The sequence below is a fragment of the Mesoplodon mirus genome (assembly GCF_964341445.2).
Source record: "Mesoplodon mirus genome assembly, chromosome: 10".
Taxonomy (NCBI): domain Eukaryota; kingdom Metazoa; phylum Chordata; class Mammalia; order Artiodactyla; family Ziphiidae; genus Mesoplodon; species Mesoplodon mirus.
Window position 1 is genome coordinate 56144488 of NC_138986.1, and position 72089 is coordinate 56216576.

The window sequence follows — 72089 nt, forward strand, 5'->3', positions numbered from 1 at the left end:
CAGATCTAGTTTTGGAGCTGCATCCTTAGTTTTTAAAATTTGTTCATGTTTTTATAAAATTTTAATGGGAATTCGGAAGAAGGAGTAACAAGTATTGCTAGTTAGATGCAAATTTAACTAAGGTTACTTATAAGGGATAGCCCATTATGCAAGGGTTTGGGATGCCATTTTCTTCTCTCTCTCTCTCTCTCTCTCTCTCTCTCTCTCAAAGCAAGAGAAGTAGAATGAAGTGCTAATGATTTATAGTGCAAAACACTATACACTCCCTAGGAAGATAGCAATTCTAATGCTTATTAACTTTCCTGCCAAGAGGCTATTAATATACCCAGTATGAATTCTATAGTGAACTAGATGAAATTTTGGCAGATGGATGACAGGTAATAGACAAGAGATAGATGATAGATAGATAGATAGATAGATAGATAGATAGATAGGTAAATAGAGAAACTCAGATAGATTTAGAGACTAAATGAAGGAGGTGGCTGAGCAGGGAAAGAAGACTCCTGTGGTTTTAGTTTGACCTATTGGGTCCTGAGTTGCCATTTAATGGGATAACAAATCATAAAGAATGCTCAGAGGTTTGATAATAAGTCAAATTTTGGAAATATTAAATTTGGTATGCCAATAGGGCTTCTTATGGAAATTGGCAGTAAGTTATTGGAAAGAAGAGGAGTACGGCCATATTAAATCACAAATTATTTAATAAATAGTTAATATAACATACAATGTGACAGACACTGACCAAGACCTGTGATATGACAATGACTAAAACAAAACCCACCCTTCCTCTTCTGCTAGAGCCTTACGGTTCAGCAGAATGAGCCAGGACAAACTCCGCAGGCTGCCATTGATAAAAATAATAACTTAGGTTTTGCTGATTGCTTTTTTTGTCTTGTATTGTTGCTCACTTGTTTGCTTCTAAACCAGCACAGAATATACAAGAGGTTATAAAAGTATATGTAAGAGAAAATGACCATCAATTCCTTCCAGTTCCTTGTGGATGTGAGCTCAAAGTTCTAAATACGTGCAATAAGGGGTAAGAAACCCTCTAGGCAGAGCAGCCCCAAACTGAGGACTCGCTGTCTTTTATACCACCTTAGGCTGAAAGTACTGCATTAATGCTCAAGGGTCTATCTAAGCGAATTTTTGCTGTACCACAACTACACATTTGCATTCCACTTCTTAACATGTCACTGTTTCTACTTGAGGTTTCAACAGACAGTCCTGGTGGCCCAATCACAGATAATCCATAGGCAACAGGAATCCCAGTAGGTTATATGCTTCATACAATACAGAATAATACTAGAGTCTAGTGCCTGGGTCCTTCTTTAACCCAATCCCAATTGGTTACAATACTTACTTATAGGAATGCCTCAGAGATCTGAAAAACTATCTTGACACTCTCTCTCTCTCTCTCTCTCTCTCTCTCTCTCTCTCTCTCTCTCGCTCGCTCTCTCTCTCTCGCTCGCTCTCTCTCTCTCTCACACACACACACACACACACACACACACACACACAGAAAATCTGGGAGTCTTAGCTCTTTTTTAGGGCCTTCCAACTAATTGTCAGGCCCATGCAAATGCAAATTATCCAGGATAATCTCACTTATTCAAAGTCAACTGATTAGGGAGTTTATTTATATCTGAGAAGTCATTTCACAGCAACATATAGATTAGTGTTCGATTAAATATTTCAGAACTGTAGCTTAGGCAAGTTGACATAACAAAAAATCCTGTCATAGCAGGTTACCTGAAAACTACCCATATTAATTCCACTCAATTTTCACTGGGAAAAATGTCATTGTAAGACCCCGTATTGTTACAAAGGAGATAAAAATTGGCAGTCTTCAGCTAGGTAGTTGTGTACCCAGCTAAAACTCCATTACCTTCATTGATTACAAATTGCATATAAAACATTTTATAAAGTCATATCACTTTGTCTAATAAAGGTCAATTTCTTATTTTTTCTCCATTTGGCCTTTCAATCCAGTCATCCAGAATTTCTAATCTTTTCTATATAACTTGCTTCTCTTCAACTGCCATTCCTGGTCTTCATTTTTATCCTTCTTTCCCTTTGCCTCAATTTTTTCCTTTCTAGCAACACAAATATTACCTTTTCTAAAATAAAACTTATAATAAAAACATTCATATCAAATCTGTTCAATTAATTTTGTCCCACATCCATCTTTCTCTCATTTATATCCTTTAGGCATCAGATATCTATGTACTTTACTATCATATTTACTTCCTTCTTCAATGTCTTTATTTAGTTATTTATGTGAGAAAATGGAATTTTCTCTCTTCTTCCTTCTCTTCATCTCTTTGACTCTAGTAAGATAAAGTAAATAAAACAAGATTCACTAGTTTAATAAGACATTGAAGTTTTGCTATGGAAAACATTCAATGTTAGCAAGAAGAACTCTGCCTTCTAGGTGCTTCATTGTGAAAGCTAATTAAATATGATGGTGGAGATGGGGAGCAAGAGAGAAAAGAGATGAAAGGAAAGATCATGGAGATAAGTATTCATCCAGGAGCCCGTCTGAGATTTATCCCATTTGGACTCAAAGAGAATACCATAGAAGAATAATAAAAGGTTTTGCAATATGTACTGACTTCTTTTTTATCAATGGTTGCCTACTTGTAGATTGTCTTATTATTGGTACCTACCAAACTTTGATGAGATACCAAGAGGATTATATGATACTTCATCTTCCCCGATGAAGTGTAACCTTCACAGGAATAAGGAGCTCTCTTTCATTTCAGCACTTAACACTACTGTAGGCACCATTGTATGAAATATTTAATAAATGACTTATGAAATGGACAAAGTTGTAAGTTAGAACTCGATGATGACCCTGGCTAATATTCGCCCCTCTGATGACTTGACTTGTATAAACAAGACACTTCTTTCCTCCTTGTGACCCCTCACAAGGTTCACCGTAAGGTACAAGATACTGGAGGCATTTATGATTTTTTCTCACATTTTTTCCTCTGATCACAAGGGGAAAGAATCGAGTCTCCTCTCCACGTGAAAACAAAGTCTTGGAATGGATCTAGGCCCATTTGCCCATATCTTTACTAGGCTCTCCTCAAGTAAGTAAAAATTGAACATCTTATTAGTCCAACAGTCATGAAGTCATATCTTAAGAGTGCAGTTAAAGCTAATGCATATTCATGAATTCATTGTCTTCTGTTTCCTCAGTAAATAAAGGGTTTACTTATCAAGCTGGCTTAGTCCAATGTTTTAACTACTGTTTATCTTTCTGAATTCATACACAGTGAGCTCTCTTCCATTTCCTGTTCTCCTTCATAGTAAGTACTCCCATTCTAGGGCCTGATTCCTCTTCCATGAGTAAATGAACTTCAGTTTTCAAAAAAGGAGATTGAGGAGATCTTATATTCCCAGGAATCCATCCCAATTCCCAGAAAAATTGACCAGAGAAGGCCTTCAGTGGGAGAGGAGGGGAGGGCCTGTCTGAAGATGTGACATATAAATTGGTGTTCCCCAGACATACTTTATTTCATATATTTCATGTTAGGATATATCTTTGATGTATATGGAAATCCTAAAGTAGAAGGATACATTATTGGATTAGGAAACTAATTTCCTATCCCTGATAACTACCAGCAAGATAAGTATAGAAGGCCTTTGATACAGTTTACAAACTGTCAGAGACAATCCTCATCAATTTTTTACTGCCCTCTTTCTGATAAAGTTTAATATAATCTATTATCTTATCAGAGGACTCAATTAAGAGCCCTGCAAAACTGAGGTTCTTTTTATTCTTATTGGCATGAGTAAGTTACTTAATTTGATTGATAACACAAGGGCCAGACATTTCTACCAGAATATCCACTGCAAGGCTGTCACACTACCATTTTCATTTGTACACCTATCTCTTTTATTCCTTTATTTTTCCCTCCCTACCTTCTTCTTGCTTTCTACAAACCTTCTCATTTTCTCCTTTCCCTGAGAATGTTTATGCCTTCCTGGTGAACTCATAGGAACCACTAAGCTTTGTATCTGGCTCTTAAGGATAAAGCAGGTGTGCACTTAAATTTAGCCCAAAAGCTGACTGTGCTTTCTAATTCTCAACTAGATGATTTTACTTCTCATAAACACCATCCCAAATATTCTGTTATCTGTGTTCCTTTTTATTATGGCAACCACTGGGCAATAAAGTGGCTCTCTTTGTTCCCTCAGCACACTTCAAATGAGGCTACTTTAGCACTATGCATGAGTTGGCAGCACTTCAAGAGACCAGTGATGTGGTAGTACTTTGTGGGGGGGATTAACAAGGCATGTCCACTGAGACTGAAGCATTCTTCAGAAATACTGAATGGAGAAAATTAGACATGAACTAAGAACCCAGAGGATTGTGTTACTTAAGGGCCATGAAATTACTTGGAAACTTAATTACGAAAAAGGATGAGATGATTCTAGGGCAGGAGGTCAACTGTGCCTCTGATTTTCACTCTTATTAATATGGAAAAAAAGTCCTTTTATCTGAGATGAAATTTGCTAGGCAACTCCCTTAAGTTTCTTATTATGTATTTACTAATTAAAAGCCTTTTCTAACCTTTAAATGATGAATGACCAGTAAATATCTCCATAATATTCACATACCTGGTATAATTTCTTTTGGAGCAAAAGGCAGCTGGCATAGCATTATTTATTAAGAAGAGAAATTGAGCTCTTCATAAAGTGCTGAGAATGTGTTCCTCTGGCATATTCTAAACACAGATCCTTGAAAACACTCAATTAATAATGTGTTGAGATGTATCTATGCCCTTCCCGTGAATCACAGGATGAAAACAGAGATTCTTTCAGTTTTTTCATTTTTTAATGTTTCATCTCAAAACGTAAATTTTCCCCTACAGAGAACATCAAAAGACGAATTCCCTTAGTGGCATTTTACAATTAATTTTAATATCCATGAACTAAACACATAAATTCTTCCAGTCGTAGCATATGCAAATGTGTTTCTGCATATCTTTGAAGTAGCAGTTATTAAATACAGATACCATCTCTGCTTGGGGCTGAGCATTAAAATAGTTTTTACAAAACTACAAAATATGCTGTATGTTATTTTCTAAATGGTTTGTTTTATTCAATAAATTTCCTTAGACAGGAAAAGTGAAAATGCTATAACTCAAATTCCATAACTTACACTCATGGAATGTGAGTCTAAGTATGAATAAAAGTTTCAAAATAATTAAAGTCAATATCCTCAAACTAGAGAGTAAAGATATAATAGAGAGGAAAGCCTGGACAAAATCCCTTCCAGACAGAAAGATTCTACTCAGGAAATTTGAATTAGATACATGATAAAATGCATGATCCCAGGTTATGAAGAGCTTTCAGTATTTTCTGCACCTGTGTCTGTATTTTGGTAATATCCCTATGTATTAGGGTTCTCCAAAGAAACAGAACCAATAGGAGACCATATATATATATATATATATGTATATGTATATGTATATATATATGTTAAATATATATAAATAATAAGGCTATACATATTCTGTATTATAATATATATTTATATAATAAATTATATATTATATTTATTAATATATTGTACACTATACATTTATAATATGTATAGCTTTATTATATATATATGTATATATATACATATATATAAAATAAGGAATTGGCTCACACAATTATGGAGGCTTGGCACATCCAATCTGCAGAGTGGGCTGATAGGCTAAAGACCTAGGGAGAACTGTTGTTCCAGTTTGAAGGCTGTCAGGCAGGAAAAGCCAGTGTGTAATCTGCTTTATTCTACCAATTAGAATGTTAATCCCGTCCAAAAACACCCTTGCATAAACGCCCAGAATATTTTGGCCAACTATCTGGGCCCCCCATGAACCAATCAAGTAGACATATAAAATAAACTGTCACCCCCTCTAAATCATTTAAAATGAAAATTCTTGTCAGTATATAGCAAGTAAAAAAATTTATATAGCAGATTTTCACATCAAAATATCCATTAGCACAGAAAGAAATCATCATGTATGTAAGTCTGACACTTTCTATAAAGTAAATTTAAAATAAAATACTTATCTATCCAAACTTGGGAGATACAATCATTAATTTTAAATTGAAAATCTCGTACCATATTCAATATACAGTGGGGATTAAAAGTTTGGTATTAAGATAGAGCGGTTTTGTGTTTTTTTTTTTTTGCGGTATGCGGGCCTCTCACTGTTGTGGCCTCTCCCGTTGCGGAGCACAGGTTCCGGACGCGCAGGCCCAGTGGCCATGGCTCACCGGCCCAACTGCTCTGCTGCATGTGGGATCTTCCCGGACCAGGGCATGAACCCGTGTCCCCTGCATCGACAGGCGGGCTCTCAACCACTGCGCCACCAGGGAAGCCCTAGGACGGTGTTTTTAAAATGAGAAGTAACTGCCATTAAGTATTACTCGAGAGTTCTCAGGAAATCATAAAATTCAGACTTGGAGTCCTGAGTTAACCTCATGGGGTACATATGATGAGCTTGGCAAAGAGCTAAAATGATAATAGAAGATAATAGAAGAGCTAAGATGATAATAGAAACATGATCGATAATCTTTGAAGAAAACACATATGGGTTTAGTAGAGGAAGAAAGCATCCATGAATTTTGAAAAATGGTTTAGTCTTAGCTTCTAAAATTTCCAAAATTCTAGAATTTGTTATTAAATGGAGGGAGTGGAAGACACCTTAGAAGCTGTTAAAGTAGCATTGAATATCCTTTCTTTTTAAATAATTAATAAATTAGAATAGCAAGATAAGGATAAGTAAATTTCTATAAAGGATATGGCAAGAGTGTATTAAACAAATTGGAATTAGGCTGAACAAATATTCTGATGATTCAGTTTCAACTAAGGGTAACATTGGATGGAATTACAAAGATTTTTCTCTATATCTCTGTCCTGGTTAGTATATTTCTAATGAATAGGAAACAGTTAAAGGGGGAACATTGAGTATAGATGTAGCTTCCAAAAGAATGGAAAGGTTAATAAGTTGTGATTTAAAAAAAAAGAAAAAGAGTACACAAGGATTTCAAAATTACATCAGCACATTTTTGTTATGGAACAAAACTAGGGAGATTTCACAGGTACGACTGTATTCTTATATTCTGGTTTTAGAAAGCAGTATTTCTTCAACAGCTCATGGCTGAGATTGTGTGGAAAAGAGTCTCAGAAGCGGATTCCATTTCTGGCTGTTTATGAGGCTACAAATCCTGAAAATTCTTACCAATAAAAAGCAACTAAAGTAATGGATAAATATTATTAAACATATTTTTAATTCAAAGACTATAAAGCAAGAAATTAATTTTCTCAGAAGCCAGATCCGTTTTTTTTTAAACTGGGTTTTAAACAATCTTACTGATGTATAACTGACATTCAATAAACTGCACCTATTTAAAGTATATGATTTTATGACTTTTGACAAATATACAATTTAAATTCATGGAAAACTTACCACATTCAAGATAATGAATTTGTCTATCTCCCCAAATATTTCCCTGTGAACTTTTTGTAGTCCCTCCTTTACCTCCCTTCCCAGGGAACAACTGGTTTGCTTTCTGTTACTATAGATTAGTTTGCACTTTCTGGAATTTTATCCATCTTAAAACATACAATATGTACCCTTTTTTGGTCTGATATCTTTCATTCAGAGTAATTATTTTGAGATTCATCCATGTTGAAGTATGCATACTACATTCATTTTGTATGCTAAATATTATCCTATTGTAGGAATATCCTACAGTTTGTTCATCCATTTACCAGCCAATATACACTTGGGTTGTTTCCAGTTTAGGGCTCTTGCAAATAAAGCTGCAATGTACATTCATGTACAAGATTATGTATAGAAATATGCTGTCACTTCTTTTAAGTAAATACCTAACAAACAGAATGGTTAGATCATGTTGTAGGGGTATATTTAACTTTTTAGGAAACTGCAGAACTGTGTTCTAAAGTGGTTGCAACATTTTACATTCCCAGGAGAAGTGATGCAAGCTCCTTTTTCTCCACAACTTTGTCAACACTTTTATGGCTAGTCTTTTAATTTTTAGTCAGATTAATAGTTTTATAGTGCTATTTCTTTGTGGTTTTCATTTGGACTTTTCTAGTAATGGTGTTGAGCATATTTCCATTTGCATATTTGCCATCTGTATATCTCCTTTGATGAAGTGTCTGTAGTAGTATTTTTGGTGAAGTGTCAAGTCAGAACTTTGACCCTTTTTTTTTTTTTTTTTTTTTTTTTTGCGGTATGCGGGCCTCTCACTGTTGTGGCCTCTCCCGTTGCGGAGCACAGGCTCCGGACGCGCAGGCTCAGTGGCCATGGCTCACGGGCCCAGCCACTCTGCGGCACATGGGATCTTCCCAGACCGGGGCACGAACCCATGTCCCCTGCATCGGCAGGTGGACTCTCAACCACTGCGCCACCAGGGAAGCCCCCAAGGAAGGGTTTTTAAATGTTACTAAGTGATTTTTAAAAATTAAGAGCATTGTCTGTGGAAGAAGTGTGTTTACTCTGTTTGGTCACAGCAGCCAAAAAAGAGCCAGAGAACAAATGTTCAAAAATTAATGTTTACCTAATTAGGAAAAAGAATACTTATTTAAATGTTAGATCTGCCTTAGAATATATTGCATTTCAGAGGTAAAGGGACATAATAATATCTCCAACTTACTCCTAAATGATTGAAAAATTGAGGATATATATATATATAGGATATATATATATATATATATCTTTCTCTCTCTACATATATATATATAGAGAGAGAGAGGAAGAAATATATCTGTATATAATATAAATATACATGGAGAGGAGAGAAAAATATTTATTCTCTTTCTATATATTTTTTTTCTTATTTATTTATTTATTTAAAAAATAGGATGCTGAACAATAGGGCTGATTTTCTACCATATTTTAGTAAAATAACCTCCCCTTGTCCCAAATGCTGCAATGTATCTGCAGAGATAATGTCATTTAGTCTTTCCTTTATCTCTCAGGTAGCCCTTATAACACATTTCCAGAATTTCATCATTCCACAGAAGACACTTTAAAAGTAACCATTTCAGAGTTGCTCTAATATGCCATGCAAGGATCAAAGACTGTGTGGTTCCATGGGTAACTTCTGCTTTAGAACAGCAGTTTCTGTCTGAATGAATTTATCATCAGGGATGTGATGCAGACAGGGAAGAATATAGACCCAGCTTAGACACTTCTCAGAGGTGTCATCTTCTCTGAGCTTCTCCTTCTTTATCTGTAATTTAGGATAATGATATTGACTTCAAAAGACTGAGATGAGGATTATATGGCAGAGATCTTGGTGTCGTTTACAGGACTTATCACAGAGTAAGCTTTTAATCAAGTTATTATTAACAATACAGGAATGAAAATCTCATTTGTTCCCCTTATCCACACCAGTGGATCTTATGGAGAGTTTTATTCTACACTGAAAAATGCTAGAAAGGAAACTTAAACACCATACCAAGAGCTTTAATCAAAATATAAAATTTCAGATCGTTCCCTAAAGTTTGAGGCAGCAGTTTTTGAAAGAGCCAATTTTATGTTTTATTGGCAAAATTAATGTTTGATTAACACCTCCTATAAAGCACAGCAAACGTATCATCATTCACATCAAAGTGGAATTTCAAGTAGTAATGGAATATTGAGGCCAAGTAAGAAACATGCACTTACATATCTGTGGTAGGCAGATAGCCCAGGATTCATACCCCCTGATGTGCACATCTTGCAAAATCCCCACCCCTTGAGTGCTGGAAAAACATGTAATATTAATCTCATAAGTAGGCTACTAACCATTTGATTTTGAGTTAATCAAAATGGAGATTATCTGGGTGGACCTGTTGTAATCAGGTGGGCCCTTCTTGAAGTCAGAAGATTGGAGGCAACCACATGGCAAAGGCTTAAAAAAAGACAGGGCTTCCCTGGTGGCGCAGTGGTTGAGAGTCTGCCTGCTAATGCAGGGGACACGGGCTCGAGCCCTGGTCTGGGAGGATCCCACATACCGCAGAGCAACTAGGCCTGTGAGCCACAACTACTGAGCCTGCGCGTCCGGAGCCTGTGCTCTGCAACAAGAGAGGCCGTGATAGTGAGAGGCCCGTGCACCGCGATGAAGAGTGGCCCCCACTTGCCACAACTAGAGAAAGCCCTCACACAGAAACGAAGACCCAACACAGCAAAAATAAATAAATTAATAAACTCCTACCCCCAACATCTTCAAAAAAAAAAAAAAAAAGACAGTGGAATGAAACATTTAAAGAAAAACATTTAAACAAACATTTAAACAAAAACATTTAAAGAAAAACAAAATAAAATAGAAACATCAACCTAGAATTCTGTACCCTGTGAAATTATTTAAAAAAAAAAAAAAAGACAGCCAGCAAAAGAACGGGAACATCTATCTGGCCTATGGCTTCAAGGAAATGAATTCTGCCAACATCCATGTGAGCTTGAAAAAGGATCAGAGCTTCAGAAAGAAAAGAGATACAACCAACAGCTTGATTTCAGCCTTGTGAGACAGACACTAAGCAGAGGCCCATGAACCTATACCTAGACAAGAGACCCAGAGAAACTGAGAGATAGTACATTTGTGTGTTAATCGCTAAGTTTGTGATAATTTGTTATACAGCAAGAGAACATCAATGCAATATTAAACCCAAAGAAGAAAGACAACATATGCTGGTGATCTTAAAGGGTAAGGTTGTGAGAAATGGTTTGCACAAAGAAAGAACCTGGGCTTCTATAGTTTCCTTGAGTGCCAGGTTTTATGGTTTGTTCTGATTCAAGTAGTGCTAGTATTGTTAAATACAACATGTCCATGCAATTGGCATAAGTCTTTTAGAAATTTTTTCAGAGATTGTTGTTTCCACCAACATTTCGTTTATATGCAATGTCTGAATCCCCTAAATCCTACCTACCCATATAGACAGATTCTGCAGATAATGAAAGCACATGAAAAATTCTTAAACTGAAAAGAAAAGGATTGTATCTTTCAAATAAGACTACTGAAATGAATAGTGTTTTTCTAACACTCTATATCTTAAGAGTCTAAAATATGTCAGGGGAAGAGACCTTCATGATGGCGGAGGAGTAAGATGTGGAGATCACCTTCCTCCCCACAAATACATCAGAAATGCATCTACATGTGGAACAACTACAGAACACCTACTGAATGCTGGCAGAAGACCTCAGACTTCCCAAAAGGCAAGAAACTCCCCACATACCTGGGTAGGGCAAAAGAAAAAAAGTAAAAACAGAGACAAAAGAATAGGGATGGGACCTGCACCTCTGGGAGGGAGCTGTGAAGGAGGAAAAGTTTCCACACACTAGGAAGCCCCTTCACTGGTGGAGATGGGGTTGGGTGGGAGAAGCTTCAGAGCCGCAGAGGAGAGCACAGCAACAGGTGCGGAGGGCAAAGTGGAGAGATTCCCACAGAGAGGATCAGTGCTGACCAGCACTCACCAGCCTGAAAGGCTTGTCTGCTCCCCTGCAGGGGCAGGTGGGAGCTGGGAGCTGAGGCTCGGACTTCAGAGATCAGATCCCAGGGAGAGGACTGCGGTTGGCTGCGTGAACACAGCCTGAAGGGGGCTAGTGCACCACAGCTAGACAGGAGGCTGTCTGGGAAAAGTCTGGACCTGCCTAAGAGGCAAGAGACCATTGTTTCGGGGTGTGCAAGGAGAGAGGATTCAGAGCATCACCTAAATGAGCTCCAGAGACGGGCACGAACTACGGCTATCAGCAAGGACACCAGAGACAGGCAAGAAACTCCAAGGCTGCTGCTGCAACCATCAAGAAGCCTGTATGCAAGCACAGGTCACTGTCCACACCTCCCCTCCCTGGAGGCTGTGCAGCCAACCACTTCCAGGGTACCATGATCCAGGGACAACTTCCCTGGGAGATCACACGGCATGCCTCAGGCTGCTGCAATGTCACACTGGGCCACTGCAGGCTTGCCTCTCATTCCGTACAGCTCCCTCCCCCCAGCCTGAGTGAGCCAGAGCTCCCTAATCAACTGCTCCTTTAACCCTGTCCTATCTGGGAGGGGAACAGACACCCTCAGGCATCCTACACGCAGAGGTGGGGCCAAATCCAAAGCTGAACCACAGGAGCTGTAGGAACAAAGAAGAGAAAGGGAAATCTCTCCCAGCAGCCTCAGGAGCAGCGGATTAAATCTCCACAATCAACTTGATGCACCCTGCATCTCTGGAATACCTGAATAGACAAGGAATCATCTAAAAATAGAGGCAGTGGACTTTGGGAAGAACTGTAGACTTGGGGTTTTCTTTCTGCATCTAATTTATTTCTAGTTTTATGTTTATCTTAGTTTAGTGTTTAGAGTTTATTATCATTGCTATATTTGTTGATTTCGTTGCTCTCTTTTATTTTTATATATAGATTTTTTTCCCTTTTTCTCTTTTTGTGAGTGTGTATGTGTATGCCTCTTTGTGTGATTTTGTCTGTATAGCTTTGCTTTTACCACTTGTCCTAGGGGTCTGTCTGTCCATTATTTTGGGTTTTTTTGATTTTCTTTTTTTTTTTTTTCTTTAGTATAGTTTTTAGCACTTGTTATTATTGGTGGATTTGTATTCTGGTTTGGTTGCTCTCTTCTTGATTGATATGCAAATCAATCAATGTGATAAACCATATTAACAAACTGAAGGAGAAAAACTGTATGATCATCTCAATAGATGCAGAAAAATCTTTTGACAAAATTCAACACACATTTATGAAAAAAAACCCTCCAGAAAGTAGGCATAGGGGAAATAACATCAACATAAAAAAGGCCATATATGACAAACCCACAGCCAACATCGTTCTCAGTGGTGAAAAACTGAAACCATTTCCTCTAAGATCAGGAGCAAGACAAGGTTATCTAGTCTCACCACTATTATTCAACATAGTTTGGGAAGTTTTAGCCACAACAATCAGAGAAGAAAAGGAAATAAAAGGAATCCAAATGGGAAAAAAAGAAGTAAAGCTATCACTGTTTGCAGATGACATGATACTATATATAGAAAATCCTAACCATGCTACCAGAAAACTACTCGATTTAATCAATGAATTTGGTAAAGTAGCAGGATGCAAAATTAATGCACAGAAATCTCTTGAAATCCTATACAGTAATGATGAAAAATATGAAAGAAAAATTAAGGAAACACTCCCATTTGCACTTGCAACAAAAAGAATAAAATACCTAGGAATAAACCTACCTAAGGAGACAAAAGACCTTATGCAGAAAACTATAAGACACCGATGAAAGAAATTAAAGATGATACAAACAGATGGAAAGATATACCATGTTCTTGGATTGGAAGAATCAACATCGTGAAAATGACTATACTACCCAAAGCAATCTACAGATTCAGTGCAATCCCTATCAAACTACCAATGGCATTTTTCACAGAACTAGAACAAAAAATCTCACAATTTGTATGGAAACACAAGAGACCCCGAATAGCCAAAGCAATCTTGAGAAAGAAAAACGGAGCTGGTGGAATCAGGCTCCCAGACTTCAGACTATCTACAAAGCTATAGTAATCAAGACAGTGTGGTACTGGCACAAAACCAAAAATATAGATCAATGAAACAGGATAGAAAGCCCAGAGTAAAACCCACGCACCTATGGTCACCTTATTTTTGATAAAGGAGGCAAGAATATACAATGGAGAAAAGACAGCCTCTTCAATAAGTGGTACTGGGAAAACTGGACAGCTACATGTAAAAGAATGAAATTAGAACACTCCCTAACACCATACACAAAAATAAACTCAAAATAGATTAAAGATCTAAATGTAAGGCAAGACACTATAAAACTCTTAGAGGAAAACATAGGCAGAACACTCTATGACATAAATCCCAGCAAGATCCTTTTTGACCACCTTGTAGAGAAATGGAAATTAAACCAAAAATAAACAAACGGGATCTAATAAAACTTAAAAGCTTTTGCAGAGCAAAGGAAAATATAAACAAGATGACAAGACAACCCTCAGAATGCGAGAAAATATTTGCAAATGAAGCAACTGACAAAGGATTAATCTCCAAAATTTACAAGCGGCTCATGCAGCTCAATATCAAGAAAAAAAAAACAACTGAATCCAAAAATGGGCAGAAAACCTGAATAGACATTTCTCCAAAGAAGATATACAGATTGCCAAGAGACACAGGAAAGGATGCTCAACATCACTAATCATTAGAGAAATGCAAATCCAAACTACAATGAGGTATCACCTCACACCAGTTAGAATGGCCATCATCAAAAAGTCTACAAACAATAAATGCTGAAGAGCGTGGGGAGAAAAGGGAAAATTATTGCACTGTTGGTGTGAATGTAAATTGATACAGCCACTATGAAGAACTGTATGGAGGTTCCTTAAAAAACTAAAAATAGAACTACCATACAACCCAGCAATCCCACTGCTGGGCATATACTCTGAGAAAACCATAATTCAAAAAGAGTCCTAGGGTTTCCCTGGTGGCGCAGTGGTTGGGAGTCCGCCTGCCGATGCAGGGGACACGGGTTCGTGCCCTGGTCCGGGAGGATCCCACATGCCGTGGAGCAGCTGGGCCCGTGAGCCATGGCCGCTGAGCCTGCGCGTCCGGAGCCTGTGCTCTGCAACGGGAGAGGCCACAACAGTGAGAGGCCCACGTACCGCAAAAAGAAAAAAAAAAAAAAGAGTCCTATACCACAATGTTCATTGCAGCTCTATTTACAATAGCCAGGACATGGAAGCAACGTAAGTGTCCATTGACAGATGAATGGATAAAGAAGATGTGGCACATATATAGCATGGAATATTACTCCGCCATAAAAAGAAACAAAACTGAGTTATTTGTAGTGAGGTGGATGGACCTAGAGACTGTCATACAGAGTGAAGTAAGTCCAAAAAAGAAAAACAAATACCGTATGCTAACACATAGATACAGAATCCAAAAAACAAAATAGTTCTGAAGAACCGAGGGGCAGGACAGGAATAAAGACACAGACATAGAGAATGGACTTGAGGACACGGGGAGGGGGAAGTGTAAGCTGGGACAAAGTGAGAGAGTGGCATGGACATATATACACTACCAAATGTAAAATAGATAGCTAGTGGGAAGCAGCTGCATAGCACAGGGATAGCAGCTCGGTGCTTTGTGACCACCTAGAGGGCTGGGATAGGGAAGGTCGGAGGGAGACGCAAGAGGCAAGAGATATGGGGATATATGTATATGTATAGCTGATTCACTTTGTTATAAAGCAGAAACTAATACACCATTGTAAAGCAATTATACTCCAATAGAGATGTTAAAAAAAAATACAAACGAATTCACACCGAAAAAAATAAAATAAAATGTCATGAAATTTAGATTTTCTGGTTCAATATTTTAATAAATAAAAAATGTACTTCCTAATGCTTCCTCCCCTGCCAATTTTTCATCTTTCTCTCTCACAAACACTAATGACTTACTGCTGCATGGAAAAAAGTGAGCACTTCAAAGGACTTGTGGTGTACACAGCATGGCAGGAGGTATATGACATCCAGCTACTTGAAAGACATGGTCTATGTTTCATGTTAGTGGAAAACAAATAATTTTCACACACCTTAAGTTACCGCCAATGGGATTTTTATGATTGTTATTGAAAGTATCACACTCTCCATTACCTTTTTTTCGTTACAAACACTGTGTCAGGTTCTTAACTCCTTCTGTGTTGATCCTTTAGTTATGACACAGAACGAAACTGCTTGTCATGATCCTCCTCAGGCATCATATTTACAAATAATTTCATACAGTAGTTGAGAAAGACCACCACTGAATTGTTCACAGTCTTCATAGAAACTGAATATGGTTATATCCGGCTAAAAGAAGGTGTTGTAACCTACCTTTCAGGAAACTTTCCCAGATTTTCCTTGCTGCATTAAGAGGGCAGTATTATTGCATGTTCAAAGTAAATATCTGCTAGGAACTGGAGGCACAAAGTGTTGCCAGTTCATCCTTAGATAGTCTGTAAAGTTTGAAGCTCCCTCCACCACTGTCACAATGTAAATGTGTCACTCTCCATCAGATTATAATAAATCTGCTCACCATCATGTTAAAAGTCACTTCCCAGTTTGATAAGCAACACATTAGATCTTAAAATATTTTAAATTTTGTATTTCTTTCATTACTAGTAAGGTTGTTACTATTTTTTAAATATATTTCTTGGTCATTTATCGTTTCTTCTGCCCTGAACAGACTCATGTCTTCCTCCTTCCTTAGAACACTCACTTTTAATTTAATTACCTTGTAGATTCAGACAGGATTCTCCACAGATTGCTCAAACATTTTCCTCTTTGTTTCTCCAAAAACATAATTCGTAAAGGCAAGTTTTCGGCTTTCTCAGTAGGATCTATGTTAATACAATTGAAATAATAAAATGTTTTCAACTGTTTGTATTATTAAATTTATAGCTGTTCATTATGGCAATTACCAATAGACAAAGGCTCATAATTTATTCTTTTAAAAATACATATCAACTGGAAGCTACTATTCAAAAGATAAAATGAATAATCAACCTTAGTAGAAAGAACTGCTATATAATTTCAGTGATGTTAAAATGCAATATCAGTAAGATTTTCCCCATATATAACAGTAAATATTGATTTTATTCAGTGTAAATTAGTTTCTTTCAAGTTTTAATATGTTTGCTAATATATAATTGCCATATTTTATATCTAGAAAATTCACTATCTTTATATCATTATTTCTTATTACAGTCATTCTGTTTCGCCTCTTCCCCAATTCAGACATGCTCACAGTTTAAAAAAATGAAAAAGATCGAGACAAAATAGAAATGTTTTTAAACAAACTATTGACTTAATTTACTAAGATTGATTATATCTAGATAATTTTAATCTATGAGATGATAAATCAAAATAGTTGTATATTTCAATGACTATGCTTATGAAGTCCATTCAAAATAAATTATGTACAGTGGATTTTAAGTAAAACTATTTATGCTCCATCTCAAAAATAATCTTTTGTTTTATGGAATACTTCTATCATAAGGAAGTAGACCTTAACAACGTTTTAAGTTTTTCCTACTCATAATGTGCCAAAAGAGATTACAAATATTTTCATCATATATATTTCAGCCTATATAAATAATATATAATATATATTTATATTATATTAATTATTATATTATATTATATTAATATATAAATAATATATATATCAGCATATATTTAGAAAATAACTGCACCTATAGATTTTCACCTTAAATTACTTAAAACATTTATATATATAAATGTCGATCACTTTTTTCAGAAAAGAATTATGTTAATTTTCTATTGCTGCTGTAATGAATTACTGCAAATTTAGTGAATTAAAACAATAAAAGTGTTTTTCTTTTATCAGTTCTGGAGGCCTAATATTCAAAAGGGGTATTACGGGGCAGAAAACAAGAAGTTGGCATTGTTCTAGATGCTTCAGGGGAGAATCTGTTTCTTGTCCAGTTTCTTAAAACTGTTGGCTTATGGTCACATCACTCCAATATCTGCTTCTTTGGTCATATCACCTTCTCCTTTCTGTGACCTGTTGCCTTCCTTTTCTAAGGATCTTTCTGACTACATTAGACACACCCAAAAATCCAGGAAAATCACCTCATATCAAAACCCTTAACCTAATCACATAGGTATGTCCCCTTTTACCACATAAGGTAATGTATTCTGATTTTAGAACATGGACAATTTTGGGGGACAACTATTTAGCCTACCACAAGAAGCATCTATTTATCTTTTAAAATGAGAAAATATGATACAAAACTGCCATCCAGAAATCAGTAAAGTTTTACCTACTCTTTGGAAAAGGAGTTTGTTTTTTGGGCAATAAACCTATACGAATTGTACATTGTATCAGGTAGAAATGTGTAATATAATTTTTACCCACAAGTATGACTGCTAGAGTACTGTTAATAACTCAAGTTTGATAGATTTATAATTGATCTACTTTTGTTCTGTGCTTTTACTAAATATGAATCATTGTGTTCTGTACATCAAAATATGCAGAAAAATAAATGTTTCATTAAAGCAAATGAAGGAAATTCACCCTCAGCTCAGTATACATTGATTTTCAGCTTGAAGACTATCTTTACTACCAGAAGGAATGTAAAGTGTACTTTAAAAAGGGAGCTTATATATAGTATATAGAATCCATAAAATGTGAGGAAAATACCTTAATGTAGAATCCAGGGATTTTCTACCTTCATGGATTTCCTCTGCCTATGCTAATCATTCCACTTGGCTTTCAAAGAAAATTATCAGCAAGGTTCTTAAGAAGCAGGAAATATTTTCAACTAAGTTAATAAATGTTTATATGATAATACTCTCAGGCCATTTTGATGTTTACCTATCCCACTACTTAAATATTCCACTTTACATTATTCTGCTCTGCTTTAGCTTCTGTTCTAAACCCAGACAATGAATACAATGAATCATGTTTCAGAGAACACAGTCCCCATTGTAACTCAATGACATATATATTCTCAGTAGGAATCAATTGTTAATGTTTGCTCTGTCTCAATATTACTATTTACTCCATAAGTGTAGAAGTTAGTACACTAAAGGGGAGAGAGAGAGAGAATGAATACGGGAGAGAGAGATTTTAAGGAGTTGGCTTGCAAGACTGTGAGGGCTGGCAAGTCTAAATCTGCAGGGCTGACCAGCAGGCTGGAAACTCAGGCAGGGTTTGTACTTTAGTCTTCAGGCAGAATTCCCTCTTCTTTGGGAAACATCAGTCTTTTCTCTTCGCAAACTGATGCGATGAGGCCCATACACATCATAGAGGGTGATATGCTTTACTTAAGGTCTACTTATTATTTAATGTTAATCACATCTAAAAACAAACAGACAAAGTTCACAGTAGCTAATGTTTGGCCAAACACTGGGCACCAGAATCTAGCCAAGTTGGCACATAGAAGTAACCATCACAGTCAGGAACTAAAATCTCTATGGAATGAATATGATAACCCCATGGATGTAGAAGACTGAAAAAAGAGAGTTAGAAGGTGGCAGGTCTGGACCAGAAGATTAGAATCTCAGTGCTGAACAACAAACCTTGCATTCTTATTTCTAAGTGAAAGTAGCCAATCTGAAAAGGCTACCTACTGTATGATTCCAGCCACATGACATTCTGGGAAAGGCAAAATTGTGGAGACAGTAAAAAGATCAGTGGCTGCTGGGGGTGAAGATGGGAAGAGATGAATAGGCAGAGCACAGAGGATTTTTAGGGCAGTGAAAACACTGCAAGATATTGTAATGATTATGATGGATATGTCATTATACTTTTACGTACACCCATAGAGTATACACACTAAGAGTGAACCCTAAGGTAAACTGTGGGCTTTGGGTGATTATGATTTGTCAATGTAGGTTCATCCTTGGTAAAAATGTACTTTTTGATGAGTGATATTAATAATGGGAGAGTCGGGCTTCCCTGGTGGCGCAGTGGTTGAGAGTCCGCCTGCCGATGCAGGGGACACAGGTTCGTGCCCCGGTCCGGGAAGATCCCACATGCCGCAGAGCAGCTGGGCCCATGAGCCATGGCTGCTGAGCCTGCGCGTCTGGAGCCTGTGCTCTGCAACGGGAGAGGCCCGCGTACCACAAAACAAAACAACAAAAAATAATAATATTAATAATGGTAGAGTCTATGCATGTGAGGGGGCAGGGGCTATATGAGAAATCTTTGTACTTGCCTCTCAATTGTGTTGTAAATCTAAAACTGCTCAGAAAATAGTCTTAAAAACAGACAAACCAAAAGCTACGTTTTTGGGGAGAGGAGCAAGTCAATATGGTTTAGATATAGAAGCAGGAACAAGAAGTAAGTAGGTCAGCTAGTAGACTAGTACTGCATAGCTTACACCGTGCTTTTACATGTTTTATTCCTTTTAATTTCATTATTGGAACACTCTTAAAATTAAGGTAGTTTACTTGTCACTCATTCACATAACACATTTACTGAGTGGCTGACGTGTGCCCGATCACATGGGAAATACCGTGGAGGACAGAGTCTCTGCGTTCTTGAAGATTTTTGAGGAACAAACTGAGATACTGAGAGGGAAGATGGCAATTCAAAGGCTTTTCTGTAATTAAAAAGAATCTACCTCTTCTCATAAGGTGCTTTTATGTGTTATCATTCCACATTGTCCTGTGTATTTTTGAGTCTATTTATCTCTGGATGAAGAACTGAGATGTACAGATTGTCACATTACAGACAGGCATTCTCAATTTACCAGTTACTTTCTGATTTTATTCTCAAGGCCATGCTATGAGATGATTTGAAAACTGACAGAGAAAATTGCCTTAGGGACTCTAATAAAAGCTAAAGAATTAGAATTTGTTGTGATTATGGTGTGTTGAGAATGGTTTAATAGCTAATACAAAATGATACAGTCATGGTTCAAGGAATTTTAACATTTAGTTTTATGTCTGTAAATTTAGGATTATGGCACCAGAGTTTATACACAATTTTACAGAAATGTCAACATGTTATTTTAAAATATACATACCCTATGGTTAGGGGGCAAAAGAGGTAACCCAAGAGATCCCTGAGTCCACTTTACCATTTTAAGGATTTAAGAGAAGTATAATTGAAATGTTTCTAGTTTGTATTAAAGGGCAGAAAAAGAATTTCTCTGGGATTACAGTGAAACTGTACAGTGAAACTTTCTCAGAATCTAGATATTATTCTTTATTCTCAATTTTTGCTTTGTTTAAGAAAGTGTTAGAAATAAACTAAGACAGTAAAAAATTAATGCCAGCGTAACTAGCTGAATATTTAAAATTCAATATATTTAGTTGTATCTTTTTTTTTTTTGGCGGTACGCGGGCCTCTCACTGTTGTGACCTCTCAACCACTGCGCCACCAGGGAAGCCCTTAGTTGTATCTTTTAAACACAGTGATAAAACTAATTTTGGAAAGAATACTTGATTTTTTTGTTATTGTTTTTCTGCCACTTAAAGGACTAATGTTAGGGCTAAACATTAAAACATAATTCATTCTGTTATTCAGACTATGCAATTTCTATTATTTTGTCTTCTAGTTTACCAATTCTCTCCTCTGTACTCTCCATTCCACTGTTGAGCCCGTTCACTGAGCTTTCATTCAGTTGGTAGTTTGGGATTTTTTGTTTGTTTGTTTGTTTTTAGTTGTAAAACTTGGTTCTCCTCTATATGTTATGTTTCTTTGCTGAGATTTCCTATTTCTTTGCTCGGGCTTTCTATTTTTCATTTGTGTCAAGCATGTTATTAATTGCTGTAAAAACATTGTTTTCATGGCTGCTTTATTTATTTATCTTTTCAGATAACTCTAACATTGCTCATCTCAGTGTTGCCATCTACTGACTGTCTTTTTTCATCCAATCTCCGATTCTTTTTTTTTAAATTAATTAATTAATTTTCTTTATCTTTTTGGCTGCGGCGGGTGTTAGTTGTGACATGTGGGATCTTCATTGAAGCATGCAGGATCTTTCATTGCAGTGCAGTTTTCTCTCTAGTTGTGGATTTCAAGTTTGCTCTCTCTAGTTGTGGCACGCAGGCTCCGGAGCTTGGGGGCTCTGTAGTTTTTTGCAGCACTTGGGCTCTCTCGTTGAGGCCCTGGGCTCAGTAGTTGTGACAAGCGGACTTAGTTGCCCCGTGGCATGTAGGATCTTAATTCCCCGACCAGGGATCAAACCCTCGCCCTCTGCATTGGAAGGTGGATTTTTTACCACTGGACCACAGGGAAGTCCCGTCCCTGATTCTTGATATGAGATGATTTTCATTTAAAACTTGGACAATTTCATATTATAAGAGTCTGTGTCTTATTTAAACCTTTGTTTTAACTGGCTTTCTCTGACACCATGCCAGGAGGAGAAGGAGACCTTCTCAAAAGTCTTCAAGGAGACAGAGACCATTTGTTCTCCACTGTATTTCCCATGTGAGAACATATTTGCACATGGGAGCCACTCAGTAAATGTGTTATGTGAATGAGTGAAGGGTGAGCTACCCAACTATGAGGAGTGTTCATACTTGACTGAAATGTTAAGTAGAGGTATAAGCTCAGGTTCTCCAATTAACATCTTCTGACACCCTGCAGTGGGGGGCGAGGTGACCCTCCTCGTAACTGCTAGAATGGGACGTGGGTTTCAGCTCTTCACATGGTCTCCATGGATACTGTGGTGTGGTGAAGGGGTCCTCATTACAAGTGGGCAATGATAAAAGCCCTGACTCTTCGCTAGGCCTCCTCTGACACCACCCCAATGGAGAAGGGGAGGTGACATCTTGTAACTGCCAAGTGGAAGTGGAAACCCAAGCTTCCCATAGAGTCTCCACTGACATGAGGAGATGGTGGCTTCATTATCAGCTGGCAGGGATGAAAGTTCCAGCTCCCTCTTTGGCCTCTCTGACACTCCCTGACATTTGTGTTGGGAGACCTCATGGCAGCCTTGCAAAAATGGAAAACTAACTCTCCACTCAGCCTTTGCTGGCACTGTGTAGCCACAGTTTTTCCTGTGGTGTCTTCCTGGAGTACACAGATAATTGTCTAAAAGTTTTGTTTTGTTAAGCTGAACCTTTCCTGTTCCTTTGACTAGAGAGAGCAGGCTTCTGTTTAGACTTACTTTGGTCAGTGCCTATCAAAGATTCTAGGTTGCTAGATCTTCAGCTCTAGGGATCCCAAGGTCCCAAGCCAGTCTGCCTTCTCCTCTTATGTTTATTTTTTATATAATGTTCAGGGATTTTTAGTTTATTAGTGGTAGGAATAAGGAAAAATCCGTCTTTCTCTCTTGGTTTATTTTTTATATTTTTGATATAATGTTATTAGTGTGATAAATACATTTTAATCTGTTTCTGCTTTGGTCTATGTTGTCAATCCTAATGATTCTGACTTTGCTTGTATTCAGAATGACAGCAGATTTTTAGTTCTGTGAAATTATTAAATCCTGACAAAAAAATAAATGCTTGCTTGACCCACCCCAAAGCAATCATTTGGGGATAATATATTTTGTCATTGAACAATGAAGCAGTGGCTTGTGATTACTATGAATATATTTTCAGGCAACTCCATGAGAAATAAGCTGAAAACATTAAACTTTTGATGATCTGTTATTGGGAAAAACAAAGTTAATTGTTCATATCATAAAGTCTTTGCTTTTAACAGAGTTGTAAAAACCTATAATAAAAGTAAAGAAAAAAATTTAAAAAGCTTAATTCTGTGATATAAAGAAAAAACGATTTTCATATTTCAAATAAAATAATAATTAATTTCTTCATCAAAGCCCTCAATGAAAGACCCTGAAATGTTTTCAGGGAGAATCTCATTAGCAGTATTAGTTTGGGGAAAACATATGCAAAGCCAGTCAGCCTAGATAACAGATTCTCAAGCCTAATGTAAACTGTGATGTCAATTGCAAAAACAAAAACAAAGCTGTGGTCTTCACTCCCACATGGAAAAGTGTAGTTCTATAGAGCCACTTGAAATGTTTGCCCGAATTCATAGTCCCATGATGTATTAAGCCAAGCTGCATCTGGGTTAGACTCTCACTTGCGTAACTTTCATATTAGAAATAACTTTTCGATAAAGATTTTCTGAAGGTTAGATTACAGAATAGTCTTGATGTATGTTCAGGATAAAATATGGTCTCTTAGTAACCTGAAAGTGTCAAGGCAAAAATAGTCAAAAAAAGAGGTTACAGCTGTTTTCAAAACGTAGGAATGCATACTCGAACTTTTAATCAGGAGAAAGTGGTTTGAGTTCTAGTTCCATCATGGAATCAAGTCACTTAGCCATTCTAAGGTTCCTCCTTCCATTTGGAAAACAATTTTTACTGTGTATATAGTATGAATTACATCAATTGTGTCATGTAGGTCTCAGAGACCCAGTGGAGGACCAAATAAGTTCATTTATTTTATTCATTGAACAAATAAATATGATTTGCTTCTTACATGACAGACACTGGGGAATCAGAAGCCAGGTAAGCAAAATCTGGCTGATCTTACTGTCAGAGGCAGTAACGTCAAGAGATCAGGAAGGCCTCTCAGGAAGGTGACACCTCAATCTAGGGGTAAATAGAGGAGATGACCTTCTGGACAAGAGTACGTTTAGGGGAAAGATGAAGGTCCACACTCTTTCTAAATGTGGTGCAAAATATGTGTGTACATTTTTCTTGAAAGAGTGATCCTATAACTTTTACCTGAATAGCAAAAGGTCTCTGACTCCCAGCATGTCAAGAACTATTGACATATATACACTAAAATGTATAAAATAGATAACTAATAAGAACCTGCTGTATAGCACAGGGAACCCCACTTCGCTGTACAGTAGAGATCAACACAACATTGTAAAACAACTATACCCCAATTAAAAAAAACAAAAACAAAAATCTATTGTCTTAAAGGAAGAATAGGATTTAACCAGAGTAAAGCGAGGGCCAGTGAGGTGTCCTAGACAGAGGGGTCAACACGAGCAAGGATACAAAGATATAGAGAATTAGAAATAGATCCCAGAGCACAGTGTGCTTACCTTGAATCTAAGACTTTTTCTTGTCATCAAAAGGGAGGTATTTAAGGTTTTTAAAGTAAAAGAAAAACATATTCAGATTTAGGGTTAGAAAGATCTCTCTGACAGTTGCATGGAGGATGAATCCAACAACTAGACTAGAAGTTGGTAAGTAGAAACATAATACTAGATTCCAAGACAGACAGGATGATGGCTGGTATTAAAGGAAGAGATGGACTTCATAAAAATTTAGAATAAAAATGATCAAACAATAATATGATTGAATACCAGGAACTCACTGAAATTTATAAAAATCTATATGAGTGACAGTTCCATTTCCAGCAGTATGAAAGAATAGAGATTCTGTTTTCTAATTCGGGCAGAAAACAGAACCTGAGGCAAAGCTTATATGCTAAGGTTTTACTGGGAGGTTGACTCCTAGGCAAGAAAGACAATAATGAGAGGAAATTTGTGGGAGGAAAAGCAAATACAAAGTGATGAGCTACTGGGTGGGCCCTGGGCCTCTTGGAAACATTGCTGGCCGCTCAGTCATGTGGGATGCGTGGAAACACTGCACCTTGAACACCTGGGGGCAGGGAGAAGGGAAAGGCACTTACTCTGTCTTTCTCATCATCTGCTTCTTGTTTCCCAAAGCTTTCGCCGTGGAGCCTTTACTCTCCCGTGCTTCCAAGAGGTGTTACCTGGACCCTACAGTCAGCTTCTGGAGACTTCAGATGCAGAATGAGGCACTTCATGTAAGTCCAGAAGTGGTGGGAAAAGTCAGAGCTTCCTTAGCCCTGTAGGGGTAGCTTGGGTACTGGAGCTTCTTGGGATCCCCCTCAACAGGTATGATGGACCTCAGACAGCCCCTAGGCTTAGGAGATGAGGCAAATTTCCTCGCATAGGTCACAGGTGGCTGGATAAGACCTGGGTCTCTCCTCTCTTCTCCTCCCCTCTCCACCTCCTCCTCCCTATCTACACTTTCTCTCTTCTTTCTCTCCCACTCTTTCCTCCCTTCTTTCTTCTTTTCTTCCTTTCTTCTTTCATATCCCTAATGGAAAATCAAGTATGTAGAATTAAGCATCGCTGTTATACTGAATGTTTGTCCACTAGCTAAAAAATACAGACATAATCCCTGCTTTTCCAAGAATTTACCATATTTATTTGGATCATTTTTCTTTCCCTTTGATCTGGTTTTTTGGTCTTAATTCTTAGATTTCAATAAATTGAATATATTTCACATAATTTTTCTCTAGTTCGATTTAGTATTTTCACTCTCAAAGTTTAATTACTTGGAGAAGGTGATTTTCTTTATTTTAATATAATACAGTGAAGAAAGATGTGTCTAGTTATGTAGTATAAGAGTTTTAGAAAGAGAGTGTATATATGTATTTGTGTGTATGTGCCTGTGTGCATGTTTGTAGGGGGGTATATTTGTTTTTCATTCCCAAAATGTAGGAAAGTAAAAGAGTAATGGTGCAGGCAGAAGTGAATTAGAGGATATTTAGACACTGATTAGTTTGAACTTCATGAAGAAGAAAGAGAAAAAAATCTGTTATGACATCAGACATTTTGAATTGACTCAAGTCAGAAAGACATAGGGCAAACAAACTAGAGAGCATCACTGAACTTGGAAAATCAAGTAGAAATAGATCAACACTCTCCCTATTATCAATAGAATTTATAGCTTCATGGGAGACATCCAGATAAGTTCAAAAAGAGTTCATATTTTGTGTATTTATTTATGATATGATGCCAATTGTCTCAGACATACAGAATCTAAGTACTTAATATTATGGTTGCTTATTTCATTTTATTTGTCTTTATTGTTTTCTGCCTTCTATAATTGCTTAATTAAATTTTGTTTTTATGTGTCACCATCAATTCTTGAGCCCCCTGTGTCTTTTAGAGTAAGAAAATAAATATGTAACACCACTTGCAGGCTAGGATGTTGAGCAGGGATTCAATTGGTACCACTGTGAATGTCCTCCATGAGCTGGAAATCAGTAAGGTGACTTCTCAGTTTGCCAAGCGGTCCATAAACCATAAATAGGCTCATGTCTGTTGTTCTGTCATAATTATTAATAGCACATCCACTTACTCTCAAAAGTGTCCTGGTTTAGATGATAAATAAAAGAACTCAAAAATGAGGGCAAGAAGATTGCCATCAGGAAGTTAAAGTACAGAATTAATAGAATGGATCAATTCAGAGACAGGCAGGTACATCTTATAGCCAGAATAAAAGTCACTAGAAAGTAATAGCATATCTAAAGAAACACTATTTCAATCAGAGAAGAGTCAGTGAGTAATAGAAGCCTAGAAAAATAATTGTCACAGATTCTGCTTGTGCAAGCATGACCCAAGTGTGGTGATGTCTTGGATCAGGACATTTCCATAGCATTTTAAGCACCGAAAACTCCTCACTTTATTATGAAGATGAATGTATACAACAATCACAACATGAATATTAATCCTTTGGAGTCTACAGCTTTCTTCCGGTGCTCTAATATTGCATTTATGAAGCAGCCTTCTGGATTATCTTTTGACTTTTCTTGTAGGGCTGTACACACTCATTCTTTTATTCAACTTTTATTTAACATCTACCATGTGTCAAGAAATGTGATGGACAGTGGGGATACTAAGATGGATCATGCTCTCAGACATCTCACAGCCATGTTGAGAGAGAGAATGAGAGAGGGAGAGAGGGAGAGGAAGGTAAAATAATTATTGATTGGTATGATAAATGTGATGGTGGTCACACACAAGATGCTATGGAAGCATCAAACCATGGGAGCTGGGAATAGAGAGTGAAGAAAGTCAAGGCAGGTTTCCTGAAGAAGGTGACCTTTAAGTGGGGTTAAGAATAAAATTAATGAAAACAAGTTGACCAGAGGGAATGAGAGTTCATATATTACAGGCAGTGGAGGACACAAAAAGCATTAAGGAGTCTGAAATTTGCACTTGAAGATGCAGTAGCAAGTGTTTTTGTGTTTTGCTTTTTTAACATTTTAGATTCATTTCCTATCTGATCTATGTAGTCCAGTGAAGGTAACAACTATATTTCTCATGATAAACAAACAAATTGCCTTTTTAGTTTTTAACAGCATTCCCATGGGGCTTGGCTACAGGGAATATACTCCCGTTTAGAGTTTTATTAATGTGGAGAATTTTATTCTCAAAATTTGAAAAAAGTTAAATATGGATATAATGGTGAAATTTTGAAAATATGTCCACTTTCCTTACATATAGATCAAGTTCCCTGGCATCCATTCCAATGTCATGGATGTAGAAAATGAGAGGCACAAATAACATGCAAGAAAGGGCTATTAAATGTAGGCAAAGTCACTGACTGACAGAAAGGGTAAATAAAAGAAAAATCCTGGGTCCGTGTCAGAGAGAATAAAAAGCAAAGCAAGAAGAAAAGTGAGTGGCTAGATACCTGTACCTGCACTGTCTCGTCTGGGGTAAACTTCCAGATATGGACTTGGTGTTAGAAACAGAGAAACAAGAGGTATTTAATATCTGTTCCCCACATTGAATATTTGGGGAGAGATGAGCACAGAGTTGCTCAGAATCAATATGCAACAGTCACATTCTGGCAAAATGATAACATACCATGGTTTGAGAGAGAGAGATAGAGCCTAAAAGTTACCAATCCTACATCTCCTGTGGTTCCCATAAGGTAAAGAAGAGATTCAGAATTTCACAGAAACCTCATGATATTGTAAGAAAATAGCTCATAGAATAAGATTTACCTCTGGTAGAGACAAAATCTTTCTCAAACCAGACTCAGGATCAACATCAATCAGAAATGTCTACATTACCTACAACAGATAAAGTGGTACCAAGTGATCAAGAAAGGACTAGTGGGCCTTACCAAACCAAGAGAACAACCACAAATTTGCCACCTCCAGGCTCTACAGTGAATACCATCTTAAGGTACAAAGATCTGAGAGAATACAGAGGGCAGAAGGCAGATATAAATCCCTACCCCAGCAACATCATACCTTCTTTTCATTGACATCTTGGGGACGAGGAGGTGATGGAGAAGAGATATGAAAGACTGAACATTTACCCAATAGACATCAAAGGACCCTCTAAAAGACTATCTAGGGAATTCCCTGGTTGTCTAGTGGTTAGGACTCTGCGCTTTCACTGCCAAGGGCCCAGTTTCGATCCCTGGTCAGGGAACTAAGATCCCACAAGCCATGCAGCACGCCCCCCCCCCCAAAAAAAAGACCATCTAGGACCAATTAAGTTAGAATCTTAGAATTTGGGGAAGGGAGCAGGCCTAGTCATGAGTATTTTTATTTTTCTTTTAAGTTCTTGAGGTAATTCTAAAGTGCAGCCAGGGCTAAAAGCCCTTTTAGCTATTTCAGCGCTAGCCAGAAAGATGCAGGGAACATTTATTAACATGTATGTAAAGTACTTGCTAACTGTATAAAATAAATCTGCAGGCTTTCTCATCCCTGCCTTCAGATAGGAACTGATTTTAAAATCAGAATGATAGAACTAGATGGAAAGAAAATTAAGCTTCAGATATGGGACACAGCGGGTCAGGAAAGATTTCGAACCATCACGACAGCATACTATAGAGGAGCTATGGGAATTATGCTGGTCTATGACATCACAAATGAAAAGTCCTTTGACAATATTAAAAATTGGATAAGAAACATTGAAGAGCATGCCTCTTCAGATGTTGAAAGAATGATCCTGGGCAACAAATGTGATATGAATGACAAAAGACAAGTGTCAAAAGAAAGAGGGGAGAAGTTAGCAATTGACTATGGGATTAAATTCTTGGAGACAAGCGCAAAATCCAGTACGAATGTAGAAGAGGCATTTTTTACACTTGCACGGGATATAATGACAAAACTCAACAGAAAAATGAATGACAGCAATTTATCAGGGGCAGGTGGACCAGTGAAAATAACAGAAAACCGATCAAAGAAGACCAGTTTCTTCCGTTGTTCGCTACTTTGATGAACTCTTTCTGAGAGACTGCAGCACACCTAGAGGACCCTTTCCTGCTTCTCTGAAAGCACAGGTCACCCAGCCTCAGAATCATCCTGTCTGGCTGCTACTGAGAGCACCGCTGAACCTAGACCTAGATTCTGCACACAGAATGTGCAGTGGATTCCAATCTCATGGCCCATCAAGATAACAGGCTTCTTCTTTCAAACGTGGAAACAATGAAGTGGAGACACGTGCAGGACTTAACTTGTTTTTCCTCTGTTTTACTGCGTGTTGCAGAAGCTGCTATCTTTTTCTTTTTCACTTTGCACATCAGTTGTTAGCCTTTCCTTGTTACAGCACAATCTGAGATTCATATCTGCACACTTCTGTCTGATGAGTTTCTAGACAAATTTGCATTCGGGAATGTTTAAAAAAAGAGTAGAACATTTAAAGCAGAGGTTAATATACGAAAATTATAGCATATCTGGTTAGGTTCATATGGCCAAATGTTATTGCATTGATAGCATTTATTTAAGGGCTCTGATTTTCTTAAATAAAAGAGTCATTAAATTCTGATAAAATTTATCTTAAAAATTCATAAAAATGCCCATCTGTTCATCAAAGGCCACAGTTTCTTTATTTCTTCAGATTGTTTAGAGTTTTGCTTCATTCCTGACTTTTTTGCCAGAGAGTCTGGGTAGCTGAATAAATCACTTTTTCAGGTGATTTATTGATTACCTCTGCCTAATCTATTGACACTGCATTTGGAAATCCCTTTAATGTCGCTTTTCTTGAGTTTTGTATTTGTTCTTCTTTCCTATGTTTGACCTATTATAATCACTCACCTAAAACATAACATATTGAACATTGTTGTCTGTTTCTAAGTGTAAGCTTCTTAAACTGAAATTTTACATAGACAGACACACTATTTAGGGTTTTATTTCAGCATCTAATTGTTGTTCTGTCACATCAGCAAACATAATGTATTTTGTCTTAGATTCACTCCTTAGCTGTTGGTTTAGTAGTAATGCCCAATTCTTATCATAATCCCTGTCTACAAGAATTAACAAGAGTTATATTTAGACTTAGTTCACAGAACGCTTACCTATAGGGATAGAGATTAATTTGTGGATATAAATTTCATAGAGATAGCTCTTGGTAATGGTGAAAATAATGATTTTTTTTAAATTTGGGCATTTTTAAAAAAAATAAGATTAATTAGACCTAGTGCAGCCTCTAGGAAAAGTCTTGCCTTTTCATTAGAGCAAATATGAGCGTGGTTTCAGTTTTACAACAGCTGTTGTTGAATGTGTAGAACCCAGTTCCATCCGTTCAGGTGCATTGTTATAGAACCTGGTCCAGCCATTTGGACCAAAGCCAACCAAAAAACTTAGCTGCCTTTCTCACCAAACACTGGTACTGGTATGCCTTTTGTAGATGAAACCAAAAGATATAAAAAAAAAAAAAAAAAAAAAAAAAAAGACCATCTAAATCACAAGGGTCCAAGAGTAAATTAACAAGTACAAGTCTGTTCCCCCACCGTCTTTCATTACTCAGACAAGTGGATTACATGAGTTAGTGTTCTTATGTCCCATCCATTCCATGAAGCATGGAAGGGATCCGGAAGTTCCTCCATGCGTCATGATGATACTGGCTGGAGTGTGGATTGTGGACAGTGGCAGAGCACAGAGCCAGAAAAACTGTTATGGAATTGTTCAGTTAGCCATTGCTACACTCAAAAACTATAATAGCAAACAACAATATGTTGTTATTTTTCACAGTACTGTAGTTTATCACTCTGGACAGTTCTGCTGGATTGCCCTGGGACGACTCATGCACCTGCACTCCTCTGACAGCTCTATTGGGGTGGAAGGGTCCAAGATGTTCTCACTCACCTGCCTGAAAATGGGTAGATGCTGTCAACTGGGTATCTTAATTCTCTTCCACAACACTTCTCATTTTGCAGTAGGCTAACCTGGACTTCCTCACAGCATGGTGATGTCAGGATTTCAAGAAAGCAAGACTAAACTCTGCAACAACACTTTTACCACAGTCTATTGATCAAGGTTGTTCGCAAGACCAGCCTAGATTAAAAAGGATGGAGAAATAGTCTCTGTCTCTTGACTGGAGGCACAAAATTGCCCCATGGATGGAAAAGGCCTGTGGGCATAGGAACATGGAATTTTTTTGGAGGTCTTTATTAACTCTCTCCCAGTGAGGAACAAGATGAGTGCACTACAGAAACTGTAGAGGGTATTGAAAACCTGACTGGGTCTCTGAAGGATCAGCTGCACCAACACATCAAACTAGGGACCGATGAAGCCAAAAATATCGACAAGAGCTCCACTCACCATGTCAGTAACAGTTGCACCTCTAGGACCACTGAATGCAGCTTCCCAATGTGTGAACAGCAGCCTCCCAAGCCTCTTGTTTCAGCATCACCACGTTTGATAAGTCTGCCTTTCTGGCCCCTGAGGGCATCAATACCCTCATTCAGGCAATGCTTCCCCTCACCCTTTGTCCTTTTTCCCTCACCACTTTCCCTTTCCCCTTTGTCCGTTTCCCTCTCCTGATATCGCTCTACTTCTCCTCTCTCTGTCCTCTCCTACTTCTCTCCTATCCTTCTGAGAGGGTGGATGTCAGGCAGCTACAGCATCATTCCTCTCAGCTTGGGATACCATGCTCCCTCTGACCGGCACCTGCTCACCTTGAGGAGTGACAAACAAGCCTGGGAGAAGCTGGCCTCATAATCTGCAGGTCTTGGTCCAGCGGGGTCTCCCTGATGGGAGATTTCTGAGAGTGATAGAGGTCATCCCTCATATCCTATAGTGGCTGGAAGTCTGATCCTTAAAATATTCTCATCTTTATTTTCCTGCCACCAAGGGAAGTCTCCTTGGGAGTGGGCTGAAGAGGCAGATTTCTATAATAACCTGTGGGTTAGAGTCCCACAGAAGACATACAGATGGCTGATTTCTGGGCTTGAGCACCATGATGGGCATGGACACGGTGCTCCTCCTTCACTGGCTCTTTCTGGAAACGTGCAGACTGATGCCTGAAAAGACACTCACAGTGGGTGGGTTGAAACAGCAATCTCTTTCTTTGTCTCGTATCTTTTTCTGTCTTTTCTGTCCCCCCCTCCCTTTACCTCTCCCTTGGTCCTCACCCCTACACTCCCTGCCCTTTCATCCTGGAGACTCTGTCACTAACTCTGGGCAGGGAATTCTGTGATCCCTTTTGTCATTACCCTAGGCCTCAACTCCATCCACCCCCGGAACCTCTAGTTGTTAGCTTCCAGATTCATTTGTAAACATGGGAAACACCCAGGGAATCCCCAAAGACTCTCCTCTGGGTTGCATTCTTAACCATTGGAGACACTTTAAATTCGATGATTTAAAAAGGAATAAGCTGATTTTCTTTTGCAACCCAGCCTGGCCCCAGTATGCCTCGGGTGACCAGGAGAAGTGGCCACAGAATGGATCCCTTAACTTTAAGATCATTTTACAACTGGACCTATTTTGTAAGCAGTCCCCAAAATGAGGACAGGTCCTGTATATGCAGGAGTTTGGAAAACTTTATCAAGACTTTGGTGTGAGGGATTCCTGTCATGTGTGTGTAACTTCTATTCCTGTGTCGCCCTAAAAGATTCGGAGCCAGACCTTCTCACAGACCCCTATTCAACCTCTGACTTGCCATCTGTACACGGAGCCCATTCTCCGGCCCTCGTTTCTTCCCCTTCACCATTTTCTTCAGCCCCCAGACCTCCACCTTCCCCTGTCAAATCAGAAACCCCCAAATCGAAGCCCCCAGTGCTTTCTCCAATGGGGGTTCTGATCAGGTTCAAGTTAGCCCTCACTTTTGCCCCACAAGGCCTTTACCCCCTCCGGGAAGCAGCTGAAGGGAAAGGAGGGGTTACTAGAGTGCACAATGGGGGACCTAGGAATCTGTAAGGAGGGGTTTGGCAGGTTCTCAGAGAACCCTGATAAGTATAGGGATGAATTCATCAGGCTGGGGTTAAGATTCTCCCTGACCTGGCAGGACATCATAGTTATTCTGGCCCACTGTTGCACCCTGGATGAAACAGAGCTAATACTGAGAAAGGCCAGGGGACACACAGATTGCCTATTGGCCACAAATCCACACCACCAAATTTATCAAGCTGGTGGTGGTGCAATCCCACACTGGGACTCTGATGATCATGTAGGCCAGGCTATGATGACACATCACTTGTCTATCAGAAGGAATGAAAAGGTGTATGGTGAAACCTGTAAATTATGGTAAGGTCCAAGAAGTTACACAGGAGAAAGATGAAAACCCTACAGTCTTCCTGAGCCTGGTGACAGTGGCATTCAGGAAGCACACAAGTACAGACCCTGAGTCTTCAGAGGGGAGGTCGCCATGGCCATGCATTTTATCACCCAGTGCACTCCTGATATCAGGAGCAAATTACAAAAGCTTGAAACTCTGCCCCAAACCCCACTGTCAACCTTGGTAGAGGAGGCCTTCAAGGTCTACAGTAACCAAGCCTTAACAGATGAGGCCAATAAGGATAGAATAAGATAGGATATTCTTTGTTCTAATATAGAAAAAAAATGCAGCTTTTGACTGCTCTGATTAAGTGGCCACCTTCAGGTGACCCTAGAGAGCTGAGAAGACCAAACACACAGTCTAGAAGCCGCCTGGACCAAAACCAGTGTGCCTTTTGCAGAAAGAGGGGCACTGGAAGGTGGGGGTGGGGGATATTCAGAGCGCCCTCCTGTGGAATAACCAAAGGACAACCCCAACTGACCCCAGTTCCTCTTGAATCTCTAGGATAAGAGATTTGGACACACAGACTGAGGGAGCCCCAGTGTTGGCCTGGCTTCAGACCCTACTCAACCCATCCTCATCACTCTGGCAGAGCCTTGGGTCACCCTCGACATAGCAGGTAGGAGAACTGAATTTCTTGTGGACACTGGAACCACCTGACTTGGCTGGCTGGCCCCCTCACCAGCCATGACTACTGTGAAGGGAGTTGACAGACAGCCAAAGGTAAGGTGATTTAAACCTTCTCTTACCTGCAAGGTTGGCTCCATTATTATTATTATTATTATTATTATTGATATTATTATTTTTATTGAAGTATAGTTGATTCACAATGTTGTTTTAGTTTCTGGTGTACAGCAAAGTGACTCATATATATATATATATCTTCCTCATATTCTTTTCCTTTATGGTTTATTATAGAATATTGAATATAGTTCCCTGTGCTATACAGTAGGACCTTGTTGTTTATTTTTTATATAGTAGTGTGTATCTGCTAATCCCAAACTCCTAATTTATCCCTTTCCCACCCCGTTTCCCCTTTGGTAACCATAAATTTGTTTTATATGTCTGGGAGTCTGTTTCTGTTTTGTAAACAAGTTCATTTGTATCATACAAGTAATATCATATGGTATTTGTCTTTGTCTGACTTACTTTGCCTAGTATGATAATCTTTGGGTCCATCTCTGTTGCTGCAAATGGCATTATTTCATTCTTTTTTATGACTGAGTAGTATTCCATTATATATATATATGTATATATATATATATATATATCTCACATCTTCTTTATCCATTCATCTGTTGATGGATATTTAGGTAGCTTCTGTGTCTTGGCTATTGTAAATAGCACTTCTGTGAACGTTGAGGTGCATGTATCTTTGTGAATTAGAGTTTTCCCCAGATTTGTGCCCAGGAGTAAGATTGCTGGATCATATGATAACTCTATTTTTAGTTTTTTCAAGGAACTTCCATACTGTTTTCCATAGTGGCTGCACCAATTTACATTCCCTCCAACAGTGTAGGAGGGTTCCCTTTTCTCCACAGGAATCAGGTCCATTATTATTACTCACTCCTTGTCATTTATGCCAGAATACCCTGTCCCTCTCCTCAGAAGAGATTTGCTAAATACATTAGGACCTAGTATATTCTTAGGACAGGGTAAAGTCCAAGAAGGTAGAGGATTCAAACAGAGAATGTATCTATTAGTAACCCCAGATGACCTGACTGCTGGTCATCAAAATATTCCCCAGGACATCACCCAAGAAAATAGAGAATAGGTGGATCCTGTAGTTTGGGATACCTCAGGGCCAGGAAGGACAAAATGTGTACCCCCAATAGAAATAAGATTAAGGCCTGGGAAAAAATACTCTGGGAAGAGACAATATTTTTTAATACCTGAAGCCCTGAGGGGGATCCAAATTTGGGATCCACTGCTTACAAAATTTCTAAAACACAGACTCATTAGACCCTGAAAATCCCCTTGTAATACCCCAATTCTCCCCATTCAAAGCCTAACAGGAAATATCAGTTTATGCAAGACTTAGGAGCAGTAAATGAGGCAGGCATCCCTTTTCACCCACTGGTGTCAAACCCATACACCCTCCTTGCCCAAGTGCCATGGAGGGACCCTGACACCCTGGAGGCTACACAATATATTTGGACAGTGTTTCCATAGGGTTCTGAGGACAGCCCCCCTCTTTTTGGAAATGCCTTAGCAAGGGAGCTGAGTCTTGAAAAGGGAACTCTGCTACAATATGTTGATGATTTATTGAAAAGTAGTGAGACAAAGCAAGATTCAAATCAAACTACTGTTAAGATCCTAAATTTTCTGGAAGAAAGGGGATATAAAGTCTCCCCAACCAGGACTCAGATCTCACAGCAATGGGTTCATATTTAGGATTTGTTTTGACCCCAGGGGCAGGAGCCCCTGCCATAGATAGAAAGACAGCAATTAGTACATTACCACCTCCAACCACCAGGAGTCAACTCAGGCTTTTCAGGATCTGGGTTCATATTAAGCAACCAGCTGGCCTCCCCTCAGGGATTGAGCAAGGGAAGCTGTTACTTGTTTTCACTCTCCTGTGATGCAGCGTGAGTCCCAATATAGTCTTGTCTGAATTTCTTGTCTGGTCTCTTATTAATATTTATTGGTTAAATTGTCCAAGAACCTGGTGGATAACACGATCACTTGTGCATATATATTAAAACGTATACTCTTCCATTACTTTCATAGTTACTTTATTTTCTTCTCCTTACAACATAACTTACTGACTTTATATTAAATTTTTGTACTTACAGAAAACTACTTTTCATAATTGATGTTAATTTGAAAGTCACACTGTGTTTTTATGGTCATAAGACAATCCATAGCAGAGAAGAACAATTTAGAAATATTATGAATGGTTTCTACTTTCCCAAAGTTAATTGTTTAAGCAGAAGGTTTTGTCTCTATTACAGACAGTTTAGTAATTGAAAGCCATTTGTATTTCCCACTAGAGAGGTCAGGTTTATGTTCACAGTAACACCTCAGATTAAGAAATAGACCCCAACTAAAGAGAGAATTAACCTGGAAAATAGAAATTTATTCAAGAGCACACTTTGTGATTTATTTTTTCTGTTATGTGAGCCTTAGCCCTTTACAAAAATGGCTACAATGTCTGCCTGAACACACATTCTCCCAAGCCAACACTCTGCTGCTCTGCATTTTACACACATGCACACAAACACATGACCCACTGATTTCCCCAAGGCCTCTCTGATATAAAAGCAATTTTCCTCCTTTCCCCTCATGAAGTTTGTAGTTTCAAACTGCTGTGAAACCATGCATTTAGTATAGCTCTTCATTTCCTTTTCAATTACTTAAAAGAAATCTCCATCTTTTAAGTGCATTTAGGAATGTATCATCATCGTTCTAATAGGAAAGACATCTTGTATTGACTCTACCTCTTATACTTATGGTTGTAATTGATAAGCCAATATATTTACATTGAAATTGATTCCCAAATACTGGCAGTTCTATATGATTCTACTTATATTTACTCTGAATATCATTTGTTTGTGCTCAGATTCCATCAGCAACTTTAATGTAGTATTTACAGATAACTTCTGGGGTGATAATATTTGTCAATAAATTCTCTTTTTAATCACATTAAGTGCACTAACATTTAATAGAATTTTAATATTTACTAGACAGTTTACATTTGTTGTGTAAAAAATACTCTAAGTATTTTTTATGCTTTGTGAAGAGAGATATTTCAATCAAGTAGATTGAGAGTTTATATATTACAATATTTTTTGAAAATAATTACATGAGCTTTACATTCTGGTCCTGGATGATGATTTCAAAGTGAGTATCACTAGTTTAAAAACAAAATATAATTTTGTTCATACAATTGAAAGTTGGACATTGACTGCAAATAACATCTTACATGTAAAGAGTAATGCTAACATACTAGTGTTTATTGGTTTTTTTTTTAATCAAGTAGCTTGAAATCTGTCACCTAAAGTATGCATTTTTTTCTCATATGAAAAAATCAGGAACTCTTTACTAAGACAATAAGCATAACTAGTATACTGTGCATTAACTATTCACTGTTGAGTACTTTATATATATTATATGAATTAACTATTATGAAAAAATGTCATGTTTTATTTATCATTATATAGGTGAGTAAAATTAGACATAGGATGTTAAATAATTTGACTAAAGTCAGACCAAGATTAGACCCAGGTGCCACTATCTGCTCTTAACCACCAGGTCTATAGAAAAATCAACTCAATCTTTCTCACAACACATGTTTGAATGTACTACTTACATACCAAGATTTAAAACAAAATATCCAAATATATGCAGGCCAAAAAACCTGGAAAAATATGTACTAAAGTATGTTAAAATGTTAATAGGATTACATTTGATCAATCAATCAATCAAAATGATTGATTTTCTCAACTTTGATGTTTATAAAAATGTGGCTTAGGATCACCTCTATACACATCATCTGAGGTGGTCCCTTTTTTTTAATGCAGATTCCTGACACACATAATATCAATTGATCCAAAAATCTGAAGTAAAAGTTCAGAAATTTACAGCTTAATAAATTTCCTAGGTAATCTTAATGAAGACAAATGCTTGAGAAAACTGCTGTCTCTTTTTAAATGTTGCATTCTTTAATACTCTGTAACAGCTATATCTATTTTAATGAGTAAAAAATACAAAAACAATTTTTAAATTTTACGTCTCAACATGTTTTTTTCCCTTCTTTAACATTCATTTCTCCATTACATCCTTCTAAATTAAATGAGTGAATACATAAATCTTTTACTAATCTGTGTTCTTTCAACTTCACTTTTATTTACTCTAAAATAAAGTTGAAATCTAATTATTTCAGTCTTTGTCGTGACTCCCCTTGCTCTGAACCCCTGATTTCTTACCTCCAGGTCTTTGAGATGAATATGGATTGGTGAGCAGTAAAAAAAAAAAAATGCCTCATGAGCTCATATTCAAGGGTGTCAAAATATAGCTCTACAGTGATTCTAAGCTTTAAACTCAGTTATTAATGGAAGTTAAAGGGATAACTTTGGAAGTTATCAGACTATGGTATTCAGAGTCATGCTCAAACTCAGCTTAATCATCATATGAGTTATCTGAGCTGGTAGGACAATCCTTTAGGAGAAATACTCAATGTTATTAAAACTTATGTGTAATTTCTAGCCCATAATCAAGTGAGTGAGGGCAGAAATAAATAACTCTTCCTTTTGTCCATTATTATTTGTTTCTTTCCAGTATTCTATGATATTTCCTCCTTCAAATCTATCTAATGCACTTGGTACAAAACTATCTTCCTTGAGTATAAATCTGATTATTCATTCTATATAGCAAACATAGCAAAGGAACCTAATTTAGTCTAAAGGGTCCAGGAAGGACCTTTGGAGGAAGTATAAAACATGAAACATGAACAATGAGGAAGAATTTTCCAGGTAGAGAAAAAGCATTTTAAAGAAACTGGAGCAAGATATTGTATAGCATATTCTGAGATAGGTTCAGATGGCAGGGAGCTCGGCTTGCCATGGATAGAGAAAAAGAATGGGATGGTTCAGAAGATGGAATTTCGATGCTAGTGAGAGATAAACACACAGAGTTAAAGGCAATGCATGGACCTATAGGTAATTTTTAACCAGTTTTTCATGTGGAGTCAGTGAAAACTTTTAAAGTGGGGAGCTGGAATGTATAAATTGTTATTTAGAAAGAAAGACCACTCTGGCTCAGTGGTATCTTAGTCCATTCAGGCTGTTATAACAGAACTCCCTAGACTAGATGGTTTGCCAACAACAGAAATTTATTTCTCACAGTTCTGAATGCTGGGAAGTCCGTGATCAAGATGCTAGCAGATTCAGTGTTTGGTGAAGACTCGTTTCCTGGTTCAAAGATGGGCGTCTTCTAGCTACAAGCTATAACTTCACATAGTGGAAGGGCCAAAGGAATTCTGTTATAAGGGCACCATCCCTTCTCATAAGGGCTCCACCGACCTGATGTAATCAGCTCCCAAAGGCCTTACCTTCAAGTACATGGGGGATTAGGTTTTAACGTATGAATCTGGGGAGGGACACAAACATTCAGTCTGCAGCAAATAGGGGAATTTTTGGACCTAGAATCCTGGGTGACATTCTCCTCTTTTCCAGGACATACGTTATCTCTTCACTTCTTTGAATAAGGCACTGAGTAAAAATCTCAAAATTCCCTGAGATACATATCACTCATATTATTTTTTTTCGAATAATATTTTTATTGTGATATAACTTAGATGCTGTGTAATACATAGATTCTGACAGCTTTCTCGAGGTGTAATTGACATACAATAAACTACACAGGATTAAAGGGTGTGATTTGACAAGTTTTGACATATGTGAACACTTGTGAAACATCAACACAAAACAAAATATGAACATATCCATTATCTCCAGAACAATGTAATATAAAAGTGGGGGGAACAGACACCATGGTTCTGTTCCTGATATTAGGGAGAAAACATTCCTTCTTTCACAATTAAGTATGGTATTAGCTGTAAGTTTTTAGTAAAAAAAAAATTAGCAAGTTGAACAACAGTCTAGGATTAATTTTCTCCCACTACTGAACAACACCTTTTCTGTAAACAAATTACACACAGAAATATTTATCTAAAGCTGTACATGTTTTGTGGGCCACACATGGTATCTGTCTCATATTCTTCTTTATTTGTATATGTGTGTATGTTTGTTTAAAATCTAAAATCAATTTAGCTGAAAGTTTATATCAAAATAGGCCCCAGGGGCCTCCCTGGTGGCGCAGTGGTTGAGAGTCCGCCTGCCGATGCAGGGGATGCGGGTTCGTGCCCCGGTCTGGGAGGATCCCATGTGCCGCGGAGCGGCTGGGCCCGTGAGCCGTGGCCGCTGGGCCTGCGCATCCGGAGCCTGTGCTCCGCAACGGGAGAGGCCACAACAGTGAGAGGCCCGCATACCGCAAAAAAAAAAAAAAAAAAAAAAAAAAAAAAAAAAAAAAATAGGCCCCAGGTCAGATATGTCTCACAGGTTATAGTTACTGAATACAGCTCTAACCAAGCATCTGAATTATGATTTTTCTGTCTCAACTGTTGGAAACAGCTGCCCTGTGTGAGCTTTATCTATTATTTCTTCTAATTCTCTTGGGTGATTCCTTCTCTACCCTTGGGTTAGTTTCCTCATACACATTTGTTGATAAGTGCTCAGCTGAATAATCGAAGAGTACACTTTATACATCTCTAGATTTCTTTCTGTGCATGCTTATCTAATTTCTAGGACTCTGTCCTGTGAATTCTACCTGCCTTGGCATCTCCAAGCAGTCAGCTCCATCTCCTCAACTCTGGGAGACTGCTCTACTCAGTTGCCACTCCCTGGACCACAACCTTTAAACCTTCTCTAGGCAATAAGCTAGGGGAATAATACAATTCACTTTATCTATCTCGCACCACTGAGGTTTCACTGTCATGTTACCTGCTTTTGAAGATCTTGAGTGTCATTATTTCATATATTTTGTCTATTTCTTTAAGGTGGGAGGAAAAATCTGTTCCCTATTACTTCAATTTTTCTGGAAACAGAAGTGTAATATGTAGATCCAGATATAGAATTTAATGAATTTAGACAAATATATATCCCCCTGTAAGTCAACCTAAATCAAAATACAGAACATTTATATTATGGCATAAAATTTCTTCATGACTCCTTCTGGTTAATCACTCCATGAGAAGGAAGTGTTTACATAAATTATTTAGAATTATTCTGTGTGGGATTTTGTCTATTTTCCATAATTATTTATTTACTTATTTAATCATACATTTATTCAGTGTTGACTCTTGGATATTTATTTTATACTTTGCATTATAATCCAATAGTATTCTATTTACTTTGTTGTTCAGTTTGTTCCAGCTTTGCCATTGGGAGCTCTTTTAGCTTGCTTTTGTGTCCTTTTGACATACTTCCATCATTGCCTTTTTTGTTTTTTTTTCTTTTGTTACTGTTGTTCTGTTTTATATTTGTCGTCATTTCCACAAGCCTTTACTTTCTGGCACTACAACATGCTCCAGTTTTATCTTGTACATTCTCTGATTCAGTCCTAAATCAGCCATTTCTCCAACGTTCCCTGGTTCATTTTATTGGATAATGACATGAAAACCAAGATCTAATCTCTAATAATAATAATCTCTAATCTCTAATAATAATCGTTCATTATTATTGGAGTGCCATATTTTCTAAATCTCTCAGTTGTCAAATCTTGGCCAACTAACCTGTGTGTATACTAACCTGTGTAAATAATATACATATCCATAAATATGTGTATACTAACCTGTGTAAATAATATACATATCCATAAATGTGTCTTGATTGATCTTTCTTTACATATATTAAGCTGATGACACTGATGTCTCCAATTCTAATCCATTGCCACATAGATCATTCTAGCCCTTTGCTTCTCTGTAACCTCCACTCCAACAATGATCAATCTGATTCACACCATCCAACACCCACTTACTTACTTATTTACTTACTTACATCTACAGTGGTTTCAGAATTGTTAACTAGTACCCCAATGGTACTGCCAACGAAAGGCAAAATTCACAACTTCACCAACTAGAATACTATGTTTTTGTATAATTCCTTTTTCCTTAATCTTATAGAATCCAATCATTTCCAAAGTTACATTAATGAGCACCTTTTTACCAAGCCTCAGTGAAATTATTTCATACATATATAGCAGAATTAGATTCTTTTGTCACAGTCTGTATCCCATCTTGGGATCCCTGACCTACTAAATAATTTGTTTTAAAATCTGTATACATTAGGATCCACTCTTTGTACTGTAAAGTTCTATGAGTTTTGACAAATACATGGGGCATGATGCATATACCTTATATCATACAGATTAGTTTCACCACCGTAAAGAATCCTCTGTGTATTCAATTCTTCCCATTGCCAAGTCCCCAGCAACCACTGATGTGTTTATTATCTCTAAATTTTTTTCTTTTCCAAAATTCCATACAAATATATGTATTATACGATACTATACAAGGTGTAGCTTTTAAGACTGGCTTCTTTCACGTAGCAATATGCATTTAAGATACTTTCATGTGACTGGATATCTCATTCCTTTTTATTATTGAATAGTATTCCATTGTATGAGTGTATCATAGATCGTCTATACATTCACCTATTGAAGGACACCTTGGCTGCTTCTAGTTTTGGGTGATTATAAACAAAGCTGTTATAAATATTTTCATTCAGATTTTTGTGTGGACATAAGTTTTGAAATCAGTAGGGTAAATAAATGCCTAGAAGTGTGATTGCTGGATCATATGGTAAAACTATGTTTATCTTTGCAAGAAACCATTGAACTCTCTTCCACAGTAACTCTACCATTTTGTAACCCACCAGCAATAAATGAGATTATCCATTGCTCTCCATCTTCATCTACTATAAATTACTTTTGATTGCTATTGAATTTTAATAAGAAGCATACAGTATATACTGTTTTGTGTCGTTTCTTTTTTTATGCTTTCGATTTTCAACCACGTTTTTGCACGTCAATATGTTTTTTTCATTGCTTTGAAACATTGCATTATATAAATATACAACACCTTATTTATCCATCCTCTTATTGATAGATATTTGAGTTCTTTCTAGTTTTGGACTATACTGAATAAAGCTGCTACAAACATTCTTGCCCAAGTATTTATTTGAACATATGTTTTATACTTTCATTTCTCTTATACTAATGTGTAAAATTACTGGATCATAGGGTAATGTATGTTTAAGAAATTTCCAAATACTTTACTAAATTAGTAATTCTCTCTTACAGTTCTACCAACAAAGTTTGAATGTCAGTTGTTCCAACAGTCCACTATCAATTCGTTTTGTCAGGATTTTATTTTTTTTAATTGTAGCCATTCTTGTGAGTATGATGTAATAAATTTTTAATTTCTGGAGGAAATTGGACAGTTTTCATCTGTTTATTTGTCATTTTTATATTTTTATTTATGAAGTATGTAGTTAATACATTTACTTATTTTTTCTTTAGCTACTTTTTGTTATTGATTTTTGAAGTCTTTTATATATTCTGCATATAGGAACTTGAATGAGATATAATTATTTTGCATATTTTACTCATTATCTGAGGTTGGCCTCCTCATTTTCAGTAGTGTCTTAATAAGCAGAAAATGTTAATTTTGATAAAGCAGAATTAATTCATATTTTCTTTTACATTTAATTAGTATTATGTTTGTTCTCTCAAATATAATCTTGTATAATATCTTAGAACCTTTATAGTTTTAGATTTAATGCTTAGGTTTGTGATAAATCTAAAATTAATTGCTGTGTATGGAGTGAGTTAAGGGTTAACCAATTTATAATATGTCTTCTCAACATAATTTTTTTAAAGAAATTATTTCCATCCATCACATTAATTCAGCAAATTGGTCAAAAATCAATTTTAGATCTACTTCAGGGCTCTCGATTCTGTCTAATTGATCCATTTGTTTATCCTTATACCAATACCAGATTCTCTAGATTGCTGTAGTTTTTATATTACTTAATGTAATATAAATGAACTTAAATGTTCTCCAATTTTGACATAAAATAGTTCATAACTTTCCTTTATTATCTTCATTCTATAAAAATTGTAGTGATATATCTGATAAAGGAGGCAGGAATGTACAGTGGAGAAAGGACAGCCTCTTCAATAAGTGGTGCTGGGAAAACTGGACAGGGACATGTAAAAGTATGAGATTAGATCACTCCCTAACACCATACACAAAAATAAGCTCAAAATGGATTAAAGACCTAAATGTAAGGCCAGAAACTATCAAACTCTTAGAGGAAAACATAGGCAGAACACTCTATGACATAAATCACAGCAAGATCCTTTCTGACCCACCTCCTAGAGAAATGGAAATAAAAACAAAAATAAACAAATGGGACCTAATGAAATTTCAAAGCTTTTGCACAGCAAAGGAAACCATAAACAAGACCAAAAGACAACCCTAAGAATGGGAGAAAATATTTGCAAATGAAGCAACTGACAAAGGATTAATCTCCAAAATTTATAAGCAGCTCATGCAGCTCAATAGCAAAAAAACAAACAACCCAATCCAAAAATGGGCAGAAGACCTAAATAGACATTTCTCCAAAGAAGATATACAGACTGCCAACAAACACATGAAAGAATGCTCAACATCATTAATCATTAGAGAAATGCAAATCAAAACTACAATGAGATATCATCTCACACCAGTCAGAATGGCCATCATCAAAAAATCTAGAAACAGTAAATGCTGGAGAGGGTGTGGAAAAAAGGGAACACTCTTGCACTGCTGGTGGGAATGTGAATTGGTACAGCCGCTATGGAGAACAGTATGGAGGTTCCTTAAAAAACTACAAATAGAACTACCACATGACCCAGCAATCCCACTACTAGGCATATACCCTGAGAAAACCATAATTCAAAAAGAGACATGTACCAAAATGTTCATTGCAGCTCTATTCACAATAGCCCGGAGATGGAAACAACCTAAGTGTCCATCATCGGATGAATGGATAAAGAAGATGTGGCACTTATATACTATGGAATATTACTCAGCCATAAAAAGAAATGAAATTGAGCTATTTGTAATGAGGTGGATAGACCTAGAGTCTGTCATACAGAGTGAAGTAAGTCAGAAAGAGAAAGACAAATACCGTATGCTAACAAATATATATGGAATTTAAGAAAAAAAAATGTCATGAAGAACCTATGGGTAAAACAGGAATAAAGACACAGACCTACTTTAGAATGGACTTGAGGATATGGGGAGGGGGAAGGGTAAGCTGTGACAAAGTGAGAGAGTGTCATGGACATATATACACTACCAAACGTAAGGTAGATAGATAGTGGGAAGCAGCCGCATAGCACAGGGAGATCAGCTCGGTGCTTTGTGACCGCCTGGAGAGGTGGGATAGGGAGGGTGGGAGGGAGGGAGATGCAAGAGGGAAGGGATATGGGAACAGATTTATATGTATGACTGATTCACTTTGTTACAAAGCAGAAACTAGTAAAAAAAATTGTAGTGATATATTTCAATCATGATATCAGTAATCCGTATTTTCTTTCTGCTTTCTTGCTTGATTTTAACTAATTATTTTTTTTTTTTTAGTTTTTTCAAAGAACCAACTCTTTGCTTTTAAATATTTTCCTAAACATTGTTCATTTTTCATGTCATTGATTCCAATGTTATCTGTAGTTTTTAAATTTGGTTTGGATGTTATTTGCTCTTTTCCCCTTGCCTCTTAATGTAAACAGATCATAAGTTTTAATGTTTTTCTTTTCTGATATAGGCAACTAAAGTTGTAACCTTCCATATAAAGACATTTGTAGCTTTGTCCCACAAACTTTGACATTTTTTCATTTCCTTTCACTATAAAATACATCCTATTTCTTTTGTGCTTCCTTCTTTAATTTATGGATTATTTATGTGTGTTGCTTAATTTCTAATTATTTTTATATTTTCTAGATATTTTATCATTTATTTTTAATTGATCCTCTTGATTTCTAATTTAATACACTTGTGAATAGAGATTACAAACCTTTTCATTTTATCAAAAGTTTTTTTTAAGACCCAGCATATGATCTATTTTAGTGAGTGTTCCATATGCACATTTAAAAGAACGTGAATTTTGCAAACTGTTGCATGTAGTGTTCAGTAGGTCAAATGGATCTATAGTGGTTCAGATTTTCTATGTCTTTACTGACTTGTCTATTTGTTCTATCAGTTACCAGAAGGGGGCATTAAAATAAAGATTTTAACAATGATTTTTTTTTCAGTTAGTTTATTTTCAACTATGATTATGGACTGAATTTATCCATTTTTCCCCTTAGTTCTAAGAATTTTTTGCTCTGCTATTTAGTGTATACACACTTAATATTATTATATCTTCTTAGTATATTCATCCTTTTATCACTGTGAAATACTCATCTTTTTCTGTAGTAGTACTCCTGTTTTGAATTCTATTCTCTGATAACACAGCCTTATCAATTTTTTATATTATATATATATGTATATATAGTACATATATATTATATATAGTATATGTACACTATGTACTTCATTTTTATCTTTTACTTTCCATCAGCCTTTATGTTGGGTCACTTATTTTAAAAAATCCTTGGGATTTGCTTTCATATATTATGATAAACTTTGTTCTTAAATGAAAGAGTTGGCCCCGTTGGTATTACCAGACACATCCCTTGAAAAATCCCTGACCTCTAGTAGCCATGTGCAGTTCCAAGTCACAGTTGTATCACAAGAGGCTAAAAAATTACTTAGAAATAGATCTCCACTCGAATGAAAACTGAAGTTTATCTTCTAGAATCAGAATAGGGAGGGTGTTTTTGACCATCACCTAATTTCTTGGTGCCGATATTGAAAAACAACTTTTTCTACATAGTAATACATTCTTACTAATGTCCCGTCATAACTGATCCCTTGGCACCTTTGCGTACATTCACTATGGCTTATAAAATCATCTCTATCTAGTAAAAAAAAAAAAGCTATTCTCTTGTATGAATTTTCAGTATTAAATAAAGCAAAAAGTCATAAAGCATTTTTCATTACATATGAATTACAAATATGCTAATAGTTCTTAATAAATATATAAGTGATTTAAAGAAATTATAAGGCAAAATATTTTGTGGCATGTGAACAAGGTAACAGTTGCTTTTACACATTTGACATTGCTGAAACATGGCAACTGTAATATTTAATATTAGAATTTTATCAATAGGTCATTCTGTTTTATTTTCTGATAAATTTGTCATTAATTAGGCAATTGATCTCATTAATGTCTTAGTAATAGTACAATGTGAATATTACAAACATTTTTAAATGTTTTTTTCTGTAAGCAATACAAGACTAAGTAGTGCTCTTTAATTATAGTGTCCTTTCTGCCTTTAAAAGGAAAAATCATAATCCATATTCAAAGAAAAGGGTTATTTTGGATTTTGTCATGACAAACTATATAGTTTGGCTTACCTGCCATCTTGCTATGTCATACCTGAAAATTAACATAAAATATTTGATGGCTTCATTATACTTCACAAAATATTTTGTAATGGGCAATACACTAGTTATAGCAAATTAAAAATTCTCAGTCCCATGAAATCTAATTCTCAAATATTCATCAGTGTAATTATTCTTTTTTTAAATTTTTTTTCTAATTGCCTGAGCAGAGTCTTCTACTTGGAGATTCACTTTTACCTGCACATACAGATTTTCATTCTATATTTTTCCTGTTCATTTTATTTACAATTATGATGTCATTCTACATTTTAATGTTTTATGACTATGCTTATCACTATAGTTACATTTCATTAAACTAATTTTGGGTCATTTACCCATAATTTACCCAATTAAAATACAACACAGCAATCACCAATATTATGCATTTAAAACAGTCTGAAATTACACTAAATCACATACGTCAAAACAGACTGTAAACTCTTTCCTGAATACAGCTCTACAGCAAATACCCAAACTTTAAAACTTTTGTTGTTAAATACTTGAAAAAGTTTATGAGAAAATAATAATTAAAATTTTATCATATTGTTATATTAATGTAAAACTTTTTATTGCATGCATTTCCTATGAAGCAGCCAAACTACTGAAGCACTACTGAGAAACACCAAGAATTGAATTTTAATAAGTATTTATGGAGAATTTATTTTAGAGCAATGGCTCTCAATTTTTTTATTGGTTAACACCTGAGAGTATTGCCATGTATAATGTTCCCCCATGAATACTTTTTTCTCAGCTCTATAGGAGAGTTTATGTACAAATTTTTCTGATCAAATTGTAATTTTCTTCCTCCAACTCCAGTTATATCATGGATTTAGACAGTCATCATGTTTTAAAGTGTTATTTTGAAAATAAGGTTAAAACTTTTTTATTGGTCTGATTTTTTTCATTGTATTCTTTTAAGATAATATGCTTTGAATTTTTCTCTTAAAGGAGAAAGCTGAGAAATAAAGGTAAAACTATCCCCTTACCCCCCTCAAAAGATCTGAGAGCATTGTGCTAGGTAAATAAAACAAATACTTTTAATCTACCTAACTTTATAAATTGCAGATGAGAAAACTGAGGTTAAATAACTTGTACAAATTTATACAACGAAGTTGGATCCAAACTCATAATTATTCGAATCTGATGCCCATTATGTTGCCTTTCAAAGGATAACAAAGAAATGATTTTATGTACTGACTAAAATTCATTGAGTGTCAAAGCAAAGTTCTTAGACCCCCGTATTGGACTAATTTGGAGTACTTAAAAAATGAGGCATGCCGATTGATTTAAATAATATTTCTTGTTGAGGCCAACTATTAAAATTACTCTCAACCACAGCCATATTCAACTGCTAATATACTGAAGCTCAAGATAAAGGCAATATTTATTTGTTCTTTAACCAAATATTAGATAATTTTTCTCATACTCATCAAATGAAATATTTAAATGAAATATAGATTTCAGTCATTGAGTTCTTTAGAAATGTAGAATTCAAAATGATTTATGGAGTTATCATATAAGCTCTGGGGTTTATATGTGTTCATTCATATTTACAAATTCATACATATTTACAAATAAATCTGCTCAAACCTAGTTTCAATACATTGATATTCATATATTTTATTCATTTTATTTTCATAATTTGTTTACTCAGAAATATTGAATTTTAGAAATTCATTGCAATGGATTTCTATGGATAGAACCTTATAACTGTGTTTATTAAGTACAAAACTCATTTTTTTCTTATAATCTACTACGAAGTCACTTATTTTTGAGATGCATAATAATAATATTCTTCACCAACTACTTACCAGATCAGTGTTAATTATTCTCAAATGTATATTTATGGCTCATAGAGAATTTGGACCATTTTGATAGAACTCAAAGTATTGGTCACATTATTGCATTTGGTCTGGCATCTACAAATGGTAATGGTAAATATGAAGAGGGTTAAGAGACGTTCCTGACAGATGAGGCTTCATTTTCTGCTTATACTTCTTTTAAATTATTTGTTAAATCATTTAAGTTTACTTGACAGATCAGGTGAACTAAATCTAATGGCTGCTCCCTGATTTAATCACTCAATTAAGTTGAAACAATCGAGAAATGCTGTGTAGGTAAGCATGACAAAAGCCATAGAAAAGCTTAAGAACTTGGAACTTATAAATAAAGACACCTTCTGGCATGGAAACTAGAATGGAATTAATAAAAAGATGTGAAAATTGTTTTACCTCAAAGGAGAAAAGAAGTGCAAGAGAAAGGAATCTAGTCAACGAGAAGCATAGGAAATGGAAATTCCCAAAGTTATAATCTGTGTGCCTCCAGCCCTCTCCCAGGGGATGATGTGCAGTCCACTAGTAGGAGAAATCTTTCCCTTCTCAGGCAGGCACACAGGGTGAGGATCCCTGATGAAGTTTCAGGAAAAAGTAACTTGATGCTCTAAGCTGCTCAGTCACAAAGCTCAATACCTATAATCTGAGTTTTGTATCACCAGCAAGTCCTGTATCACTTCTGAAAAAAATAATCGGCTTCCCATGTAGGTTTTCTCAAAGGGAAGACAGTACCTGACAAACGAAGATACATTTCAGTTACACTTATATTTTCATTCAGGTTAAAACATAAGTATATTGTCATTTTGGGGTAATGCCAATCAGCACAATAAGCATCCACATCTAGAAAAAGCATGGCTGCTGGAGGTGGTATGCTAGAGTGGAGAGCCAGATACAGATCCCCAGCCTAGACAATGATAGTTCTAATACCAGAAGTTCTCTGCAGCTGACATTGGCAGAGGCAGTGAAAGAGATCCAATTTAGTTTTATTAGATCTGATAAAAGAAGACAAAGCCAGGCAAATTAGATGCCTAAGCAAAACCTTAAGTGAAAAAATATATAATTTTATACTAAAGTCAAATAAGATTCAATAAATAACTTGGGAGAAAAATTTTAACTAATGAGGACCTACTGTGTAGCACAAGGAACTATTGTCAGTACTCTGTAATGGCCTATATGGGGAAAGAATCTTAAAAAAAGTGGATATATGTATATGTATAACTGATTCACTTTGCTATAGAGCAGAAACTAACATTTTATTTTTTATTTTTATTTTTTTAACATCTTTATTGGAGTATAATTGCTTTACAATGGTGTGTTAGTTTCTGCTGTATAACAAAGTGAATCAGCTATACATATATATACATCCCCATAACTCCTCCCTCTTGCGTCTCCCACCCTCCCTCTCCCACCCCTCTAGTAACACAACATTTTAAATCAACTTTACTCTAATAAAAATATTTTAGAAAGCTAAAATAAAAATTTCCTTTCTTATTCTAAAGTTGCACTGTGCAGCAAAGTCACCACTAGCTACCTGTTACTATTTACACATAAGTTTAACATAATTAAAATTAAATAAAATTCAATTTTATCAATTGCAGATTTCAGTGCTCAATAACCACATGTGGCTAGCGGCTACTGTATTGCATAGTGCAGATCTAGGGCACTTCGATCATTACAGAGAGCTCTACTGGGCCATGCTTCTCCAAATGATGGTCTCAAACATTTGTAGGATAGTATAGCAACTTGCATTTGCAAGGATATGTCACCCAGGGTTAAAGGTACAGCTTCTAAAAAGAGAATTCTATGGAGATCAACAACTCTAATTCAGATGAAATAAAAGTTCAGACTTTCAAAACTTGTGACTAGATTTTGGACTGTGATGAAAACATCAAGGTCTTGTGGAAACACACAGTTGTCTTTTCTCACTGGTGTCTCTAAAATTCCAACAGATATGAGTGTATTTCTGTTAGTCATTCATGGATTCATTCATTCATTCACTCATTCAAACAATGTTGAGTATAAGAAACATTTGTTGGACACTATGGAAGAAGGTCAAAATACAAAGAACACAGAGATACAGACAGTTGCTATAAGAATCTCATTACCGAAAAGTGGAGATATACCATTAGTGCTATAATGGAAATAGTTCTAGCTGATTTCAAAAAGGTGATTCTGTCAGAAATTTTGAGAGTTATTTAAGGCAAGATGAAACTGGGGACAAGAAAATAAGTTAATGTACCAAATCTGAAATCAGGCAATAGTAGAGGTAATGGAAAGAAGATATATTCAAAAATAGTCAAGAGGACAGCTGTCTACAAGTTCCTTAGAGATTGGGGCTAACTCTTAATAAGTTAGTTCACATATATTTAAATCACTAAATAATCACTTCTTGAATGAAAAGATACCCAGGAGGAGAAGTTAATACAATTTATAGTAGAAATCAATATAATTGAGCATAGGGGTAATGGAGAATGAGGTGTGAAAAATAACTCTCGCAAATCCGTTCCATCCTGTGTTCTCTTATCCTATTGTAAGACACAATTCTCCAGGCTGTTGTCAAGCCAGAAACCTGGGAGTCATCTTTGATACCTCCCTTACCTTTTCTCCACAAGCAATTATATCTTTTGACTCTAATTTCTTAATTTCTCTCAAAGTTGTTCAAATTTTGTCATCCTTACAGGGATTACAACCATCAATTTCTTTTCATGGTTGTTTTGTTTTTTTCTTTAAAGACTCCAAATCTAGGTTCCTCCTCAAACGAATTCTCATCCTGACACAGAGGATGGCATTCCTTTAGGGTCTTTCCTTCCTCCCCCTGATGTATTCACAACCTGAAAGGTAACCTTTGGACCCTGTTTAAGCTTTTATAGTTTTCTGAATGAGGTGTACTCTTGTTCCTCTTTTCATCTTTAAACTTATCCCTCTACTGGCAATGCTCCTCACACCACACCACATACTTTGCCACATAGGGTCCACCAGGCAGCTTATGCACAAACTCCTGAGGAGGCTTTCCCTGTCCATCTTTTCCCGGTCTTCCATCTGGATTAGGTGCATTCTCCACAAGGTCATAATATCCTGTGAAAGAGCACTTTTCACAAAGGATTTTGACCTGTTTATTGTAATATATTTGATTTAGGTTTTTCTGCATCCTGTAGAATGCTTAGCAGTGACTCTAATCAGGATGTGAAATACAGACAGAGGAGATTTGAGGGAAATCTATAGATGCCCAGTTGGTTACACAGAGGTGTCTGGCAATCAGAGAATTATTCTAGGCTTGATATAAATGTGAGAGTCACTGAAATCTAGCTAGTAATATAAGCAATGGGGTTGTAGTAAACATCCATGAAGAATACGTTGAGAAAGACAAGAAGAAAGGCAGAGTCTCTAGATGATTTCTTGATTTCCCTTTCAGTCCATAGTTCAATATTAAAAGCTAAATAAAAGACTCACTGGTAACCCATGCCTTCTCCCATCTTTGTGTCTGATCCTGTTACTAGCTTAGAATATTAATCACATTTTCATATTATATTTTCTTGATACTATTAATTATTATTTCTTTAATTTTCAACTTGACTCTCCTAACATTTCAGTATAATCAGATCACCAGAACAGTCTTCTCTGCCACCCTCCATTCTTTGCCAATAGATTTTTGACTATTTATTAGTGCCTTGTTATTTTCTTGAGATGCACTGTTCACTTTTTTTTCAACAAATATTTATTGGAAGTCTAAGCCTTGAAATTTTTCCACAGACACAAAAACAAATTATGTGAAAGAGAACAGGACATTGCCTCCCAGCTGCCTATTGAATAATCAAGAAGGATTTGTTCTACTAATAGGCATAAGAATTTTTTTTCTTCCTTTCTTACTGGGAAAATAAGCAAAGTAAGTCTTTGTGTATGTGGATCCATGCATTTTCAACATTTCGTTTTAAGGTGACAGGCTCATGCACACCGCTAAGGGTTATTTGGGTGCTCTTCCTGGAAACACAAGTGTCAAAATTGTCTTTGAAAAACTCAAATTTGAGCACATAACTTCTCTGGTCAAAAATTTTTAGTATTTCTGACTGTACTAAACATATAAAATTCTTTATATGAGCATCAAAACCTCTAATAAGGCAGTCTGTGGTTAAATGCCAGTCTTACTCTCATGTCATTCTTTTCCTTGCTCACTGTGCTTTGGTTACACTATTCTTTTATTTTCCCTGCCTCAGTGTTTTCACACATGCTATTCCTTTTTTTTAAAACTAATTGATTTTATTTTTTTGTTTTTTAATTAATTAATTAATTTATTTATTTATTTTATTTTTATTGAAGAATAGTTGATTTACAGTGTTGTGACACATGCTCTTTCTTGAGTGATCCTTCCCTAGAACTTTCAGCTTCTCTCTCTTTCCTTATTCAATTCCAATTTTCACAGTTTAATTTACTCAGAGACAATCTTTATGTTCTGTACTCACTATACTGAGTGATTGGTTTAATGTGTAACAATGTATTGATCTGTGTAATTATTTGTGCAATGTTTGCCTACCCATTATACCATAAGCTCTTTCAGAAAAATCCAGTCTCCTTGTTAACTGTTGAATCTTTAGTTAATGGTATAATATCTAGCTTACAGGAGTTTTTGAGGAAACTTTGTGGAATTAACATGCTTCAAGTTATTTTCTTTAGAAGGAATTTAATCATAAATCATGATCTACAGACTCTCAACTAGCCTTAACAGAAATATTACTGACACAAATAGGATTTACTTCAGAAAGGACTGAATAATTAATTAACAACACCACAAGCATGGCGATGTAGAAGCTAATCCCTAAAACATATCATTATGCACTTGAAACTATCATAAATGAATTATGTATATCAGTTCTGTGTCTGTTGCCACTATGATCACAAGAATTTTTTTAATTCTATTTTTAGACTTCTTTTACTGAAATTTAGCTAACCTTAAAACTAATTTGCTTAAATTTTTTCAGGCTATAAAATATAAATTAAAATTGTTTCTGAAAGAAAAATTTATATATCACAAATAATTGAATACCTAGTATGTGAAAGACAGTATGCTAAGTCCTAGAAGACTTCAAAAAGAGATCTTAGATACATTTCTACTCGTAAGTTAGACCATGAAAAATAAGTAGACACTTTTGTAGGGAGAGAATGAGATAAGAAAATTTCAGATACAGCAAGTGTAGAAAATGAGAAAATTTACGGCAAAATTATTAATCAGTTATTGAGTATGTTTGAAATGTAGAATTTTTGGGTGCAGCAAGGAAAATGAAGCTAAAAGACAGTTTAGAATCAGTTTATATGAGTTCAAAATGTCTCTAAATGGCATGTCAAAAAGCTACTATTTATATTGTAGGTAACAATAACAAGTTTGCTCTTTTCAGCAAACAAATGATTTATTAGATCTATTTTGTAAAAAAAAATATAGCACAACAAAAATACTCTATTGGGGGTGTGAGGAGTGGAAAAATACTGGCAATGGAAAAACTAGGTAGAAAGTACTTGCACTGGAACAGTAAAATGTAATAAGGATCCGGCCTCTGTGTACCATGTATAAAGAATCCAAAATATCTGAGGGCATTTACTTGTTTACTTTTGTACCTCCTCCACAAAGTCTGTCCCAGTGACAGGCTATACTTCGTATACTATATCTTTGTAACTTGAAGATCAACAGTCTTTGAAATGTAAGTGGAAATCTAGATAAGTGCTGAGGGGAAAGGGAAATTTTTAGGTGGAGATCATTTAAGCAGCAATTTGGAAAGACTCAGGCAAAAGGAGCAATGCCAAATAGGTTGGAAACATTTCCTTTAAAGTCAGGAATAAACAAAGATGTCTACTGCTACCTATTATATTCAACATTGTATTAGAGGTCATAGCTCCATAAGACAAGAAAAAAATTTAAAAACAAAAGAGGAAGACATTCATTATTTGCATATCATGTGGCTGTTTACCTAGAAAATCCAAAACAACCGAGAATCAAATATATAGAAATAAAAGGAGAATTTAGCAAGGTGATTGAATATAAGATATATTGAATATAAGATATATATATGTATACATGTATACATATATATGCATTTCTATGTACAAGTAACATACAGTATAAAAACAGCATTTTTAAATAGACAACATTTACAATAGCTACAAAGACTATAAATTACCTAGGAATAAATAAAATAAATATGGAGAACTATAAGCAAAAAATAGTAAAGGACATTAAAGAAGACAAATAAGTGTCTATGAGTAAGAAATAAATTCTTTCCAAATGGATACAAAGATTTGACTCATTATGATTAAAATTCCAACAGTTTGTGTGTGTGTGTGTGTGTGTGTGTGTGTGTGACTTGAATGGTTGATTTTGAAATTTAGGTGATATAACAAGATACTTCTCAAGACAAAGAATAAGAAATTATTAAATATAAAACCCAGAAACAGACCCATGCATATAGGAAAACTTAATATGTTCCAGATGTGGCATAGGGAGATCACTGAGAGAAGATACCATTTAACAAATTGAGGGGGAAAATAGTTATACAGATGGGGGAAATAATGTACACATTTGAATTTAACTAAAATTATAAAGTAAAACTTTGAAATTTTTAGAAAAACACAGATGAATACCACTGTTATCACTAAAGAAAACATTTCTTATACAGGGTACCAAAAGTGCTAACAAAAGAGTAATAGAATTATAACTTGGGCAACATTAAGCTTAGCAACCTCTGTTTATCAAACAGCCTTTAAGGGAAGTGAAAAATACATAGGTAACACATGGGGAAGAGACATTTGCAGAAAATAATATCAAGTAACAGATTAGATAATATCACTAGTGTATAGACTTCTAGAAATCATTAAGAAAAATAATTCAATAGAAACCTTGGTAAAAGACCTGAGTAGACATTTCAAGGAATGTGAAACACATGTAGCTAATACACATAAGGGAAGATAAAAATTGTACTAGTCAAGAGGGAAATGCAAATCAAGACCACAATGACATTTGACACGTTTGATAAGCAAAAATTTTTTTTAAAAAATCTGACAAAATCCAAGAGTTTGAGAGGGAATGGATTATCAGTTTCTCTTACATATTACTGATGAAGATGCTGATTGGTACAGTGGCGTTGGCAGTGTTGTAGAGCAGAACATTGACATACCCTGAGGCTCAGAGTATGTATAACCAAGAAGAATTTTAACACATTAGTGCCAGGAGACATATACAAAAATATACATACTAGCATGGTGTACAGCTTAAAAAGAAAAAAAAAATCTAATACCCACTATCTGGACAACAAATAAATAAATTATAGTAGGTGCAGTCAATAAATATTATACAGTAAAAAATGATGAACAAGAGCGCTCAGGAGAAAAGCAAATCTTAGTAATATAAATTTCAGTTTAAAAAGGAAGTTTCAGAAGACATTCTGGAGTGTTACACTTGTTCTCTCTCTTTCTATCCACCTGTCCCCCAGGAAATTTACACTTCCACTGTGTATTGACTGAATAGTGCCTAAGAACATTGGAGTCATTCTGCCTGAGTTTGGCGACGGCCATACTTTAAAAAATGATTTCAGTTCTCCTGTCAGTGGTTTCCTTGTCTGTAAAATGATAATAATATTAGCCCTAGCCCATAGGGTTACTCAGAGAATCGGAGGAGGTAATTCATATAAAGTACTCATTATACATTATGGCGCAAAAATTGTTAGCAATCTTTATACTGATTACTGAATTCCTCATGAAACTATGTGAATTTTTGCCTACTAAATATTTTGAACCTGTCTCTGTTGATCTTCACTGCTACCAATTGGGTTTAATCTAAACTAACATAGTATCTTACCCAGACTACATACTGTTATGACCTCTTCACTAATCCCCTATAACCGCTCTGTTACCTATTTAAACCATGCTCCAAATTGAAGCCTGAGTGTTCTTTACAAAATGCAGATCTTATCCAACAATCTTGCTTCTGCTTAAGAGATTTAAGTGGTTTACATTGCTCTTTGGATAAAGATCAAATCATTAAGGTCACTTGTATTACCTTGCCAAAGTCCGGCTCTGAGCTATATTTTAAATGCATCTCCATTATATATCCCCATGCCTTCTTTGTGCTCTATCAACACTGGCTGCCTATCAGTTCCTCAAGAACATGCCATACTCCCTCATATCACACAACTCTTACAGGTACTTTGTCACAGGCTTGTGAAACTTTTTACTGAGTATCTGCTTCTCATCCTTTATATCTCAGTACAATCATCACTTTCTCTGGTAAGTCTACCCCGATTTTCTAGTCTAAGTAAAGTTCTTTTATTATAGGCTCTCATAAAACACCATACCTTTCCTTCCCATCACCTGTGTGAAAGAGAGTCAAGTGCATTTTTTCGTAAACTTTTGGACAAGAGCTAAATATTTGAGATTTTTCTATTTCACCCCATTTCAACAAGAATGTTCTCAGTGTTCCAAAGTCAATTGTGAGGTAACTGTTCACTTCTACCATGAAAGGAAAGCAAGAAACTTTTAAACAAAAAGAAAAAAAAAAGGAGCACTAATGGAATATTTTCTTGTACCTAGGTGAGGACAAAGGAAAAAAGAATCAACACAGATGGCAATAGTTTAGGTCAGAGAAAAACCTAGGTAACGTTATGGTATCATATTTTGCATATAATGGGAAATCGCCACCCTGAGTAATAGGATGGCAGTAATGCTCTAACAGCAGAGTTGGCATCTCAGTTTATGTTCTCCATACCTGGAAGAATCCTACCCTGTGCCACGGTTTGAAGTCAATAGACGTTACGTAGTCCTGGGAGGAACACACAAACCAATAATATGTTTCATTACACCAGTAAGTGCTTCTCTGTGCATCCTTTATAAATATAATCCAATTTTTCACATTTTCAACTATTAAACTGCACTACTTGAGCTTAAGTGGGTGAAGTCTCATCATTCATCTGAATCTGAAAGAAAGGAGCACTTCTTGGTGACAGCACTTTTCAGTTTGTATTTATGCATTTAGCACATTTGATTAAATTCAGCCTCCTCTTCTAGACTTTAAATTATCACAACAAGCACCATGTCTCTTTTTGATCATATTGCACACCCAGAATCTAACACAAAACTTAGTTTATAATGTAGGTTCACTGATTTTTAAATATAAACAAATGGGTGCATGCTTATTCTTGATGGCGGGGCACAGAGTAACAGGCCAATTCTAATCAAGGTGTCTGGGTTTTTAAAGAATGAGGAAGAATATTTTGGGAATCAAAGGAATATATATAAGACAGGTCTTTGTCTATAACTAAATGAAAGGTATTCTGAAAAAGAAATTGCCAACTGCTTCCTCTTTTGTTGAATTTCAAGACAAATATTGTCATAAGGGAAAATCCAGGTTTCCATTAGGGAAAAATATAAGAAATGTAAAGAAAAACAGTAAGATATGGGAAAATCTGATAAAAAGAAAACGGTAGTGGTAGATGGCAAACAGGTGGTAAATAAACAAAATAGGGAGTGAACAGAACAAGGTAGGGTTTAGTGGGTTGGGGTGAGAGACCAGAAATACCGGGAGGGCAGAGATTGCAATTTGTTCCCCCAAATTTTTCATACATTTTTTAGTAATAGAACACCTGATGTTTAGGGGGCATATGGCTGCCCAAATTTAAGTCTACATTTCCTATTCTACCTTAGAGCTAAGTGTGGCCATATCATTATTTCTGACCAACATAATGTGCAACTTGTGGTATGTGTCCTTACAAGGAAGGAGCAAGACCTTTTTAATTTCTTTTTCTTCTTCCTCCTGGTGGAAATGTGATTATAGTGGCTGGAACTATGGCATTTACCCTGAACTATATGAAAACCTTAGATTAGGAGCTGAGATACAAGATACATGTTAAAAAATAACTTAAAATATTATAGAAGGAGCATGTGTGTAGTGTGTCTTTTATTTCCCCTTTTAACATGAATTTTGTCCAAGGTGAGGGGGATTTATGATTTTAGATTTTTCAGTGTATATATCAAATCCAATGATATTGGATTAGATATTAAACTCTACATATTGACCTTAAGGTTAACTGGGCTGGTAATTGAGCGTGTTGTATTTTTGATGGTATAATATTATAGAAATCTCTAGTTGAAATGTAGGAAAACAGCTACTCTTCTTTGTAAAGAGGCAGGGATATATTTGTTTAATTTTTTTTAAATTACACTCATAATAAATGTGAAGGCAAGGTACAGTGTAAGGCAGTACATTATAGAGGATTCTTAAAATCTTACAGTTCATCGTGGTTCACTAAGAAAGTGTTCCTTATCTACATTATAACACATACTTCTTGAGCTTTACAAAATGAAGTTGGAATGTTTTGAATTAGACCTAAGCCCTTAGGGTGTAAATTACATTGGATTCCAAATTTAGCATTATTTGACAGGCACTGAAATCTTCCCCATTTCAAAAATATTACTGGGCTCCATTTTGTGAAATTCATTTTTATTGTGAAAGTATCCCCTTTACATACTGAGTTAGAAAAAATATTTGGTAAGAAGAAGTCATTGACAATATTACATTCTTTACAATTATAAAAGCAAGATCTGTTCTATCTCTACTCTATTAGAACCAGAGTAGTTCTAGTTTTTATTTGCCTCCTATCCTGGATTTCTGCAAATATTTTCTTTAAAGACAGGGTTCTTGTTCCAGATAAGAGTGAAGGATTGAATGAATGCATCAAATTTTGCTCCCTACTCAACCATAAAAATTGCAGTAGAGAGGTGTTTGTTGTTGTTGTTGTTTTCAATGTATAAAACTCCAAGAATAAGAACAAGAGGTGAAAATTTCAACAAAATTTTTGGAAGGAGAAAGCATATGAACAAATGATAGTTAACCAAGCAGACTGGAAAAAATAGAATTCCAAGTGGTCAGTATGAAAAGCTGAGAACCAATCAGATTATATCACAGAATCCTCCAAGGCACAGGACCCAGCTGTGCAATATGCCTTAATATAACTAATAGTGTAGGAGAAAGAATACAACAAGGAGGACCTATTGAATGTAGTTTGAAAACAGTGGATCCCTGTATTCTCCTCCCTCTTCTCACCCCTCCGAGGCTGTTCTTCACCCCTCATCAAAGTGATAAGGAATTATGCTCAAAAGAGAAAAAATGAAGGACTCCAGACTAGAAGATGCCAGGTCCAGTTGAAAGCCTGACTGCTAAATTTAAAACAGGGTGATTAAGTGACCTTAGTCATTCTGAATGCAGAATGCAGAGATCTCAAGAGCTCTTAACCTATGATTAGCAGAACATTGGCAGTCAGGGCCTTAATCTCCAGGCAGAAAATTAAAAGATACTCTTCTGGGGAATCAAAGGAAAGATCCAAAGATAGGGACATTTTGAAGGATTCATCAACAAATAGTCCCTCTAGACTAATCTATGGTAAAGCTCTAATTAGGTAAGTATTCTCCCCTACCGTGCTGTGCACATAGAGCTTCCAAATCAGATTTGAGTCCCCTTTCTTAATCATTAACAGGTTGCTCAGAATTAACAAGTATCTGAAGAAAACCTCTAATATGGAAGATAGAAATCCAAACAAGCACATAGGAAAATACAACTGGGAAAAAACTGAGGTCTTTTCAGGGAGAAAGAAATGTCCTAAGATTACTATTAATGTCTTCAGAGATATAAGAGAAATTATTACATTCATAAAACAAGAACTCATAGAAATTAAAATAATTTGGCAGAAATGAAAAACTCAATACAATATTTGGAATATAAAGATGACAGAAATGAGAAATAGGAAAGCAAAGGTAATAAATGTAGACTCAGCAGTTTGGTAGCTCCAGTATTTCAGGATGCTGGGGACAAGCAGAAGATCAAACAAACCTAAGAGAGAATTTAAAAAAAAAAAATTCACATACCAAGAATTGGAGATCTGAATGGCTTCACGTTTGTATAGCGTGAATTAGAAGTAAGAAAACAATGAAAAAGTGCTTTCAAATTTATCTAAGAAAATTATTTTCAATTTAGAATTCTACACCCAGCAAAACTAATAATTATTTATGAGAGTAGAATAAAAGCATTTTTACACATGAAATATCTCAAAAAGTTGACCTCTTGGGTAATCCTTCTTTAGAAGTCACCAAAATTAGAGATAAACCTAGAAAAGGGAGAACATCTGTTAAAGGCAACAGGGGATCCTACATGGTAGAGAGACTAAGGGGATCCTCAAATGGCAAGAATCTCACAATAATGATTGTGCTGCAGACACAAAGGGCCACTCTCGTGGACTCAAATTGAGCAATAGGACTCAAATTACAGATACACTCAGGACGGTCATGACCAAATTCTCACTGCCATTTACCATCTTTTAAACTGAGGACAAAATTCCTAGGTGAGCCTGACCCATATTGTTTTTTTTTCCTGCTCTGTTTCCTGAAACAGCTGGGCACTCTCTTCTCTCTATTAAAGTATTCTGCTTAAATTTACACCTCAGAGTTGGAGGTGAGTGACAGTAAGCCTAGTTTCAGAATATATAGAATAGCCCACTCCCAGTGACAAACAATTCTTGGTGCACACTACAGCCAGATGCCATGATTCTCTTGTACATATGCATTGTATATGATTTGCTATATGCAAATTTCATAATAAACAAACATTAAAAAGCATTGTGCTAAAATACTTTAAAATCATTAGTGCTTAGTACATATACTCATTCAATAATAACAAGGAACTTATTCTTAAAAATATGTAACTGAATTGCAAAATATTTGAAAGATTTTAATTAATAAAATATCCTTATCCATTTTACATATTTGTAAAATAGAATCTATCCCTTTGCTGCTCCCATAATGGTTAGGGTTATTCTTGTAAATGTGTGGATATATCTCCTTGGTATTCTCATAGTTGTTAGGGTTACTTAGCTGTGAAATACAATGAATATAAATCCTTGATGCTTTCATCTGGTTAGGGTTATTTAATTGTGGCATGTGTAAATATACCCCCTCGGTGTTCCATACTGGCTAGAGTTATTTATTTGTGGTATATGTGTCTCCACTGATTACCTGGAGTCATCAGGTTACATTGTCGACTAGAATAGGCATTCTCTTCCTCTTCTTTTTATAATTTGAGTGTTAGATACTGGAGAATAATCTTACTCCAATATATTGCCTTTCCAGAGAGAGGAGACATTCTTTTACTGGTTGAAATTATTTTGAAAGTAATCAAGATTTTATTAAAATTAAGAATAGTACTTCATATACACATAAGCACCCAATGAGTAGGGCAGTATCTGTTTTGGCAATAATGCAAGAACCTTTTAGGAAATGGATAAAAGTTAAATATTACACATCATTTATATGTTCTAAACTACCTTTGGAGTTAAAATACAGTAGGTTTTTAAATACTTTTTGAAATTTTTTAACTTAATACTTAAATAAAATTATTATCAAATCATACCAAAGATCTAAATAGTTATTTCGTGACTATTTAAAAATAATTAAAATTGTCAGTTCCTGCCTATTATTAGGTTCTTTAATATAATGAAGAACTGAATTTAGAAGTTCTTTAAAATCTGATTAGAATCTGATTGAGTAAAACCTTAATATTGACCAAAATCTAACATTTTTATAAGCTATGTTATTTGAGGTTATTTACCACTAAAAAAAAAACAAAAAAAACAAAAAAGCAAAAAAAAAACAATGCTGAGATTTGTAACAGTGACTTATATAACTCCCTAAAGTTAAATTTTGGGACAGAATGAAGTTTTTTGTGTTTTTTTTTTAACTTATTGTTGATATTGAGCCTATCTTTTCCTCTCCCTTCATTGAATTATATTATCAATGCACAATGAATTCTTAAATTGGACATCAGTTGAACTTCAAATATAATATCAGTCTTACACAACCATATTGACATAGTCAATATCCACTCACAGAAGAGGTAAGATCATGACTATAGCCTCTAGAACTGCTAGTTTTCTCATTTGAACTGCCCTAAGCCTGAAGATTACATTTTATATCCCAGTCCAGCTTTTCTTACATCTGAATAGCTCATGGCCTGAGCTTTTTTCTTCTTTTCTCCATGTAGTTGGGAAGTGGCCATCCTTGATGACCTGGAAGAATTCAGGAAGTATACTTCCCTTCATGCAAGGAGCATATTGTGTATTCCTTTACCCATACAAGAGAAAAATGAAAGTCAAAGATGAAAGTAAAATGGACATAATTTTAATGATTTTTTAAAATTTTGTGCATTGGATTCAAACAGCAAACTGTGTGCACTCAACTGTCATCACAATGTTGTCAAGAGTTCTATGTCTTTTACCATTTTACACACAATTGTTCGTTACAGTATGTTATCAGCCTCGTGGAAACCAGGGGTGTGGCATGGTAAGCAGTGGTGGTAGTGCACCTAGCTTTTATATTATCTAACTTGAAAATATTTCTCTTCTATGATTCCTTTTTTTCTTGATAAAAATAGTTTTCACCAAACGTTGGTGGTGCACACGCACTACCATTCATGCTTGACATCACACCCCTGACAGGAACGCATGTTCTTATTTTGTTGATAAAAAGTATTACAAAAATTTCCATACAAAAACTATTTTCATAGAAATCTTGCATTTCCACAAATAAACCTGAACATTTTTTTGAAAAAAACTGCTCAAGAATTTTGTTCATTTAACATTGTGACTGTATTGATAAATGCAGTCCATGTCAAAGTTCACCACACATACTTTTCTTTAGATGACCAGTCCCCTTTATCCTTTCACTGAGATCTGCCCAGGCTCCATCAAGTTCATTTATAGCAGGAAAGAGGGTTTGGATTAACATATCTGAATGTTAGAATGAAAGTTTCAGTCTTCCACAGAACTATCAACACTCAGCCCTCTTTTACAATTTAAGACAAAGATTGCAAAACATCATCCTTTTTGACTCAGAATCTCTGAACCAACTGTTGCTTTTTTTCTTGGTGTGGGAGTGGGGAAAGGGTGTCTGGGGAATAGGTAAGGATTTGATAGAGTTACATGTTAAATCTCCTTCCATGGTGAATATAAGAGAAAACATTATTTCCTTGGTAATTGACATTTCTATCTCAATCAGTGACACAGACTGTCGAAAAAACAAAAAGAAAGAAAAAGAAAGAAAAACACTGATGAAGATCTGCTTCATATTCCACTTGCCATGAAAGTCAGATTTGTTTTGCATTACATTTTTATCACATCTTATAAGCACGTATTGTCAATTCAGATGATCATTATACTGAGTAGTTGGGGGCTAGTAACATCACTACCCTCTTATCTGGATGTTCAGAAGACTGTATTGTTTCTTGCAACACTACAGTTTTTGCTGATTCCAAGTATTTTTATTCTTAATGATTTTTTTTACCTCATTACCCTTGGGGCAATTATGCTCCATCTCCTGGCAACAGTTGGGCCTCAAAAGGAACCTGTAATTTCTTACTGAACTGCATTTGAAACCAGCCACAAATGCGTATGTAACATTCACTCAGAAGAAGGGAGGAACCCATGATAAACAGTTTAACCCCGTGTAACTTGGTTCTCCATGATGCCTGTAACTCAAGTCTGATCATTGCAACTGCTTAGATCACAGAGTCTCTAGTTCATAGACACAGCGGCATGAGGTAACTCATTTTATTTTGCACAGGTTGCATATTTCCACAGGAAACATTCTCGCTAAATTGTTTGGAAAAACAGACGACAGTTTGTGCTTGGGTGTTTGGCCTCCCAGCTTTATGCCATGGTTTCTTTACCTGGCAACCTTCTGTCGTTAAATGTGTGCATGTTGATAACTTCTTCTGTTTTCACAATAACTGGGGCCTGTGGCTTGTGTTTTAACCGACGCTGGCACTTCAGGGACATCCTCAGTTCCTCTACCATGGCACTACAGAAGGACCTCTACAGAATAACACAGAAAATGAAATATTACAAAACAGATCAATGGCAACGGTCCTGAAACAATATTAAAATTGTTCTCAAAGACTTGTCAACATAGCAGCCTTGAAGTTTTGAAAAACTCCATTATGAAAATTATAACAAATTATTACAATTTTAACATACAAATCATGATAATTAAAATATATTATCAAAGTGGACAAGTTTAAAGAAAATCTCCACCTGATAGAGAAGTGAACTGCCAACTAGAAATGCATACATTACATATATGTTGAATAAGATTTTCAGATATAAAATTAACATTATAAGATATAAATCGGGCCTCCCTGGTGGCGCAGTGGTTGAGAGTCCGCCTGCCGATGCAGGGGATACGGGTTCGTGCCCCGGTCTGGGGGGATGCCATATGCCGCGGAGCGGCTGGGCCCGTGAGCCATGGCCGCTGGGCCTGCGCATCCGGAGCCTGTGCTCCGCAACGGGGGAGGCCACAACAGTGAGAGGCCCGCATACCGCAAAAAAAAAAAAAAAAAAAAAAAAAAAAGATATAAATCGACCTTAAAATTTAAATATAAGCACATATACACAAATCGGTTACCAGAAATCCATTTTTGCTATTTTAAAAAATTAGAAAAAAATGAACTGGTTTTTAGATCACAACATGAGATATGAAAATTTTCTTTAAACGTGGATTCTTCGTGCATTTCATAACAGAACAAAAATAGTACTCACACATTTAGACATAAAATATGGAAAATAATTTCTGCTATTCATTGTATCGTTTTGTGATTCTGCCTGTAAAACTATCGATGATGATTACAAACACGTATGAGCTAATCATGAAATGACATTGTATCACATTAAAAATCCATGCACACATATTAACTTCTTTGTCATCATCAGCTTGATAACTGAGAGCTGATAAATAATTTATTCCATGAAGAAAAAAAATGACCCTATATGTAATTTTTTTCTAAATTCCTGTTTTATTGGCAATAGATTTGCCAGAAATTCTGTATATCTGGGGCTCATTATTACACACTCCTCAAATTCCTATTACAGAGTCAAAACGTGAAACAAAAATTTGTTAGTCTCCCTCCACAGCTAATTGAGATACGTGTGTTAGGCACATATAAATCAGACTCATGAACCAGTTTCACATTGTTGTTGACATTCAGATGATCTAAGACTTAGACTCTTTCTGTGCAAGAACTAAAAATGTGGACAACAACTAAAAACGTGGACAAGTATGAAAAATTTACAAAATTCCAAAAAGTGATATGGAAACATAATGAAATAAACCTAATTAAATATACATGTGAAGACTTATTTTTTTGCTTTTGGTATTGCTTCTTTGCTGTTTATCAGCTTAGGCTAATTCCAAAATAATACAGGATAAAAAATATTTAATACCATATACGTGCCTTATATTTAAAAAATATACTTTGTATACATCACCTCTGTGACACAAACTAATACTGAATTAAGGCGGGCATCTGTACAACAGAGAAAATGGATTCAGAGAAAGGATAAGTCACTTTCTGCAGCTCACACCTACACCTCCAGCAAGATATTCTGATACCAAATTTTGTGATTTTGACCCTGCCCTAATAACTTCTTGTACATTCCTGGCTATATTCTCATTTTTCTTTTATGGATTCCTGAACAGTTTCCTTAGTGATCTTCCCAACTCTATGTCTAGGCCATTCTCAAAAAGCTCGCAATTATCAGATAATCTACTGTTTTAAACACCGGTTATTAATAGTATTTTTTTGTCCAAGAAACAGGTGAAATCCAATCCTCCTCTTTTTTCTATCATGACCTTTCTGAGTCAGATCTACCTCATCTCTCCCCCCAACCTTTTCCTTTTTTCTCTAAACACACCCTTCTCTTTGGACCTCTAAGTTTTTTCTACTTTGCTTCTCCTTGCTCTGTTACCTAGCAGAGTTCCTTCATCTTTCACATCAATCCAGCTTTATCCCTTACCTCCGGACATGACTCAAATTTTAACTTATTCAGGAATCACTTTCCAATTGACCAGGCTCATTATTTTCACTCAATTCAGTCTTTTTCATTCATTATCATGTTTCTCTGTCTGGCCTCTGGGTGTATGCATCCCTCTCACTGAATTGTAAAGAGCAGAGATTAAGTGCTCATGGCACTGACTTGTACACACATGTTCTTTAAATGTTGACTGAATTAACAATAGCCATACATGACCCTAACATTTTAATTATTTTTTAATGTTTCTAATTCAGTTGCTTAAAAAAAGCTTAAAAAAGTTTTTTTTCAGAACCTTAGTAAAATGCGTTGTGTACAAGTGATCTAATTAATCAGATAAAACTTTGTTTAATAACATTAAATTAGTAAAAATATTAATTTATTAGTACTTGTAATGGGAGATGATTATGTGCTACACATGAATTCCCCATTAACTATGGAGTTATTTCTATGCGTTATTTATTATGTGTTAAATAATACAGTTCCAAAATTCATGAATTCTATTTCTATTAAAGGATCTATATGACACCTGACAGCCAGTATAGGGACACAGTGTTTCTTGTTGCTTAATACCTACTATTAGATGTACTTATTAAGAACATGATGATAATGATGATGAAGATGGTGATGATGACAACACTGTAGAAATGGAAAAATCTGACTCCAAAAGAGGGAGGAATACATAGTCTTGAGGTAACTTAGTCTTGGTTCTCTGTTGAAACATTTAACAGAAGAATTGATTAGATAATGTAACAAGGTCAGAATTTGATGCCATCGACACTTTAAAATGTTATAGGATGTGGCTAATGCTGAATTGTTTGAAATAAGCCTTCATTTAAAACAAGTACATTTTCTAAATGTTAAATAATTTATAACACTGTCTTTGGCAACCTGAAGTTTTAGACATTTTAATTATACTAATTTAAAAAAGTGATAGAATAGAAATATTGTTTTGTCCATAGTAAGACAGTGATCTAAACAATTGATTTTCTTAGGAAAAAAATCGTATAAATATACATACCCATTCAGCTATGAAATGACTCAATTTTATTTCCAGTAAGTTAAAAAGTAAACTATTAATATCTTATACTTAACTTCAGACTACAAATACATTTAAACTCCTTTAAGCAATTTTATGTAATGTAAATTTTATAATTCTGATTAACATAAAACATAGGTAAAATCCCTGCCCCAAAGATCACAATACTTTTATCTTTTATAATTTAAAGTTATCTTAAGTAAATTATATTTACAAATTTAGAAGCTATGAAAATTATAAACATGTAACCCCACCATTACTATTTTAGGCTTTCTCTATTTTACAAAGCCATTAGAAAGTGAAAATTTTAATCAAGAAACCTTTAAGTAATCAGTAGCCTTGATTATGTAATGTCATTTATCACGTTGTTAATTTTTTCTCTGAATAAGCTGAATTTTGCAAGTTCTTTTTTGATCTATCAATGTAAGTTTACCTAAAAAATAGTTTTATCTTAGGTTCTAATATAGTCACCATAAGACAATAGGTTCTTTTCTCACTTGTATAATATTTCTAATCCTTCACAAAACTATGAAAACCTTTAGATTTGAGCAAGAGTTTGGAATCAACATGACAAATTTTAAAAATTAATGATACCATAAAGTACAGTTCACTTGTGGCATTAGGACAAATACATATTCTTTTCTCTTTTTAAAGCTTTAGAATGTAAATTCCATATCTTGATCTATGTAAAAATCTAAAGTTGAAACTGTAGAGATGATTGTGAAATATAGTTGTTTCCCTGTGTTGTATGTTGCCAAAAAATTACTACGTCTGATTTTTAAAGTTCTAACTTGTTGTCATTTGACAGAGACAAATTATCTTTCCTACTTCATATCATGATCAGAATTTTTAAAACGTCTTTTTTACTGAACTATGAAATAAGGTTTTGAAAAACCCGAATGCGCTTGACAGGAAATTTCCTGGGTTATAATGAAGAAGAAAGAAGATGAGGATGAGGGAGAAGGGGAAGAAGAAAGAATAAAAGAGAGAGAGGGAGAGAGAGGAAGGAAGGAAGGGAGGAAGGGAGAGAAAGAAAACTACCACGCTTTTCAAATTACTTCATAGAGATAGAAACACATGAATTGTGTCATTAAATAAAGTTTCTTAGGGTGAAAACAACAACAAAAATGTTTCTGCACAATATAACAGACTACAAAAAGAAAAAAGAAAGGTGCAAAGATACTAACCATTATTAAAAACCTCTTTTAGTAAGTTTCAAAAGTTTACTAAACAGTGTCTGGATGGTAGGGTGGCACTAACCAAATAGAAGATTCCTGAAAATGAAAATTTAAATCTTTGAGCTGTTAGCATGTATAATTGCATTTAAATTATTAAACTCATTATAAAATTCACTATATTTAATGAGGCAACCTGTATTTACACATCTCTAATTGAAACAATGAAGGTCTGGAAACCTTAAAAATATGAATTTGGCTATATATACATTGCCTTTTAAACAAGCTATTTTCTTTTTTAATTTTAAGTAAAAGACAACACATAAATAGTCTGCAGATAAATGTTCTCAAGAATATCATTCTTGGTGTAATAGAATAATTTATTCTTAATAGCTTAACTTTCTAATTTATAGATATGTTTATATGATAACATGATGTGACAGCACTTTGAGAAGTACATAAATTTTTTTAATATTAGAAATCTAGTTGTAAACATGCTCCACATTGAACACTGATATATTTAAATTTCATTTTTAAGTTAAAACCTTTATATTTAGCAATGTCTTTTTTTAAAAAAAACAGCCACTGATGAAAAATAACCAGTTTAATTTTTTTAACTTTGAAGCTCATCACTTTCATGTTGAATATATAGTCATTTATCAATTGATAGAGAAATAATCATAAATATTACATGCTACTATCAGGTCTCTATTTAGTATATATATTTTAAGGAGGAAACTATTTTATACATCTTGCTGTCCTATTCTTTGATGGTATAAAATTAACTAAATGATATTCCAATATTCATTCAGAATAATTTCCAACCATTTTTGCATACAGTTTCTATTTGAAGCCCTATTAAAACATCTTTAAGCTGCTTCTAACCGATTTTGTGGTGCAATGTCCTAATATATACTAGCGTATATCAACCAAACTGTTTTGTTTTGTTTGTCATTTAAATTATTTAACTGATTACGGATACCTCGTTCATTCTCAGACATTTTCTAATTAATTTCTGATGCTGTAGGCCATTTGACCAAGAATTCCAGATCACATGTGGTAGAGACAAGTCCAAACAGTCACTGTAATTAATCCCTGCAGAAAATTATTCCACATTAGATAATAATTAAATTAACTAAATAATAACTAAAAGGAAATAAAAAGTATATTGGTTGTAATATGCAATATTTTATATAAATGTTGGTGCATTGAATGAGGAAGATAAATGTCATTTAACATGGCCCATTCCTTTTGATTTGTACTCTTTAATTGGCAGTCTTTTAAAAATATCAAATACCTAATGCTATACATCAGAAGTATGAATTTACCTAAGGCTATATGAATGTAACAGTGAAGTAATGAGAGATGAAAAATGACTAGTTAAGACACTTATGTCAAAAATATATTTATATAGCAACTTTGATCTTTACTTTCAGTTTTAGAGCAGCTCTCTTTAAAAAAAAATTATATTATTTAGATAAGCTGTGCAGTCAGACAGGTATGCATATAACTGGTAACTGGGCTAAAAGAGGAACACTATTCTCTTGACTTCCATTCTGTAAGTGTGTTATTGTATTAGCCTGCCTCATTAACAGTGATTTGAATTTCAGCTGAGGCTTCTACCTGGACTCTCCTCTTAATAAATGGTAATTTTTTGAACACTAAATAATAAATCAGTCAGAAAAAAATTATGGGGCTAAATTATTTTTTCTCAATAGATAAAATGACAAAGCATCCTACTCTTTAGCCTGGATTATTTTACAATGATAAACATAACCAAAGATTAAAATATTCTCAGAAACCTTAACTCTTACAAAAATATTGCATTCTGCAAATACAATGAGACAGAGAAAAACGGGGCATCATTACACATTTTCACACTTTCCCTACTTGAGCCAGAAATATCAATATATAAGGTCTGACAAGCTTCAACACCACTTTAGTTGATACAGCTGTAAAATCAATTTTAAGAAAAAGCAGTGTTAATCATCATATTCTTGCTAGCAATCATAATAATAACAATTTTTCAACAAAGTATATAACATCCAAATAACTAATGCTTAATTCCAGAGACCTCTCTTTCCTTTAAGGTACAGCAGTTAAAATGTAACAGCTTTAGAAATAAAAATAATAATTATATTATAACAACAGCTGCTTATTATATGCCAGACACATGCAAAAACTATGTATATAAACTATATTAATTTCAAAAACATTTTCATTTATGGTGTATTTGTAACCCATTCATTTATTTATTTTAAAAGATTTATAGAAAAAGTTAAGTAAT

The 72089-nt window shown here is 35.5% G+C and overlaps 2 protein-coding genes across 6 annotated transcripts in view; one reads left to right on the top strand and one right to left on the bottom strand.

The window, feature by feature from the left end:
- Window positions 1-24661: 24661 nt before the first annotated feature.
- On the top strand, window positions 24662-30450 carry LOC309811192 (ras-related protein Rab-8B-like; the record flags this gene model as incomplete). The annotated part of the gene is made up of 3 exons (XM_082633785.1): window positions 24662-24689; window positions 25176-25276; window positions 29001-30450. The coding sequence occupies 3 exons, from the start codon at window positions 24662-24664 to the stop codon at window positions 29502-29504; spliced, it is 633 nt and encodes a 210-aa protein (XP_082489911.1). The 3' UTR covers window positions 29505-30450.
- Window positions 30451-63947: 33497 nt separating this feature from the next.
- GRIK2 (glutamate ionotropic receptor kainate type subunit 2) overlaps window positions 63948-72089 on the bottom strand; it is a 648281-nt gene continuing 640139 nt past the window's right edge. For 4 of the 5 annotated variants that reach the window (XM_082633753.1, XM_082633752.1, XM_082633755.1 and 1 more), the window contains 2 exons: window positions 68166-68300; window positions 65506-65596 (listed from right to left, as the gene is read on the bottom strand). In XM_082633753.1, the coding sequence (XP_082489879.1) occupies window positions 68181-68300 (120 nt within the window). In that variant the 3' untranslated portion in view covers window positions 65506-65596; window positions 68166-68180. Of the gene's footprint in view, window positions 65597-68165; window positions 68301-72089 lie in introns of all 5 variants that reach the window. The other variant, XM_082633756.1, reaches the window with a different exon arrangement.